Here is a 72,089-nt window from a genome sequence, read left to right as displayed (position 1 = left end):
TTAAGAATATTGGCACCTTCTTCGCTTCTGTAATGTCATTTGCAATACCAAAAAGCTCAAAACGCTCAGTATACACATGCCACTGCTCTATATTCTCATCAAAAGATTCCAGTGGCCTGGTCAGAGTAGCCATGATTTTTAGTTTCACTTTCACAGTCAGTGCAAACAAGCAGCTTTTTTGTTTGTTTGTTCTTTACCTTGACTTCTACTTCCTTCTGTTACTGGAGCAGCACCGGACTCCCACCCTCGTCGCCACTTGTTATATCCTTGGGGGCAGCCGGTTTAGGAAGAAATCACTTGAGGCCAGACAGCAGACAGCTAACAAAACTACCATTTTATTTACAGACACAGAGCTCACCCAACCGGCCGAAACCGGCTGGGCTATCCCCTAATAATCTAACTCAGTTGCCATAGGAACAAAAACCATGACAACCAAATACACAACAGGAGGCATGAGCTATTTATATTTTGTGAATAGGGCTTTGAAAAATGTAGTCTGTAATGACTGTTGTAAGAACAATGCAGTCATAGCAAACATTAGGAAGACTGGAAAACGTAAAGGCTGAGAGATCCTCATATGGTCCATTAAGATCTGGCCTTGTAAGTCAATGATATACCAATTTATATACAAAATATTGAAAATGTAACTGTTTGCTCACACTTGGTTAACACTCTTCAAAAATATTCCCATAAATAATCCTGTAGAGATCTTCAGCTAAGACCTGGCATTCCAGTTGCCCATATTGGAAGCTTACTTTGAAATAAATTTCAACACTAATCTATGCAGCTGTGATTATAAGCAGCAGTTTGTTAGGGTTGGTTTTATGTCCTTTCAGACATGTCCAAACAGTTTTACATTCATATAAAGCCTCTCAAACTCAACTGAAAAATTAGGTCTTTAACATTCTTAAGATTATTATCTATATTGATATTATCATGGCTGTAAGCCATTGAATGGGTATCATATTTAGCAACAGTACTGAAAGGACCATTAGTTTTCTGCTATATATAATGTGTATACTGTGACTATTTACCCAATGCTGTAGCAATGTGTCATTGGAAAATTAAATGACAAATTCTTCCATTTAGTACATAAAGATAATACTTTAAAGAGTTGCTATCTTTCTTTCTGAAACTGTCTGTCACTTGTGGACTTTAGACTTCTTGGGCTAGATTCATAAAGAAATTAGATGTGTGACACTGAGCATTGCCTAATTTTTAGGTGCCTAGAAAATTACCAGGATTCACAAAGCCTGAGTTCTGTGCCTAGGCGCCCTATGTATGGGCAAGGAGGTGCCTTAGAATGAGATAACAAAAACAGCATACTAATTGGCTCCTTGCCTAAAACAGACAATCCAGGGGAGAGGAGGCGTGCTAATCCCCAGTCTTATCTTTTACATAGGCACCTAAATCTGGGCTGCGGGGAGGATAAATAATTTTGAAAAGTCATTAGAGCAGTGGGACTGAATCTATCACTTCCCAGAGGCATATGCTAACCACTAAGCTATAGATTCATTCCCACACTTGAGTTCTGGGCATCCTTACCAGATTGGTTCCCACAAGCAACTTGGGCAGAGGAACAACTATCTTCCCTCAGTTCATATATCACTCTAGGTATGGGCTGCAGTGTGCAGGGGCAGAGGCAGAAACATTGATGTCTAGGGGACTTTTGCGCCTCTCTCCCCAAAAAAGTGCCAAGTGAGTTTAGGTGCCTAAACAGTTCAGCATAAGTTGAGCTGGTGGCTTTGTGGATCCCACTGGGGTCTGAGTCTGGGATTTTGGTGCCTAAGGAGGCAGGCCCTAAGTCCTTTTGTGAATCTAGCGCATCCTGTGTTTTCAGAGGAACTTAGTCACAGAAATAACGGTATCTATGGGACATAATTCCTTGGTTTTTGCCTTTGACTGAGAACCCACTTCTTGTTTACCATCTGTCAGCATAAGCTGGCCCTTTAACAGGAATGGAAGTTCAGCTGCACCTGTGCCACACTTCACTTATTCCCTTCACCTGGGGAGGCAAGGTAAGTCATGTAAATAAACTGGCCTGCTTGAGGGAAGGGTGGATAGGAGGAGCCTGTGGAGAGGCAGAGCTCACTCTGGGGAGTAGTAGGTCTGTGAGAGCACAGGAAGACTTCAGGAAAGAAGGGTGGTGAAACATGGAAGCAGAGTGTTTTTTATAAAAGCTGGTGCATAGCCAGTAGGTCTGGGAGTACAGGAAGAGGTGCTAGGTAATAGCAGGCAGGTTGAGGCTATAGAGGCAAATGGCCTGGTTCTTTAGGGTGCCCAGGGCTGGAAACCCATATACAGATTGGATGTGGGTTCTTCCTATACTGCTATGCTGTGTGAAGGTGACCAAGGGAACATGACAAAGGAATTGATTAGGACCCAGGAAGGTTAGAGCTGAAGTGGACTGAGAGGGAAAAAAATGGATCGTTGGAGAAAAAGGGTGCGTAGTATGTGACAGTTATTGTTTGTTTAAACTTCTTGTGACTTGACTGGAGAGCTAAGTCATCTTGGATGCTGCTAGTAGATTGGAAGGGGGGGAAATTCAGATGTGATGGAGGAAAACTGAGGCAGTGGATGGGTCTTAAATTTAACCAGGTAAGTCCCTGCTACATCATCCATTGAGGGTCAAAGACATGCTGATGTATACCGAGGGCAGACTTTAATGAACTCTCCCAGAAACAGATGAAGATCCACAAAGTCTTAATATTCTAGTAATCTTTTTATTTCTTTGGATTGCAGTATCGCATACATGCCTCCAACCAAGATCACAGCCTCATAGTTCTCAACACTGTACGTGAATATAATAGTTCCTGATGCAAAGTACTTACTATCAAAATGGCCAAAGGGCTGGAGGAAAGTATTCTCTGTATTGTAAATATAGACTTAAGTGACCTGCCTAAAGTCACAAAAGAAGTCTATGGCAACACTGGAAATTGAACCTGGAACTCCTAAGTCCCAGTGTGTATTGAGGCAATGTCCAGAGGCTGCGGTCAGGATCCCAGTATGCTAAGCTTTGTGAGTATATAGTCCCTGCCTCAAGTTTATACCTTAGGTCAAACTACCGGTAATTCAAAAAGGGGAAAATACACAAAAATTACAAGTCTAATATTTCCACTGAACCCTAGGAATTACGGAAGAGATCAGAAAACATGGAGTTCATATTTTTAGGATTCTGTACCTCTCAATTTCTCCAGGCCTCTCCCTTTGAAATATTGCATCTCAGGTTAGCTCCTAGTGTCATACTTCTCTTACTCTGGCGGTTGTTCGTACCCTCAACTATTCCATGTTCAGATGTTAAGATGCTTATTACCAGGTATGAAAGCATTTCTTGCAGTGCTTATTGTACAGCCTCCCTTCCCTGTCCCTAAACCTATTGTATCTTCCAACTTTATTCAGCATTGCATGGACCTGTTCAAACTTAGGTGAGTGAAACCATCAAAAAATGCATATAAAATTGTGCTCTCCCCACACCAGGCTCTCTTCTCTGAACTGTGTTAATATGTAAATCTTCATTATTTCTATAATGTGACTTTTTCCCCAAAGATGTTCATATTCCCTTTTCTCCACCACAGGATGACTCTGGCTTTTCTTGCTGAAGAATTATTCACTGATAGTTAAGGTTTCACTGTCATGGCTTAACGTTTTGACACAATTATCTGTACTGATCTTAGAAGTACTTAATTTGAATGATCAATAAAGTAATCAGAATCAAATATGATTTATCAGCAGACACAATCCTTCCTTCTTACATACAGTGATGTTCTGAAGGATCTCTGAGCTTATGGAAGTAGTGTACGTTGCAGAGAAATAAATGCCATCTTCTGGTGATTCTGTGCTATATCCTTGAGTTGTAGTCAAAAGGAACTTGGTCAAGTCCTTAACCTTTCTGTGTCACAGGTTGCACATTTGTGAAAAGAGTGTGACTTCTCCTCAAAGTTTAATTTTGTAGGCACTTTGAAAGTGAATGAAAAACACTATTTTTGAAAATACACCTCTACCCCTATATAACGTGACCCGATATAACATGAATTCAGATATAACGTGGTAAAGCAGTGTTCAGAGGGTGGGGGGATGGGGCTGCGCACTCCGGCGGATCAAAGAAAGTTCGATATAATGCGGTTTCATCTATAATCCGGTAAGATTTTTTGGCTCCCAAGGACAGCGTTATATCCCGGAAACGGTGTAGTAATGTATGTGATGCTGAAACTGTTTTCCTTATTTACATGAATAATGTACCTATCCAACACTTGGATGTGTGGACAAGTAACTCATTTAAATACTGAGAAACCATCTAGGACCAATGTTGATGTAATAGACCATCCTAATACACCAAATATAAACTTTTTATCCCCCTCCGACTACATACCCACACACAGATACTCCAACATGCTCCCAAGAGAGATCCTGGGGAAACAAGTAAGCTTTGAAAAGTCCTCTGAAGGCCAAAAATTTTTAGCTGTCACGCTGAGACAGGAACTGGTTCCAAAGTCAATGATCCTGTTGTTGGCCTGCTCATATTTAGATCCTAACCAATTAGAGCTTAAATTAACTCACACCTGGAATTGTATCCAGAAACTAATAAACTACAATCTGCACCAGCTTCCAATTAAAGCTCTCCCTGCAGGAAAAACTCCACTGAAGCCTTTCCTAGATGGGCATGTTTATTGGTTATACTAATAGTTACACCAGTATAACTCCCCATGTAGACATGCTTATTCTGGTATAAGAGTGACTTTTAGTTAGCAATATAAGCTAAATAACAGCAACAAAGCACTTATATACAAGATTAAATTTCTATGTGGGAAGTTCTATTGGTATAGCTATAAACTCTCACCTTAAGGTTTGGTTTTTTTTAAGAACGAATGAGAGAATAAAAAACTACTGTATAGAAAAAGTACACAATTTTCAAAAGTCCCATTTTCAAAGCTTACTGGGGCACTTAGGAGTCTAACTTTTGAAAATGGGATAAAGGCTACTAAATCACTTTATTGCTCTTGAAAATGTTACTCATGGCCTAAGTGGGGTGCCACATTCTATGCTAGCTACTTTCCAAGTATAATTTTTGTATAGTCCTAAGCAAAGACCACTGCAATAATTCAACTTAAATGTGACAAACACATAGATAAAAATGGCAACAGTCTTCTAGACACATGTAGATAGAATAAAACACACTGCCAATTCTATCAGGGTATGCAGAAGTAGTTGAATAAAGATTCAGGGTCACCATTTGGAGGTCTTATTGGATAACAAAAGACAGGTGCAAGCATTCAGGTGAGGAGGTTGATAAATTACCTGTTTCCTCCATTATCCCTCCCCGCCCCCAACCCACCAACATGTACATATGTTGTCTGAGTTCAGCCCTCAGGAGCTCTCTCATCAAAAAACAGGGCTACCCAGAGGATTCAAGGGGCTTGGGGCAAAGCAGGGGAGCTGCGGCCCTTGTACTCACCCGGTGGCAGTCCGAGTTTTCAGCAGCATTTCGGTGGCAGGGGGCCCTTCACCGCCACCGAAATGCCACCAAAGACCCAGAGCGACTGAAGGGCCCTCCGCCGGCGAAATGCTGCTGAAGACCCGGACTGCCACCAAGCCAGGGCTCACGGGGCCCCTGTGGGGCCCGGGGCCTGGGGCAAATTGCCCCCTTCTGCCCCCCGGGCAGCCCTGTCCAAAAAACACTCCTGGTCAATCAGAGGGAAAATTGATCAACTGCACAATCAATATATGGTGAAGCAGAGAAATATCACTGGGTGTCATTCACATACCCATACAGTCTCTTAATAGTCCCATATATGTTCTCAAAGATGGAGTTGGTTGATAATCCCATTTTGGCACCCCACCTGAGATTTCTTGGGATGGAGGAGCAATATCCCAATAACACCATTTTGAGTCTTATCGCAAAGAAAATAATGCAGTCACTTAAGAACAACTCCCCCTACCACAATACACTGACAAATCCTCATGGTTGGTGGTTGTTGGAAAGATTTTCATCTAGTAGCTAGAAGGATATTGCCAGCTAACAAGCATACCTCTTTCGAAATAGGAGCTGAGTGACTTTTTTAAAATGGTGCAATAATATCGGAGAGGAGGGTTACAGCAAGGAGGGGAGTGTGTGGTCTTGATGATGGTGGCAGCAGTGTTTGGTGAAGGCTGGCATCATTACTAGGGTATTCTTATGGTTGTCGTTCTGTGTTTGTAGTGGATGATGGTGGTTCTAGTGGTAATGTGTCTCTGGATGAGTATGTATGGTCAGATACCTTCATTTTTCATATCACTGTTTTTATGGTTTTGTATCGGGTATTCTTTGTGTGTTATGTCAGTCTTAAATGACACACAGCATAGGGTTTTTGTATTAATATTAATGAAAATGGGATTTATGATCCCATGAATGCTTCTGTTACTAGTAATGGAGTTAATCATGTGCTTCAGATACCTCAAAGGAACCCCATAACTTTTACCTGACTTCAGTAGCTATAAACAATGGAGTGGGTTAAAGATAAATTCTAAATATATCATTAATCATAACTTTGTCTGGATCAGAAGTTGCTTTTCTGAAAAATGTCATTTTATAGTTTAGTATGTCATCCTTGCTGATTTTTATTTTCATACACAATCTGTTCCTGTAATAAGTTTGCCTGATTGTTTGTCAGCTATTTTTCTATGTGATTTATTTTTGAATTAGTTCTACTTCAAAACCCCCATGTTTACATCAATCACTTTGTTCCTGACTACTCTCAAGAACCTTCTAATTGTGTGGAGGTGCTTTTTCACAAGTAATAGACCAAGCTTGACTGACCTGTATGAGAAACTATAGTCATATGCCCTAAATATGAATTGGTATACACCTCTACCTCAATATAAACGCAGCCTGATTTAACATGAATTCGGATATAACACGGTAAAGCAACGCTCTGGGGGGCAGGGCTGCGCACTCTGGGGGATCAAAGAAAGTTCGATATAACACGGTTTCACCTATAACGCAGTAAGATTTTTTGGCTCCTGAGTACAGTGTTATATCAGGGTAGAGGTGTAGTTTGAACAACCCACCTGTTCTCCCCATCTGCTTTGAACTATTTAATGGCAACCTGTTTCTCACTTTAACACTTTAACACACTGCATGTGTTAAGTAACTTAGGGCTCCAGTTCCATGGCAGTACTATAACTTTTTTCCTCAGATTCAATGTTTTTGTGCACTGACAACATTTTCATGCATATTTCATGGTTCTTCAAAATATGAAACTCTGATGAGTAACTTCTAACAGCATTTCCTTTATTTTCCCAGTGAAGTCAGCTTTACAGATCTGTAATAACACATTTCTTCTTGATCCTTCCTGCAGTAGGCTTACCTGTTGAAGTTCTCTCTACTCTTAGGATACATCTCATATCATTAGTGGACCAGCAACATCTCTTCCAAGAGCTTTTTCTACTCCCTTTACTGTTTTCTTTAGAATTTGTTGTAATTTAACTGGTCCTTTACCTCATTAGGTTCTATGATTACTAGTTGTTTACATTGGAATATATCCATCCAGATTTTTTAGCATCACATTTTGTTAAATCCCTCTCTCCCCCTGAGTGTGAAACCAGACTTCATTTGATAATAAAGTATACAGGTCTGTCTCATCTTATGCTGGGGTTACATTCCGCAGTCAGCACTTAAAGCGAAAATCACGTACGGTCAAAATTACATTGAGTGTTATGGCGGGCGGAATCGCCCACACTACAGAAACAGTATTTAAATTGTTATTTTTCTCTCTTTTTTTGTTTTTGCCAACCGCGTAAAGCTGAAATCATGCATGTTAAATTCGCCTAAGATGCGACAGACCTGTAGAATTTCTTCAGATCTCCATGATACAGTTAGTTGTCTTCCCACCCTCCCATTTGTTTTCTTCATTAGTAACCTTTGACTCTTAGCTAGCTATTGAATTATAAACGTACATAGACCATGGTAGGTATTTAAATTTAGAAAACACACTAATATGAACTCTGTACATTAAGGTAATTATTAATAAAACTTCATAGGCTGAAGCAGTGTTCATAAAGCACTCAGATACTTCCTCCCTTCTTAATAATTCTGATTTCCTTCCTGAATCCCCTCTGAGACAGTCAATATGAATAGACGAGTCTTGCAACATGTCTTGAGGGTCAACAAACTAGGAGTCTTTGGGATTGGTGTAGTGGAGCCAGGACTCAACTATAGTCTGATAAACTACTGAATAGGTCTTTAAAACTCCAGTTGTTTATATTGAGTAGGAAGCTCTCTCACATGAATAGCTGTATCTTATGCAGAATCTAAGCTTTCATTTGTGAACGTTTCTAGCTCTCATGGTTGCAGAGTTAATCTTGGAAACTACAACTGATACTAACTGAAGAAAAGCTGTCTTCCTATGTTTGCAACCAGTTCTGGTACCTCTCTGTTGCTTAGAACATTGACAACATGTAGCTCCGTGAAATCTGATCTGATATTTCTAATTTTTCACTGCTGCTATTCTGAATGTTGTGGACACTGTTAAATTGACTATCAGGTCAGTTTCTTTCCTACAGTTTGTGGGTGAATTTTTATATTTTTATATATAATATATTATACATACACCCCCCCCCACACACAAAAATAGGATTCCAGGATTGTAATTCTCTATATCACTCTGAAGCTTAGCATGTCTGTAGAGTCAGCATGAAGCAATGGAAATACCTATAAGTGTGGTTGAGACTCTGAACAGAAAAAGCTATCACCAGATTCAGTCATCACAGGAGTCTATGGTCTGTTACTGTTCAATCTGCAAGTCTTCAACCATTTTGACCTTACAGATTACATCCATGTGAAAGCAAAGCAGATATCCATGCCATGCCAACAGTTCTAGACTACTGTGATATCAGAAGCAGCAGAGAGTCCTGTGGCTTATAGACTTATAAACTAACAGACGTTTTGCAGCATGAGCTTTCGTGGGTGAATACCCACTTCTTCGGATGACTATTCACCCACGAAAGCTCATGCTGCAAAACGTCTGTTAGTCTATAAGGTGCCACAGGACTCTCTGCTGCTTCTACAGAACCAGACTAACACGGCTACCCCTCTGATACTGTGATATCAGAGGTAACTCAACTAATCCCTACCCTTACAAGCACTGAAATTGTTGTATTCAAATTAGCTATAGCCTATGAGACACACTGCACAAATGGAGGATTACTTAGCTCAGCTGTCATATTTTTTCAAAACCACACACACAACCTAACCAGCATACATAAATGCAAACACATACAGCCCCTCACTACATCACACATCTCATTTGCCACCTGCACAAATGAACACAAATCTCCCAACGCAACACAAACAGCACTCACAATAACCTAAAACATCACTTTGAAGTCTAGAATGTGTGTTGAGTCAATGTGAAGCAATAGAAACAGCTACAAGCATGGCTGAGAATTTTGTGTTGAGAGCTATCTGTAGCTTTCTTTATACACACGTGAAAGCCTGTGCAATTGCTTGTAGTGAGCAACAATCAACCATTAGGGCGGAAATGGATCCAACATTGGACATCTCAGAAATAAGAATACCAGACATGCCAAGTGATTCTGAAGAGGGAACAAAACAACATTTTATTCACCGAAATCTAAAAGTAGAAAGCAAACTGAGCACAAGGGGATGAAGGCCCTGCTTCACAAAGGGACATAGACATTGTGACATTCAGCATTTCAATGCCTAACTCTTTTTGGCAAATTACAGGAGCAAAACTAAGATCCACAAAGCTTGGTTTAGGAGTGTAGGCTCCCCATACAATGCACTGGGAGAGATAAGCACTTAAGAATGGTATCCACAAAAGCCAGGATGCTGTGTGAGGAGCTTCCTAAACTAGCCAATGGAAAATATTGATAAGAAGAGTGTCCTAAGCCCTGCCACTATCATGGAGTTCAGTGCCTAAACCTGGTCTGCAAGGAAGTGTCTGTCACTCTGATAAGTGATCTACAAGTGGGAAACCCTCTCTTGAAGTCAGGCAGCTTAGGCACTTAAGTTTCTTCAAGAACAAGTTAGGTGCCTGCCTAACTCCACATAAAATGACCAGAGGTGGTCAAGTACTTAGTCACTGACTCTGTAGCCTGGAGGTCAGGGCACCCATGTGGAAGATGGGAGATCCAGGGGCCAGTCTCCTTTCTCCAATGACTCTTTAAGTATTTATTCACATACCCAGAGGCAGAAACTTGGGCACCTAGGGGACTTTTACTGCAAAAACACGGACACTAGATGAGTTTAGGCCCCAAATGGGTTAAGCGATAACTTTGTACAAAGGTTTTGTGGATTGTAATAGAGCCTAAAACTGGGATTTAGGCACCTGTACCATTGTGGGTCTCAGGCAAAAGACCCTTTGAACGGGCTAGTAACAGAAATAATCTTCCATTGAATAGCTGACATTAAAAATTCGCTGAACTGTGGAATATGGCTTTGCGATGAAGTGATTCAGGTCTGTCAGCAGTTGAGGCCCAGCATGGAGGCTAGAATAAACTGCTTTGCCTGTGGGAAGGGGCAACCAAAACCAAGGGATTGGTGTTTTTTTCTCTGTATGTGTTTACATAGAGGTGCAATTTCCTGTATTGTAGAAAATATAAAGACCATCTGAACACAAACCTAATGCAAGTAAGTGGTTAGGACACTCACCTGGGGTATGAGACTGAGGTTCAAGTCCTGGACTTGAAAGTGGGTTTCCCACAAAGGAGGTGAGCACACTAACTACTGGGATTTGGGCTGTTCTGGGTGGGTCACTCTCTGACCAGAATTTCCATCCTGGACCTGACAAAGCTTCCTGATTTTTTTTTTTAGTTGTTTTTGGATGAATCAACATTTTAAAAAAATGAAAATCAGGCAGCCAACTCCAATAAATAGTGTCATTGTACTGAGTTTAGTGCTGTAGTCAGTCTGAATTTGCTTGCTCTACACTCATTTGGGGAAAACATGACTTTTGCTTACCCCTTGAAATGCTTACATTTAGTAGCTGTGCTGTAGTTCATCCTTCACCTGTAATTGTCCCAGAACTTACCCTCAGCCACAATACTTTCATGACTAGGTTGAGCTCCTCCCTTAACCTGCTGTTCCTGAAACCAAAATCATTCTCTTCCCTGTTACTATGGTTCTGCTGGCTCTCTAAACACAGATCTGGGCCCTGGGGAGAAAGTGTTAGAATTCACTTTCCAGTGTAAGCAGCACACCACACTGATATCGGAGTATGCAAACACACACCAGAAATACAGACACCCAAATACTCGTGTATCCTTCTAATCTGAAGCAGAATAAAACTAGGCAAAAAGCCAACGTCAAGATGATTTAAAAAGAAACTTAATAGATTACTTCATTACCATATGTACAGAACACCACATCCTGTTGACAAGAACTCCTGAAATATTACATACTCATGTCCCTGCCCTTATGTCTCCCATTATACACTGTTCTTTTTTATCACATTTTTCCCATGAAGCTTCAGATTAAACAATTCTAAAGTAATAACTCACTGTCTTTCTTTTGGTCTGGTCTCTCTTTCTTTCTTTCTCTCTCTGCCTGCCTTATTTTCCCTCACATTCATCTGTACTGTATTCTCACTTCCTCCCAACTAAATAGCTCCCTCTATTCTTTCTCTTCCTCTTATTTCTTCCTCTCTGGCTTCCACTTTCACATCACCCTTTCCCTCCTGTATCATCAAGTGGTTTAACCCCCATGCTTTTCTTCTCTCCTTCCTCTGGGTTTTTTTGTTCCCTTGTATTTATCTCTCTCCTGCTCCCCCAGGATTTCTCCACTGTGGTATCTCTTCCCCATAGAATTCCTGGGGTCCCCCTGTCCCTTTCAGCCCACTCCTTGTAGACATGAGGATCTCCTGTGTCCCCCTCACTTCACATCACCAGATGTTCCCTCCTCATCTTGGTGGAGGCATGGTGGGAGAAAGGGTCTGTCTTTTACCTGCTGCAGCTTACTACCTCCTGTTACCCATGGGAATTCCTTCTGCTTCACTGCAGTCTCACTTAGAGGTAGAAGGAAGGGATTTATCTGATCCCATTCCTGAAAATCCCCCCCCCCACACACACACACTACCTTGTTTCACACATGGTAGAAGATTTCCCATGGTGTCCTCTCCAGACTTGGGTCACTAATGTACTAGATAGACAGCAGTAAGCTCCCCAAACCTGTGTGTGAGGGCAGGATAGATTGCCCTGTTCCACACTTTTGGTAGAGATTAGAAAGCAGCTGGCAGCAGCAGCTGGCGGCAGCAGCAGCTGCACCCCTCTTTGCCCCCTGTAACAGGAGACAGCAAGAATAGGAGCACTTGATCTGAACAGGTAAAAATTAATAGGAAGTGATGCTCTCCAATACATCCTCCCCGCCCCCAGGTGATTGATCTGAAGAGACTCTGAAAGCCATAAAGAACAACTTCTGTCAGAAACAGATACCTGGCATGACTAAAGTTTATACAAAATTATTGCAAGTGTTTTCTACAGTCCTTAACTGCAATTTGTATCTGACACTTTCTCGGGGTGCCCAGGACTCTCTGTGTAAACCCTCATCATCAGTGAGAAAGAGACTTGATATTGCTAAACTGAGAGTCAGTTCCTTGACACTCCCAGCCTGTTTAGTGACCCAAGCAACCTCTTCAGGGCTCTGCCAGCCTTTACTTTACCTTGTAGGTTAACACTTGCTGTACCCCAGAACCCAAGTTCTGAAGCATCTCTCTATAGTGACCAGCCTCTGTCACTGGATGCTCACAGAAATTACTATACAAGCTGTCCCTTAAGAGACTGCACAGCTCAGAATCAGGTCATCTATAACAGTACAGCACTGAAATGTTACTATCAATGTTAAGACTTAAAGAGTTACTGAGTAAGGACAATGGAAACAAATGATTACATACAAACAATAGGTATAACACACTTTAACAGGCCAAAATCCTAAAGTAGTTTCTCACCTATAGCCATCTTCCAGAACAACCGATCTACATGGCTGGAATCCTCTATTCAAGGATTAAAAAAGCACCATTCATTTTGCTCCCTGAATGTGTCACTAGTCCCCCAATGTTTTCTCTGGTGTGCTGTCCCTATGTTTAACTTGGGTCCTCATGTTTGACTTGCAATGCAAATATAGCTTCCACTGTGTTTGACTTATGAACACTTAATTTACATCAGACAGGGGTAGGTGAATAGGCCTGCTTCATCTGGGAGAAAACCTCTCTGTCAACTCTACCATGTTACATAGTTTAAACCAGTGTTTCCCAAACTTGGGACGCCTCTTGTTTAGGGAAAGCTCCTGGCGGGCCAGACCGGTTTGTTTACCTGCCGTATCCGCAGGTCCAGCCAATCGCGGCTCCCACTGGCCGCGGTTCGCTGCTCCAGGCCAATGGGGGCTGCTGGAAGCGACGCGGGCCAAGGGACATACTGGCTGCCGCTTCCAGCAGCTCCCATTGGCCTGGAGCAGCAAACTGTGGCCAGTGGGAGAAGCGATTGGCTGAACCTGCGGACACGGCAGGTAAATAAACCAGCCCGGCCCGCCAGGGGCTTTCCCTAAACAAGCGGCATCCCAAGTTTGGGAAACACTGATTTAAAACATATATTTTAGTATGTACACACAACTCTGTGAAACGTATGTAATGATGATATTTAAAATGATACTAATGACCAGGAGGACACTAGTTTTCATTTGCTGTCTTACAAGACACTATTTATGAATAAATACTAAGCAAGTGGTGTGTTAGATGTTATGAGTTTTTCAGGCCTGTTAGGAGTTGCTGACACAGAGTAATGAACTCTTTTTTTGCCAATTGACACCAGTGGGACTCTGTCACAATATTTCAGTAAGGATGAAGGAACTCGAAAAACTTTCCTCTATTCTCCCCTCCTCCACCCCTCATCCCCCCGCAAAAAACTTTTCAAATTATATGAAATTTCACCATAAAAAATAATCTTTGGCTAAATTTCATTTCAAACCATTTGGTCAAAAATGTTTCAAATTAATGTGAAATGATTTTTTTTCTTCATTTTGATTTCAGTGAAACTAAAACTTTGTTTTCCTCCCTTCCCTTCTTATTCCCCCTTCAAACCCTATCCTTCTGAAAACAGAAAAAAAAATCCATTCAATTTGAAGTCGATTTTTGGGTTTGAATAATTTTGTTCAAAAATCACATAAATAAACAGAAAAGTTGAATTAACTAAAAATAATTCATTTAGCTCCTAATCTTTTTTAAGAAATTAATTTCCGTTTGTTTTTTTTACCTCCGATGTCTTTTTATCTGTCTCCATTTTACCATTGACTGGAACCCAGGTCTGGGGAATAGAGAGAAAAATTGCCTATATATATCCAAAAAAAGAAACATAATTCATATTCCCTTGTTTTTGGTAGGATACCACTAATTTGATGAGCATATTCAGAACATGTTATACAAAGGAGACTTCCATTTGCTTCCTATCTTCTTTTATCTACTGCCTCTAGCATAAATTTCCCTCTGCAACAGTCCAGCAATCATACAGAAGACACTAGACAGGTTAATTCAAGAGTTTCTTTCTACTGGCAGGGCAGAGGGAATAATCGTTCAGTAACAGCAAAGGCTGAGAAACACTATGCAAGATAATAAGTCAAAAGGTTAAGATGAACATCTTCAAGTTTACTTTATGTGGATTACGCTCATGTTTCAGATCAAAGTGACTACATCTGAATCCAGAGATGCTACCTCTGTTTGATCTCTTAAAGACCAAGCTATCTGAATGCTTTAAAAACAATGATGACGAAAGGTCAAAAGACTAGTGACCTAGAAGTAAAGTAGCTTTTGAAAACAAGTGCTAGAAATCAACATTTTTATACAAAACAAAATCCTCAGTGTTTTGTGGTTGGTTTTTAAAGTCTTGAAAATAGTTTTGAGTAGATGTCTTAAAAATGTGTCTCCATGCTGAAATACCATGTATACAACAAACTTGGAGAGGTTTGCACTTCATGTACCTCTAGCTGCCTTTGACTGTCACATTTGAGCCACAGATTTTTTGACTTTCAAAGTATTTCACCTGTGCTTTGTCAGGGTTCCCTCCCCACTCTGAACTCTGGGGTACAGATGTGGGGACCCACATGAAAGACCCTCTAATCTTATATTCCACCAGCTTAGGCTAAAAACTTCCGCAAGGCACAAATTCCTTTCCTTGTCCTTAGACGGTATTGTTGCCACCATCAAGTGATTTAAACAAACATTCAGGGAGGGACCACTTGGAACTCTATCCCCCCCCAAATATCTCTTTCTTAGAGGTGGAGGGGGGCTTAAGAATAATATATCAACCGATAGGTTAACAAAGTGAGTACAGACCAAATCCCTGTTTTTAGGATACTGAAAATCAATCAGGTTCTTAAAAGAAGAATTTTATTAAAAAGTAAAAGAATCAATTAGGATGGAATATAACTTTACAGGGTAAATAAAAAGATTTAAAACCCAGAGGATTCCTGTAACGGATCGGACTCACCCCCGCGGCGCCTCCTGCTGGTGACTCCGGGAATTAGCTCTGTCCAGCGCTGGAGCGCCCTCTGCAGGCTGGTGATCCACCTGTCTTCAGCCCCCCCCCACCTGTGTCCCTCCCTGGACCCGGTGCCCTTTTACATGGGGTGCTGCCCCCTGGCAGTAACCCCTTTCTCTCTGGGTCTCCCTTCCTTGGGGAACCCCCACCCTCTATCCCCACCTCACCTCAGTATTGGCTACTGCCAGTCATTGTCTAGCCCCACACTCTGGGGCAGACTGCAGTATCAGCCTACTCATCACAGGCAAAGGGGTTTGGACCTGTTGCCTTGGCCTACCCCTGGGCTGCCCTCTGCAACCCTCAGGACCAGTTGGCCCACTGCTAGGCCGCAGCCTGGGGCTTTCCAGGCTGGAGCTCCCCAGCTCCTCAGCCTTTCCCCAGCCCTGCTTCACCCTAGGTACCTTGCCTATAGCCCCTGCAGCCAGGCCCTTCTTCCTCTTCAGGCAGAGGAAGACTGTCTGGGCTTCTGGCTTCCCTGGCCGCCTTATAAGGCCCTGTTCAGTTTGGGGCATGGCCCCAGCTGCAGCCACTTCTTCAATCAGCTCAGCTTAGAGCAGCAGCTCTCAAGCCCTGCCAGGCTGCTTTTAAACCCCTCACAGCAGGGGCAGGGTCCACCCTGCTACAATTCCCCTCTGATTCTGCTTCCCAGTTACAAAACAGGAATAAAATTACCTCGTAGCATAGGGAAAATTCACAAGCTAAAGCAAAAGATAATCTAACACATTTCCTTGTGATTACTTACAATTTCTGTAATTTCAGGATCTTTTTAGGAGATGTTTTTTTCCTGCCCTGGTCCCTCTCTCTGTCCGAGAGGGCACACACAAAGAGAGCACAAGCAAAACCTCCTGCCCCCAGCCCCCGATTTGAAAGTATCTTCTTTCCGTATTGGTCCTTTGGGTCAGGTGCCAACCAGGTTATTTGAGCTTCTTAACCCCTTACAGGTAAAGGAGGGATTTTATGCTACCCTTACCTGTATGTTTATGACAGCCTCATACTGTCTTTTTAGTGCAGAGTTCTGGAGGGGGTCGAAGAAAAGGAGTTTACATGAATGGTTTGGTCACTGGATATTCTGTCAGAAAGCTGTCAGATTCTGAGGTGGCCATGCTGCATGCAACATGTTGCATTTGATTCCATCTTCTCCCGAGTTGTAGGAAAATTGGTGGGTATATGCTTCTGAGGGAAACATGACTGGATGACTTCACTCTCCCCTTCCACAAATTTTAGAGCTCTTTGCCTATTTTGCCAATTCCTTTGATTCCATTTATCAGAGCAGGGGAAAATGAGACTAATGATTTTATTTTATTTTATTTGTGGGTGGGGGGGGAGGTATTCAAGATACTTGTACAATTGAAATAAACAGGATTTCAGTTTCTTCCTGAATTGTATATCTAACATCTTTTATTACCACTAAATTCACATATGGTGGTGTATTTAGAAACAAACGTCTGAGAAAAGAAAGGTTTCCTGGGACTATACTAATAAAACAATAAAAAAACCAAAACCCTCTCCTCCTCATTTGGAGGACAAGTGGGTTCTAAAGCATTTTAGAAACTATATAAAAGATTCACTTAATCTATCACTGAAATATAGCTGCCTTTGGGTGGTGTGTGGCAGCTGTTCAAGATTCATACACACCACACTGCAATGAAAGTTTACACAATTTATGATCAATCATGGAATGCTGAGAGGTTTGTTTTTTTTCCTGAAGTCTCAACTTCTGGGATCGTGTAATTACCTGAGAATCTCAATTTTCATTTTAAAAAAAAGTAAATTTCTAGCCCTCATGAGTTTCAGGGGAAAGCTTTCAAATGTGACTTGAGCACATTTGGGGATGTAATATAAAACCAGTGTATCCAGCTGAAGCTACGGGGGGGATTTTGTATTGGCAGAATGTATGTATTTGACTTTGGGATTTGGCTGGGAGACTGACATTTACATCTCTACTCTTGTGAAAAGTGCCAAGTGACATTTAATGAGAATAAGTGTCCAGGCTCTTAATTTTACAACCCTGGCAGCAGTGCTCTGTTTAACACTATGCTGGGACAGGTTTAGGCCTGAGTCATAGGAAGCAGTGCTACTCAAATTACTAACACCATTTCTGGCAATACACTGTATTTAATTTGGGGACCTCTCATTTAAGTACTGACTGGGTCCAATTGCTTGTTAGCTTGTGAGAGCTGACAAGATTACATTTTGGGATCAGAGGGAAGCAGGATAGAGTTCTGACCTGAAGAAGAGGTCTGTGTGGCTTGAAAGAATGTCTCTCATCAACAAAAGTTGGTCCAGTAAAAGACATTACCTCACCTACATTGTCTCTCTAATATTCTGAGACTGACACGGCTACTATTACACTACATACGTGTAAACAATTGTCACTTAAAATAGATGTGAGCTCACAAATCTGTATCGGACAATGCACTTTAGTTTCTAAGCCTCCAAGCTTTCCAATTGTTTACAATTATTTATTTGGTTTAAAATGCATTTCTAGGTTTAGGGAGGAAAATTGTAGTCTTATGAGTTGTTGCTTCTGTGTGCGTGGATTTTTTTTCTTAAACTCTCAGTGAACAATCACCTTTTTGCTTCAACTTCAAAATAAACCAATAGCCTCACTGCACAGCTAGGTGAATAACAAGAAAGATATTTTCAGCTTAGTGCACACTTTATGAATAAAATGTGCAGCTACGTGAACAAAGACGAGTCGCTTTTACTGAACTATAAAAGTCCTTCTCTACCCTTGAATTCAGATAGAAGCTATACAAGTTACAAATAGTTCAGACTTATGTTCTTCCTGCTAGTTTATTTAAATAGAGTAGCTTTAAAGATAAGCCCGTAGTGGGATTGGGGGGAGGGAAGAACTGGATGGATGTGCATGGTTTTTTTTGCAAAAATGTCATGTTTTTATGTCTCTGCAGTGAGTGAGAACAAAGGATGTGATTATTTCCATAAAGGGAAATCAGCTACTCTAAAAAAGAGATATAAGAGGTTTCAGAATGAAACAACAAAGTAGTAAGTCAAGAATGGATGTTGTAAACAGATAGTGGTGTTTGATCCATCTGGGAAGTAAAGTGTGTGAGAGGGTGAAGAGAGTCTATTTTTTTTCCTTTTACAAGAGTTACAACAGCCCTATATTTGCAGCTCTAAAAAGGCATCGAGACATGAGTGTAACTAATGTGAGTTATCCATGGTAAAATATCTTGCAGGCAGATGCTAGAAGATAAATACATTAATCATCTGTCTGCTTACTGCTGATAATCAGTGGATATAGCTACAGCAATATGTTTAGTCTCTACAGGGTTAGGATGAAGATTTGATCAAGATAGGATTTGCTTCTGAACTCAGTTGTACCATTGAAATATATAACAGCATGTGTTACAGTAGCACTGCACTAGAATACTTCATATATTTAGCTAGGAAAGAAGACTTACGTGCTTTCAAAAGGAAAGAGGGCAGATTTCTTCTAAAATCAGAAGAAAAGTCTCTCAAAAGTTTTGAGACAGAAACCAGGCTGAGGAGAGGTAAAGCAACAGTATACGAGAGAGTGTTTAAGTCAGTTAAATATTCAAACAGGTTTCAGATTTGTAGGCAATTAGTCAAAAAAAAAAAACACCTATAGATGAAGGAGGGAGTGTGGTATAGTAGTTTAAGCAGAGGATTGATTTTCTGAGTAAACTCTGGAAAGGCCCTTAGTTCTGTTTCAGTCTTTCCGTCTGTACAGTAACACTGTACTAAAGAGAAGAACAACATATTTGCATTTTCATCTACTTCCTCTAATACTAAGATGTTTACTCAGCCTTGAGGTTCAGTGCCGGTGTTCCCCACCATTATTGCTGTATCACATCCAATACAGCAGCTAGACTCCAGTGAGTAGCTGAAAGCTTGTTACCTCTATCATGCAAAGCATCAGTAGGAGTCATTGGAAATCCAAACAATGAACAAGTGTTCTAATGAGATACCTATTGCCATCTCACAATATTAATCTTGCAGATCAGTTTGTCTGGATGTCAAGACCTTTATGGAAATACAGCTAGAAAACTGAGGAAAGAATCTTCTGTTCTCAACTAGGTCATCTGCATAACAAAAATACTTCATTCTGACATCGCAATTTTCTGTCAGCTTGCTGGCTCAGAAGGTCAAATATTCTCCATTATTGCCAGGGATTAGCAAAAAATTTCCAAATTTATGGGAATACATTGTCATTTCCAATTTGGCAGCCAGTTTGCCAGGATCATTCCATTTTTTTCTGAAGTGACTTTTATATTAGGATAACAATTTTTGTTTTTAGGTTCTTTTTAATAGCTGTATTAATACTTAACTCTGTGCTATTTATAATTAAAGATATTGATCTTAAATAGCACTTTTCACAGCTTCCCAGGTCAGGCTGGTGTCTGCACTGAATTTTTAGTCCCATGTTCATTATAATACCATCTATTGCCATGGAAATTATTATGGTGTAACAGACTTCTCTTTAGTGCATCATGCAACATCCAAACAGGAGGTCAGATGGAAAATGAGGGGGAACATTAGTGCTTTAAATATAACTGGTAGTATCTTAAAATATCTTTCAATGATAAAATCTCTACTGGAAACACACATTAAAAGGCAAAATAATTTATTTAGTTTCTTTTTATCACTGGAAAATCCCATTAAATATGATTATGGTCGGGACACAGATGTAATTAAAAATGACATTAGAGAAAATTAAATTATGTATTTATATATATTAGCTTGTAGATAATATGAAAAAACAAACAAACTATGTTCATGAAAGATGGAATTGAGATATTGTGTATAAAACTAGCCACAGCTATGGAGCAAGACATGAACCTACTCATTTTATAACATTATGAATGAAAACTGCATTAAAATTCTTTTAGCAGTGGCATCTCTCTAGTTCAACTTGCATACACTTTTAATACTGGTGCAGATAGGTGCTAGAAGAAATGTTGTTATGAAAGAGGGAACTGTATCCATATATAGTGGGCTGGTAGTAATGTAAAAATATGACCGGAGAAAGACTGGAGAGTCAATAAAACTAATTTTAGCCTGCAGTATTGCTAATGTTCTAACAAAAGTCACACAGAGTCTCCCAGTGAGAGTTGCTTTCTACAGTAGTAATTGCTTCCCAAGAGCACCAGTACAAGCAATATGATTGTTGTAGTCATTTGGGGTGAGGGAGAAAGTATGTGTTTGCATGCATCCCCTTCTTTCAGCATATTAAAATATACAGCCTTTTTCTCAATTTCTTTTTGATAAATACCCTGATATAACGCGACACCATATAACACTCATTTAGATATAACGTGGTAAAGCAGTGCTCTGGGGGGGTGGCGCTGCGCGCTCTTGCAGATCAAAGCAAGTTTGATATAATGTGGTTTCACCTATAATGCGGTAAGATTTTTTGGCTCCCGAGGACAGCATTGTATCAGGGTAGAGGTGTAAAAGTTTATACCTGTTGTTTGAATTATCATTGTCTTTTAGATATAGATTTGTATGTTGCCTCCATGTAATAAAGGTAATAATTGGAGATATACCAATCTCCTAGAACTGGAAGGGACCTTGAAAGGTCATTGAGTCCAGCCCCCTACCTTCACTAGCAGGACCAATTTTTGCCCCAGATCCCTAAGTGGCCCCCTCAAGAATTGAACTCACAACCCTGGGTTTAGCAGACCAATGCTCAAACCACTTAGCTATCCCTCCCCCCTGATTAAGTTGTTCATGTTGATTTATCTGGCAAATCGTATTGACTTTGCATTAATTGACAGCATTGCAAGCACAAACTAATATTTGAAAGCCAAGCTGTAGTTGTTTCTATCTTGCACATCTATGTGTGAACTATTAAAATTTTGGAATTCTGCACCAAATGCTTACGTATACATCTGTTTCTACAAAGTATATCCCCACTACTTGTGTAACTGTTGGTAGATAAAAATCTTGCACCAAATGCCTATATATTCTTTGGTGAATAATATTTCAAGTATCTGTATACAAAATCTGTATATTGGATATGCGTATTTTACACCTGTACCTGTATGTCCTTGTAAATACCCCTAGAAACACAAGGTTCAGATCTCCCTTGCACCACATCTAATCCAGGAAACAGACTCTGTGTTGCTGTAACATAGGAAAAGTGTTCCAGTGAGCCTAGAGAACATTCTAATGATCCAAGATGACTGAAGCAGATCACATTGTAGCCATGCCCTTTGCTTGCCTCAGAATGCTTTCCATGAAAGGGTGGGTGGCATGAATAGTATAGACCTATCTATGCTGGCTTTACATTATGTGGGATTGCCCTACAACAGAGCAATTTCCATCTTCCCTTTACATCTATTCCAACAGAATTTAGCTTGAGCTGAAGTTCTTGTGTAAACAGATTCTAAAATAAAAAGAATTTGACTGGCAAGTTTATTGCATGAACAAAATAGAAGGCAGCTCATTTTTCCATAGGTCTATGGACTCTGTAGTGCTGACAGCAGTAAAAAGTCATTTCTTGTTAGAAATTAAACAGCTGTTTTTCAGAACATGCACATCTGATATGTGTAGTAATGATGTGACAGTTTTACAGGCACTTTTGTGACCATAATCTCATTAACCAAGTCAGTTATCTCCTAGTATGAGTTGACATTAATAGGCAGTGAAAGTAAAACATTCAGGGGCAGGTAGAGTAAAATTAGAAAAATACCAAAACCTATTTTACTTCATTATCACATTGTCAGAACTGACTTTTAGCACTACTGTATAAACAGTGTTGATAGTGATGAGATTTTATCTTGCTGGTCTGCAGAAACTTGAGCTGTGTGATATTTGACAGACACTAGAAACACTAGGGTTATGACATCATAAACTTTAAGTATCTGTACACTCAGAGAAATTACATGGAAGGAATGACTTCTGAGCTGATAGAAAAGGCTTGTTGCTGTTTCCTGCTGTTTGGGAACATGGTTTAAAATAATAATGGACCAAGGTTGAGTGGTTCAGACTGGACAGGCACCAAAGTGCTGAACTTTATCCAAACTCTTTGAAACTCTTGAGTTTGCAAAACTTGACTGAATAAATCAACAGAGTAGACTTTTTTGGGGTCAGATCTAGGGTATTTCATATTTCTAGGAGGGCCTGAAATACATTAAGAAAAGGCTTTCTTTGTGATTTTTCAAAACTTATACGTCAATATCTGTAATTTCAGTCTGAGCCAGAATCCAGAAGTATTGAGGCACAGGAGAAAAAAGAGAAGTAGAAAGAAGTATTAACCAACTCTTTTTGTACCTCAAAGGGCTTGATCTGGAATGTGTTGGACTTCTGGGAGAATTACTGAATGGGACAGGAACTCCTTTCCACATCCCTAGTTATAACAGGTTATATATTTGTAAGTGTCTGTTTTATACAGTAGCAGACTGAGACCAACTTATCTTGACATCTAAGATAATAAAAAAATAGATTTGCAGCACACAGCTTTCTTTATACAAGGCCCCAAATGGTTATATTTAGATAAAAGATTATGAATAACAATAGCATATCTATTGCACACCAAACCTTTTCATTTTTTATTTGACACTGAAAAGAAACAATTGAAATTTAAAACATAAAAGATATTTTGCTTATATTGAATATATTACTAATTCTGCATTTTCTGTAAATAAGGTAATACCCAGGATGGTTCTGTTGCGATTAAGTAGAGACAAACTGCTGTCATGGGCTCAGATATGATCTCTGAGGAATGACTGTATTTTAGATGGAATAATTGAGTAGATTATCACTCATCCTGACTGAGGCCCCAATCATGCAAGCACATTTATATGTGCATAACTTTACCCTCATAAGTAATGCCTATACCAGTGTTTCTCAAACTGGAATCGGCGCGGGCCAAGGGACTTACTGGCTGCCGCTTCCAGCAGCCCCCAGTGGCCTGTAGCGGCGAACCGCAGTGAGTGAGAGCTGCGATTGGCTGGACCCGCGGACAGAGCAGGTAAACTAACCGGCCCGGCCCGCCAGGGTCTTTCCCTACACAAGCGGCGACCCCAGTTTCAGAAACACTGCCCTACACAATCAATGGATTAAATCTTGGCCTTCCTGAAGACAGTGGTAAACTTCCCATTGATTTGAATGAGACTAGGATTTCACCCAATGGGACTATTAACAAGAATGAAGTTAAGCACAAGCTCAATGAGTTTACAAGATTGGGACTTTAGTACAAAGCACAGTGCTTCAGACTGCAAGTAGTCTGCTCATAGTGTTTGAAAGTGGATGTTTGCATTCCTTTTCCTTGATCTCCTTTGAAAAATGTACATTATTTATATTCACTGAAATAAAATTGTTCCCAAATGCAAAATCTAAATTAAAAATATAATTCATCTGTTATTAGAGTGTGCTACAATAAAAAACACAATACTTTTTTGGTTTCATTTTAGCATATAAACTATTTTACAATTTGAGCTTTCAAGGGATTGCCATAGCAATATAGCAAACATTTTCTCAAAGGACAAACTCTTTTGAAGAAATGATTGGGTATATTATCACTCTTGCAGTTTTATACAACCTAAAACTGTAAACTTTCTTTTTTGGGAGGGGGAAATAATAAATCATGTACATGGTTGTATAAAATGTTTTATTCTTGTTGACCAGCTGTTTAGATTCCACAAGAACACAGCCATGGGGAAAAAGTGAGTAATGCTGACAGCAGATGTTCTTGCTTTCCTTCAGAGTTTCACAGCTTATGATTCTGAACAACAAAAGCTATAAAGACTCTTCTTTCTATTTTTATTATCATAGAGAACCTGTTATCTAGAATCAATAATGGAAAAGTAGGTGGTTATCTTAGTTTTAGTGACTTCAGAATGCTTTTAGCACTCTAATACATGTCAAACCCCAAATGTCCTATAAAAACTGAAGCTAATAAGTTATCTTTCCTATAGAAAATTACATTCCATCATCGATAAAGATGAGGTTATAAAGTTCCATTTCTATGGCTGAAAACTTACTCTTGTTTGTCATCAGATGGATGTAGAATAGTTTTTCTCACACCTAAACAAGAGAATTCTGTTATGCCAGGATTCCCAGTTAATTTAAGATCAATCATATACATTTATAAAACTTGAGTATTACTTGCTTTTAGGGTAAAAATTCCTAAACTCTTAAGCTTATACTCCATCTCACTACTTTAAAAAAAGTGGTCTGATGTGCACAGGGAACCTCTAGGCATAGGAAGATCTAGTTCACAGCAATCACTGTCCCAGATATAATACTATTATTAAGAGCAGTGGCGGCTCTAGGAATTTGGCCGCCCCAAGCACTCCGGTCCCGCGGCTCCGGGGGACCTCTTGCAGACGTGCGTGCGGATGGTCCGCTGCTCCCGCGGCTCCGGTGGAGCATCCGCAGGCATGCCTGCGGGAGGTCCACCAGAGCCGTGGGACCAGCGGACCCTCCGCAGTCATGCCTGCGGGAGGTCCACCGGGTCCGCTGGTCCCGCGGCTCCGGTGAACCTCCCGCAGGCATGACTGTGGAAGGTCCGCCGGAGCCGCCTGCCGCCCTGCCGGCAAAATGCCGCCCCAAGCGCGCGCTTGGCGCGCTGGGGTCTAGAGCCGGCCCTGATTAAGAGGTATGCTAATGGGCTTTGGATAAAATTGATTTTATTTATATTTGGGGGTTTTGTAGTAGCTGTTAAAATTGGTGGTTTTTTTAGCACTTAGCAAACAACAATAACTAGAGATTAGGAACATAGCAACATAGTGCAACTAAACCCACAAACATAGAAAAGGGGTTTATTTTCCAAAAGCCCTATGCCACAGGGCCAATTAAGACAAGGCAGTGGAGTCTGTAGATGTAACAATCCTCTATATACACAGGATATGCATTGTGTAGATGATATCCTCAACAGCCTGCACTCTTCTTTTCTTCAGAGATCACATCCAGGTCCATTGAAGCATAGCTCAGTGTTGTGGCTTGTTTGTTTTGCTTTTGTTTTTAAGTGTTCAAGGCTGCAAACCACTTCATCATCAGGGGCAAATTCTGACAAATATACATGCTAGCAATGAAATCATCATTTTTTGCAACATTGGGTAGGGCAGGGGTCGGCAACCTTTCAGAAGTGGTGTGCCGAATCTTGATTTATTCACTCTTAATTTAAGGTTTCGCATGCCAGTAATACATTTTAATATTTTTAGAAGGTCTCTTTCTATAAGTCTACAATATATAACTAAACTATTGTTGTATGTAAAGTAAATAAGGTTTTTTAAATGTTTAAGAAGCTTCATTTAAAATTAAATTAAAATGCAGAGCCCCCTGGACTGGTGGCCAGGACCCGGGCGGTGTGAGTGCCACTGAAAATCAGTTTGTGTGCCGCCTTTAGCACACGTGCCATAGGTTGCCTACCCCTGGGGTAGAGAATAGTAGGCTACACTCAGGCTCTGTGATGGCTCTTTCTGTAGGAGGGTTTGGGGTCAGGATTTCTACAAATGGTTGTGGCTAGGTAAGTCTGCAAAGAAGGACCCTGATTTAAGCATGTATGTAACTTTGTTCAGGTGAGTAATGTTACATATGTGCTTAAGCATTTGTAGGATTGGAGCGCTATGTGGCTCCCTTGGTCAACTTCTACCCCTGAGCACATAGTAAATCATAGCGGTGCTATTAGTATGGCAAGGCTGCTGTCACGGCTTCAAGGTGACTGAGCAACTGCTCCACACTTTGGATCTAGACTTGAGGTGATTATTATATATCTCCCCCAAAAATCATTTTAAAGAGAACAGTGTAATGAAGAACCTTTCCATTTGAAAGGATATCTAATTAAACCCATAGCCTAAGTATTTCTTTTTAAAAAAAAAGGTTTAATTTGTTTGTTCAACAACAGTTTGGATTGTCCTGCTTGAGTTGCGATTAAGGCTTTGTCATCAATTGAAAGAAATATATTCACGTTTTTCGGCATATGGACTTAAAACTGAGGCTACCAGAAATGGATTTTGAGTACCTGGCATGCATCAATTTTTATCCTTCCAGCTCTTCATTTGCAGTAATTACATTGTTAAAAGATACAGAATAAGGAACATTATAGTTTAACTAGTGTGTAAATTGCAGCTCTACCCTGGCCAACACCTACAAGTCCTTGTCCCTGCCAGCAGGTAGGGGATCTTGGGGGACAATTACTGCACTGGTGGGGTGCAAAATAAACTTTATTAAGCAAATGCAAAAACAGAGAAAATTCAATAGTGGGGGGTATGGGGTTTGTTAAGGTAGACAATTGGGGAGGGGTTTCTTTTGGTGAACAGTAAGGGGGTTTCAATAGTGGGGTACAATACAGTAGGATACAATACAGTGGGTAACCAATTAACACAGAAATATATGATGTAACAGGTAGTTAACAATTTCTATGTAAAGGGTGTATCACAGCAGCATATAACCAACTAACAGTTATGGAAAAATATGTTAAATAACAAACAATTTTAGGTAAAAATGTGTCACAGTGGTGTAAGTGTAGAATGTGAGGTGTATCAAAGAGGAAAAAGTAACCAATGGGGTTTTATACTAGAGATTTAAACTTAGTGAGACACAGAGAAAGCTCGGAGGAGGGGGGCTGACAGTGAGAAGACAGACTTAATTACAATCATACAGAACACAGCAAAATCTTATCTATGATTTAACTTAACCAAGACTACACAAATTAGTAAGTAACAAAACACAATGCAACAATTCTCTAAGCCTAACTTACAGAGTACAATGTTAAACCTAACTTAACCACAGCTATGCAAAATGAAATTACAATTTATCTACACTAAAGGCTAAACCTAACCTAATGGGTGCACCTTATACTAGGGGTAGTTCTCCAAGGGTGTGGCTGCAGCAGTGGGGCAGCTGCAAGCAGGCTTATTTCTAGCAGTAAAGGTGCTGCAGAGTTAAAAGCAGATTACAGATACAGACCAAGGAGTTAGCTTGGGTCTGCCTGCTGGGGAAAGAAAGCCAGCAGCTAAGACAGGGGGAGTCTGCAAGAGGGAGTTCTTACCAATCCCCAGGACAGCAGCAAAGGCAGAAGCAGGCACAGCAGTTTCAGCATCAGAGGACTCAATTCGCTTACAATACTCAGGAGATCTCCAGGCAAAATTCTTTGTTCGTGGGAGGGGAGTTTAAAAATGGGAGTACGCTCAAAAATAAAATGAGAGCAGAGAAAGGACCCCCCAGAACCCCTGGCTGATCAGACCAGGCAGCAATGCAGGAATCTTTCTAAGGTCTGAGCAGAAAATGTCTGGTTATAAAGGCAAACTTAGACAGTTTCCCGTCAGTAACTTTGATTGGTTCCCCTTGTTACAGGGAGGAGAGAAAGCAGGGAAAAAACTGCAGGTAGGCATAGAACATGTCTGGGCAAGTTTTAAGCCACAGGCATGACTCATATGCTCAGCTATGTGGCCATATAAGGTCTTGCACACCTGGGCAGAGCACCTCTACACCAAGCCCAGGTCTGAACAAAGGAGCCAAAAGCCCCCCCCCCCCTCCCCGAGCAGAGCAATGGCTCCAGTTAGTCTGCACAGGTGATTTCCATGAACAGCAGGGCCAGGCTGTGACTTTTGTTAGCCCATGGCCTGGGAGGGGCGGACACAGAACAACCAGAAAGGAGAGGGAGAAAAAAAATGCAGCAGGGGGACAGCTGTAACAGACAGTCCTCTTTCAGTTATTCTTGTGCAAAACTTGCACTGTCTTCAATGAGAGCAAACACCCCAGATAAAGGATTGCAGGATTTGGTGAAATTAGTAAAACCATGGTATATTGGTAAAATATAGGCTAAATCCAAACCCAATTTTGTATAACGTTTGTCCAAAGTCTGTTTTTTTTCTCTTTGCTACTGTAATTCCTTTAGTTTTCACACTTTCCTATAGGCTATTGAGTGTAGTGAAAAGTGTGTTTTGAGAATTTGCATGTTTTCTGCTTAAGGCATGCCTAAGCTGAAGGGACTTCTTTGCAATCATTCACATTCAACCTACACTACATAGATTCTACATACTAATTTTAAACTGTGGATATGTGAGAAGTGACTTGAGTGTACATAAAATTGGCACACCCTCAATATCAATGTATTTCCTAATTGTGTGTCACCAGCTTTCCTTGGATAACCTTGTAAATTTAAGAATGTGTGAATGCAGGGGAATAATTTGACCCTCTATGACATGACAGCTTTCTGTACATTTTTTTTTTTACTACTGTGAGCAATGCAGAGTCAATATAACTACGGTAGTGAGCACTGATTTCCCTTCTGACTCATGTATAATCAACACATTCAAAGTGCAGTCACTATCTGTGGTGATCATGCATGAACCAAAAAGATCCTAACTTGACTTTCAGGTATTGAGTTGATTTTTGCAGAGCTACTGATTAGAATTTAAAAAAAATCTTTTGATGTATTAACTAAGTAAATCTAATGAGGCTTGTGGGATAGGAGAATTATGGAATTTGGTAAAGTTGTTTTTTCAGGCATTTTTCTGACAACAGTACTTTAGCAGATAGTAGATACTGTATGTAAGTTAGTGAGTTACATTGGAGAATGGAGCTAGCTTGGTCTTTTGGATGGTTTACAGTACACTTAGCATTACAACTGAAGCCAAATGACCCTTCAGGAAATATTCTTCTCTTTGTTACCTCTGTGCTTCCCCACTGACTTTGTTGGGGTTGCACAGGTTTGTGGGGGGTTGTTTTTCTTTTTTAAAATATTTACACATAGCACCTAGATGTCCCATTATGGTGGGCACTGAACAAACACTTAACAAGAGACCACAAACATTTACAATCTAAACAGAGAAGATCAACAAAGGATAAGAGAGAAAACTGCAGGACAGTGGCTGAGCCAGAAATAGAAACCTAGGTCTTCTGCATCCCAGTACAATGGTCCACACTACCTCTGGGGTGTAACTAAGGCATTAACTGGGCCATAGGCATACAAGTTCGACTAAAATCTTGATGTGACAGCCTCAGGTGCAGTTAGATGGGAATAAAGTCACTCCATATAGTGATTGTGGAGGTTACCAAAGCCATAGATCTAAAGTAATCCTCATGAAGTGCCCATGGGAGAAGGGCAGGGATGAAAGTAAGATGAAAGACTTACTGGTACGGAGACCTGACTCTGGGCCCCCCGGAAGGGGTGCAGCCTCGGGGGGCAGCCTCCCCCAGCCACCCCTTCCGTGCCATCCGGGGCTCCAGCGGCGACTTAAAGGGCCCAGAGGTCTGACCACTGCCACAGTAGCAGAGGCTGGGAGCCCCAGGCCCTTTTAAATCACCAGGCCCTGGGGCAGCTGCCCCTTTCTCCCTCCCTCTGCCCCACCCCATCCGCAGCCTTGGTGGGGGGGAGGGGCAAAAGGGACAGTGATGATAAAGTGCTGCCGCAGCAGTGCTTTAATGTCATCTGTGTACAGGCCGGTGCCAACGGCCACTTCTTACCAGTACGCCATACCGGCCTGTATCAGCCCACTTTCACCTCTGGATGAGAGAATCAACAAGGTTCAGAGAAAGTAGTTATTAATTAGACTGCTTGGTATTGGTTGTTAGTATGTATTACTGTTACAGGAATCTCACATGCCAATGGATACTGGCTCCTGTCATGTGACAAGCATATCTGCCTTGGGAACCCTGAACCAGGTCATGTCACTAGCCAAGAAATAAAGTTGCAGTTTCTTGCCAGCACTCCAATATGTCAGACCTTCATTACAATTAACACAGCTATTTTCCTCTCCATAAGATCAAATGACTGGCTGCAACAACTAGAGGCATGTTTGGGTGGGAGTGCAGGTATAGGGAGAAAGAGATAGATGTGATGAAAGTCATCTAAAAAGAGTCTTAGGGCCTTCCTCAACCAAAAAAACCAAACCAAACAAACAAAAAAGCCACAACAAAACAGAAGATGGCAAGGAAAGGTACAACCAAATGAAGCAAAAAGGAAGCAGATTTCAGGACTAAATGCCCCACATTAGCATGAAGTCACTTGGAAAAAAGGGACAAGATAATGACCTTTGATCACCTCGAGTCTCCATCGATGAGCCTTTTTATCACCCATTCAGTACAGATCATGATCTTCCACAACAAAAGCCGCCAGTCTGGGGAATTGCTGGCTATTTGCAAGATTATTTTTGTGGTGGATCCCACCAGAGCAGGTAATGGGACAGGTTCTGGTCCTCCAGGAGAAATGCTTACGATCTCTCTTTCATGTGGCTTGGAGACTTCAGCTGAGTGCGTGGCCTGGGCTGGGGGGGCACTGCCTGGTACAGAGTTTGAGACTGTGGAGGGGGTCTCTGCTGCTGACATGGCTGCTTCTGGGGAGCGTGAACTGGAGATTGAGGAAACTCCTGATATTTCAATTCATCACCCACTCATTGAATTTGCATTGGTGTCTCGTCATCTGCAATTACAAATCCGCCAAGTAATTAGTTAATGACTCGGCATGAGTCATGTCACCAGTACAAACAAACAGAAGATAATCCATGCTGGTTACAGAAGGAGTCTGCAGGGCAGCCTGTGCCTGTCTTAGTTAGGGAAGCTGCTGAGATCTTTCCCAGGCCCTGTTCCTCTAATGGGGTCAAGGGTTTTCACTGTGCTGGGGGTTAGTGTTAGCAGAGGTAGCACACAGAAACTAGTGCCTTTTAGTTATCTGGATATTTTGGAAATAAACAGAAGAGCAATAAGAAAAAAATTAGTCAAAAAGGAATGTGGCATTGTTATTTATGGTGAAAAGCTACTACCTAGGGAAGGAGGCTTGGACACTGGCAAGCAGTCAAATGCTTGCATAGTTTAAGTGGCATGGTGTTGGGGACCCTGTTTATTTCAATGAAATAATCAAACCTGAATTTGCCATCTACTCCAGACTACCCATGGCCCATCTGTTGGCTGGTAGGGGTCATGGTGCTCATAGGGTATTTCAGTCAGTTCCATCCCCTCTTATCTCAGTGCGCCTGCTCTGCTGGACAGTTACAACAGCTTACCAGAAAGCAGGAAATATGCCAAGGAGACTGAACTCCTCTCTCATCTCTGGAGGTGATCCCTTGAACACAGGGTTGAGACACATCAGCAGAGGGCAGCATAAAATAAGTTTGCCCTGCTGCTGTCTGTAGTGTAATTGTTCTGCAGGTAAATAGAGGATTCCGTACACAAGGGCAATCAATCTTGTACTTTTTACCCATACTAAATGTACTTCATATAGATGAAGTAAAGTAATGGTATTTGGCCACATTATTACCATTTCTGAAAGGCCAGTGACCATGTATGATTTGATTTAGGGACTGAATGACCCACTGGCTCAGATATTGAATTGATCCTAAACTCCTGTTGAACCATTCCAAAGGACCTAGTTACCCTAACGGTAACTAACACAGAGTTAAATGCACCTTAACACTCAGTGAGGACAAGGACAAGTCGGTTTTAAAATTGTGTCAATGGATCACGGGTAAATCTTTGGTTCCAGTAAGGTTACCCATGGCCGCTGGCAAGATGTTAAACACAATAATCGCTGTCTACACTAACTGCTAGGGCACAAAGTTAATGAAACATGGTAACTAAAACAAACTGTTTCCCAGAAACTGGGAGTGGGTGACAGGCAATGGATCACTTGATGATTGCCTATTCTGTTCATTTCCCCTCAAGCACCTGGCATTGGCCACTGTCAGAAGACAGGATATTGGGCTAGATGGACCTTTGGTCTCACCCAGTATGGCCATTCTTATGTTCATGACTCCTCAAGGTCATGTTCTAACATGTCTTAGCTTTCTAGTGAAGACAAGCCTAACAGGTCTGGAGTTTGGGTTTGGTTCAGATGAGCAACCAAAAGTTCAGTTGAACTATGCAAACCTCTCAGGTCTGCACGTTCAGACTGGATATATTCAAAAAAAAGGCTATTGGGAGATTTATGGTCCTCCCTATTGCTGGTCAAGCCAGTCATACCATGAAAACATCTCATGAACATGTAGGACTTAGTTAAACCCTGTTCACCCTAATGATATGATTTACCTGTAATGATGATTTTATTGTTAATTATTTATAACTAATACTCTGTTGTATTCTTGAATTAGATTTCTCTCATTACATATCTTTTCTTTTTCTGTGACCACTAAAACTAAAACTCAGTCTAAATTTTCAAAAATTACTAGTGATTTTTGCATACCTCTATGTTCAGGTACTCAAGTTGAGACACTTTAAACGGGCCTGATTTTTAGAGGATGAATATGATGGGATAGCCTAATTTTGGCAATTAATTTATCAATTGAACTTGGTTATCAGCAGATAAGTATGCCCAGTGGTCTGTGATGGGATGTTAGATGGGTTGGGATCTGAGTTACTATAGAGAATTTTTTCCTGGATACTGGCTGGTGAGTCTTGCCCACATGCTCAGGGTTTAACTGATCGCCATATTTGGGGTCGGGAAGGAATTTTCCTCCAGGGCAGATTGGCAGAGGCCCTGGAGGTTTTTCGCCTTCCTCTGCAGCATGGGGCACACGACACTTGCTGGAGGATTCTCTGCAGCTTGAGGTCTTCAAACCACAATTTGAGGACTTCAATAACTCAGACATAGGTTAGGGGTTTGTTGTAGAAGTGGATGGGTGAGATTCTGTGGCCTGCATTGTGCAGGAGATCAGACTAGATGATCATAATGGTCCCTTCTGACCTTAAAGTCTATGAGTCTATAATAACAAAACCTCTCTTATGTTCTGTACTTTCTGAAAATCTGGTCTCTTTAAAGTGTCTCAGGCTGCATATCCAAAAAAAATGAAGACACCTCAAATCATTCTCTAGGCATGCCTACATTTCAAATGCAATTAGTGAAGTTGGTTGTCTTTACATATATATAAGTTAATGAGAAAGTGTGTTGGTGAGATTCTCAAGCTTACATGTAGATCAAGGATGTTCAAATAATCATGGATGCTTCTCTGAGACAAGCTTTTAGACGGTCTGTTCTCTCTTCACTGGTAAATAATAGTCCTTGAAAATAGCACTGTCTTGTTAAAAACAACCATCAATAACCAAGATTAAAACTGTCAATTTAAGCATAGAATTTCAGTGTGACAAAATTCAGTTCTTTCTCTCTCACTATTTCTGAGCAGTTTGTGGAAAGAACTAGGAGATTTTAAGTGGTCAGACAGCAACATGAAAATTTCAAGGGCTTAACCTATTCATATCTTTCTGCTCTCTTCCTGATACAGTAAATCAGCAGAGCCAAAAAGATGATAAAGAAAACTGAACCTCCTGCAATGCTCCCAATGAGAACAATGTCCAGCAGCCCTAGCTCAGAGAGAAGAAGGAGATGTCACAGGGAGAGAAGAAAACTCCAGTGCAAAGTCTGGAATTTAGTCCCAGTGATCTGGAGGATGTACACATGTGAAGCTTATGACCTGGATAATGATAATGATACGAAAACCTTGTAGTTATATAGCATCTTTTGTCCTAGCATCTCAAAGCATTTTCACAAACAAATTAAGACTCATAACACCCCTCTGAGATAATGTTAAGTATTATTATCCCTATTTTACGAGGGGTAATTGAGGCACAACAAGATTAAACCACTAGCTTATGGTCACAAAGAATTCTGCTTCCTGCCAAGTTTTCATGGAACACAGAGTTATGAAGTGTGTGTGGGAGGTGCTTTATTTGATGAGCGTTCTAGGGAAAGTCTGAGGCAGAATTCACAGGAGTACCAAGAAGTTTTACCTAAGCAACAGTAGAGTCATCTTGTTGCTAGTGATGGTCAAACCTCAAAAGTCTTGTTCTAGATTGGCACACAAAGATCTGAATGCCTTTCTGGCCCTTTTAGAGACTTTCAAAATGCTTTGAATGGGCAAAAGTAGGGCTCAGAGTCTGACAAAAAACAGACTTTTTCAGGGGTGCTTCCTACTGGGCCGGAAATACTGTGAGAAAAGCTTGTCTTGTGGTATTTCAGAGCTTGCTCTTCTAGCCTTGGCTGGAACTCTAAACAAGAACTACACAATAATTAACAACAGTGAAGAAACAGAAAAACTAACCAGACTTTATGTAACCTCAAAACAAATGTTTGGTTTGATCTGAGGGTAAAGATTGATTGGTTGTTCCTTATTTTATCCAAATAGGCTTGCTTATATCTCTACTTCCCCCATCCAGCACCACACCTCTTTGGGAGTGCACCTGGGCATCTGGAATGTCTATTTGATTGTATGCATCCAAGAGCAGGTCCTTTCAGAAGGGATGCTGAGGGGGGCTAAATTCAACACAAGTTTAAAATTGCTTGTTGGGAGTAAGCTGGTCAAAAATGAGTGTGAAGTACAGTAATGTGCACTGGGTGTGCAAATGAATGCCATGTACGTAATGAGGATCAAAACCTGACTCAGTCCTTCCTTGGGCAGAACTCCCATTGAAGTCGATTACGGTTGTATCTACATAAGGACTTCAGAACTTGTGCCCAGTGGATAAAAGAAAAGTGGGTAGCAGGAAAGGCAACCAAAAGGAGGGTGTAAGACATAGTCCTCTTCTACCCCTCAATGTGTCACTTAGACTTGCTTTGCACACTCACTGACTACCAAACCAGTGCACATTACAAACCTTTACACCTTAAAGCTTGTGTGAGTTAGAGATTTCTGCACCTATACTGATGCACAAATCCCTAAATGTAGAGTAGATCCTACACAGAGCTGGTCTGATTTTTTTTCTCCTCATTGAAAATTATGACTTTTCAAAAAATCATAAGCAGAAATATTTTGGCTGACAACTGAAATAGCTGAGTTCAGAAATGGCACCTGGGAGCCCTATGGAAATTGTAGATCAGGTGCTTTATGCTTCAATTCTCCTCTGTAGGCTGGGCTCCCAGGTTAAACTATATCCTCAGAGATGCACCACAGTCTCCCGCCACCCTCAGGTTAGGGAAGGGGATCAGGCTGGAGAAGCCCCCCTCGAACAGCTCTACAGTTGATCTATTGCCCGGGGAAGAGGATTCCTCCTTACTGGCCCCAGCCTCTTTGCCCATCTATTTAAGACAGATCCTTGGCACAGAATTTGCAGAAAGGGAGGTTCAAAGTCTGCACATATTTTTGCATGTTTACACACATTTATGTTTGCATACAATTCTCCCAAATGTGTGTGCATATGGGGCACCGGATCATATAACAAATGGATATTGGAAAGCCCCATTTAAACTTGCAAATCCAAAGTTTTGCTCACAAAATGAGGGTGATTGGGTATGCAAAAGTGTGCATGTGTGTGCAAAAAGGTGTACATACTTTGAGTTTTGTGTCTTGAAATCTGTCTTTAATTATCGCAGGGCTTCCCCTTCCCCTCTTGTAAAAGGGCTGGCATGCTGCAATGCTTAATTTCTTAGAGACTGTGAAGTGCTTTGTGATCTTCCAAAAAAACCCAAACCCCTATACCAGTGTTTCTCAAACTAGGGTCACCGCTTGTGTAGGGAAAGCCCCTAGCAGGCCGGGCCGTTTTTTTTACCTGCCCCGTCCGCAGGTCCGGCCGATCGCGGCTCCCACTGGCCATGGTTCGCCATTGCAGGCCAATGTCAGCCGCTGGAAGTGGCGGCCAGTACATCCCTTGGCCCGTGCCGCTTCCAGCAGCTCCCATTGGCCCGGAGCAGCGAAACGCAGCCAGTGGGAGCCGCGATCGGCCGGACCTGCGGACGGGGCAGGTAAACACACTGGCCTGGCCCGCTAGGGTCTTTCCCTACACAAGCGACGACCCCTGTTTGAGAAACACTGCCCTATACAATTATCATCATCATTAATATTATTTGGGTTGCAAAATGGCACCTGTAAGTAGCCCAATTAAAACAAGAGATTCACGTAATAATAATACTGAGCTCTTATATGTTACTTTTCATCCATAGATCTCAGTAGGGAAGTATCATTATCCCCATTTTACTACAGGGGAAAACTGAGTCACAGGACGGTGAAGTGACTTGCCCGAGGTCCCCTAGCAGGCCAGTGGCAGAGCTGCGAATAGATCACAAGTCTACAGAGTCTTAGTCCAGTGCTCTGTCAACTAGGCCAGTGGTTTCCAAGCTTATTTTCTGGCAACCCAGTTGAAGAAAATGTTTGATGCCAATAACCTAACGGAGCTGGGAATGAGGGGTGTGGGGTGTAGGAAGGGCTCAGGGCTGGGCCACGGGAGTGAGGGCTGCAGGGTGGGGCCAGGAATGAGGGTTTCAGGGTGTGGGATGGGGCTCTGGGCAGGGGGTTGGGGTGCAGGAGCAAGTCAGCACTTTGGGCTGGGGCCAGTGATGAGGGATTTGGGGTGCAGGAAGCGGCTCCTGGTTTGGGAGGGCTCAGGGATGGGGGTTGGGGTGCAGGAGCAGGTCAGGACTCTGGCCTGGCAATGCAGGCTCTGGAGTGGGGCTGGGAATGAGAGGTTTGGGTGCACAAAGTGGGTCCTGGTTTGAGGGGGCTCAGGGCTAGGGATTGGGGCATGAGTTTAACTTGAGCAGCTCCCGGTCAGCAGCACAGTGGGGGTGTTAAGGCAGGCTTCCTGGCTGTCCTGGCACCACGCTGTGCCCTGGAAGCAGCCAGCATCAGGTCCAGCTCCTAGGTGGAGCATGCAAGTGGCTCGGCATGGCTCTCACCCACACGCACTACCCCCGCCCCAGCTCCCATTGGCTAGGAATCCACCAATAGGAGTGCGGAGCCAGTGCTCAGGGTGTCAGTTTACACCCAGTGAGGATTGGCCCTGAGTGATGAAAGAATGAACTTCATGCAATAAGCTCCAAGTATTTAATATACACAAATGACTGCGACAGTAAGAAACAGCAACTCTACCTGCCTTAGGGTGACTCCATCTTTGGACCATCCACCCTATGCTTGTGTGTCAATTTAACAGAATTATCCCTGGCTACCTTTGAGAATTGTTTCTTGAGTCTTATACTGCACCTCACCCCCTTTGAAAGCTGACTGGTTTTATTTATTTGCAGGCTTTCAGTGGCTCTTCTTGCTGCAGCATCTGGCGTAAAGGGGGACATGACCCTGAAAAGTTTTGGGAACCAGTGATCTAGATTATAAACGCATTGGGGTATGGTCAACAGGCCAAACTCTCTGCATGGAAAACTTCACTGAAGCCCAAGGAATTAATTCCACAGCAAATTTGACTCCATATCTTCACCTGTATACCATACAGCATGTACTGCAGAGTCACTGGTCAATGCATATTAAATAGTGATGATTTAACCATTGGAATCTCTAATTTAGAACATATGATTCTTTTGGGGTAATAGCTGTAAATGCCCAGTTCTGTAGCTATGACTCTGGCAAAAATATAGGGGTAAAGCCTGCAGCACTGTTCCCATTGTAGTAACTATGTAAGTTTCTACCACCTGATTGTCAATTTTACTTATGTTACTGTCAAACTGTTTGGTGTCTGAAGCTGCCAGATGCCCAGATTAACACGTCAAAGGGAACATGTGAGTTAATTGCATAGATGGAGACTCCTAGACTATAAAGCCAGCAGGGACCATTGTGATGATCTAGTTTGACTTCCTGAATAACACAGGCCACAGGACCGTACCACAGGTGGGAAGCCATCAAAGTTGTTCAGATATTACTTTAAAAAGACAAAAAACACACAGGTAATGAAATTTAGTTTTTAATAATTTTTCTATTGACACTTTAGCTTATTAAAAGTGAAAGGATTTTGGAGACCTGATTCATTTTTAATTTGTTGACTTCTTGCATTTTACCAAGTTGGACAATTAAAGAAAAGACTGGTCAGTTTCAGGTGTGTTTCATTGATTGCACACTAGCCTAATGCTGCTGGTCTTGCCTCTCCAACACCACAGGACACTGACTTTTTCCCCCTAAAGTTTCATGAAAACATTTTTATGAAGAGCAAGTTTTGTAAAACCTCTCCTTTAAGAAAATCTACACCTGAGGCCTAACCTACTTGATTGCTCATTTAAGCCGATCACCTCCTAAAACACAGCTAATTTCCCAAAAGCTCACTGCAAAGGAAGCCCATGCTTTATATGCACATGTTAAATAACATAATAAGGACATCCATTTTTTTCTATCAAAAGAATCCATCTGCCAATGTGGCACCACTGACTGTGTAGATACAAGGGTGGAAAAGATCAAGACTTCCTTGCATCTAATTCCCTGTCACTTGGGGCTTGTCTACACTTGAACACTACAGCGGCACAGCTGCAGCACCGTGGGCACTACCTACACTGACAGGAAGGTAGCTTGGCATGGTAGCTAAGTCGATGGAAGAATTCTTCCGTCAACCTAGCGCTGTCTACGGTGGGGGTTAAATCCTCTGGGGCTGGGTAGCTGGGTCAACCTAACTTTTAAAAAAAATGAGATTGACCTAAATATGTTGCTCAGGCTCATAACAAAATTTGTGCCTTTAGCACCGCGGTTAAGTCGACGTCACCCCCAGTGTAGATGCATCTAGGTCGATGGAAGAATTCTTTTGTCAACCTCGCTACTGCCTCTCAGAGAGGTGGATTAAATATAGGGATGGAAAAAACCCTTCTGTCATGGTAGGAAACATCTACAGCATTGCACTACAGAGGCACAGCGGCAGCACTATAGCTATGCTACCGTAGCACCTGTAATGTAGGCACAGCCTTACACTGGTGCAAATCAAGAGCAATTCCATTGAAGTCGATGAAGTCACATAGGTGTACAGTATAAATCTGGATTAAGAGAGAGGAGAATCAGGCCCATTCTTGGGAAATATCGGGTGTTAACGGACGCCCTGACCAATTTTCAACATGGGTAATTTTATTCTATCCAACGAAAATGACCCCTGAATTTGTAATGGTCAGTGTAGTGCAATGGACACTGTTGGTGCTGTAGAAATAATAAAAGAATAACAGCTGAACAAAAGGGTTTTGTTTTTTGCTTCCTGCTGTGTAGCACTGCATAAAACCTACTGCATGTCAATTCCCTCGGTTATTTTATTGGGCTGCCACTAGTTTTAGAATCAGTACCCTGGAGACAGCTATACGTTTGTAACTCTTTGTGGGCTGTGATAAGGAGACCTTGTAACAATATAGACTTTGTACCTGAACATTTGATTTCCTGATCATCAGTTCTCTTGCTAACGTCATTTTTAACTTCACATTGGAACTCTGCAGTAAGGATTCTGGCCTTGGGTGGATATTCAATCTTCCATGTGCCATTTGTATATATTGGCCCATTTACAGAGAGCATTCTGTTATTTTGAAGCAAATGCAAAGCAGGTTTGTTCTTCTGTTTCACCTCACATGTCACCTTTATTAATTTTTGTGAACATATCCATTTGATTTCTGGTTTAGAGACAATTTCTGAAAGAGAATAGAAGAGGCAGTCTGTGACGATTTCTAATTTTAAGTTGTTAATTATTAGAACTGGCAAGATCCACAGAATGATACAAAGGAACCTGGCGGGATTTTAGAGGCATTGGCAGAACATAACAAAATGTGAAAGGATCTGGGGCAAATTAATCTGAAATACAGATATTCAGTGAGAGAGAAAGTGGGAAACTAGCAATGCCTGAAAAAATAAAGGGAAGAGCGAACAGTAAATTAGACACAAGGGTAGGGGGGGAAGTGATGTGGCAACAACAAAGAAAAGGCCAGCACAACCCTGGCCTGCATGCTTTTTTTTTATAATATAAAAAGTTTAACACCTTTATGACTCATTATCACTTTCCTCTCTGTTCCCTCCCTACAGATCCATAGAGTGTTTCTTCTTGAGATAACATTTCATTGTTTATTTACAGAAAGAGAATCCCAGTCCCTTTGTCCTATTCAGTTTTGAAACACAAGGGGCCAGATCACTCTAGCTCAGGTAGGTCTACACTGCGCACCTTACAATAGTGTGGCTGTGCTGCAGCAGTCATGTAATTGTAAGGAGCGCTGTATAGCTGCTCTTTAGCGCCGGGAGAGAGCTCTCTTGGCGACAAAATATAACCACCCCCAATGAGGGGTGGTAGCTTCATTGCCAGGAGAGCAGCTGATGTGGCGCTGTCTACAGTGGCACTTTTTGTTGTTAAAACGTTTGCCATTTGCGGGGGAGGAGGGGACATACCCCTGAACCACAAAAGTTTTAACAACAAAAGGGTCAGTGTAGACATAGTCTCAATAGACTGCGGCTCAGGATGTCTCCTGCGGTTCTTTGCAGCACGTGATATTAAAACACTGAGTGGTTTAATTATTAACCAATCAAGATGCTTTTATTCTGTTATTAACCAATTAAGTTACTGACTTGCACTACCTTATTTGCTGTGAGAATACACACACACACACAAAATATTTCCCATCATACTGTTTGAATGTTTCATTTACTATAGTGATATTCATAATGAATTCACACTACTGTGGCTCTTTTGGGTAATGTTGATCGCTAACTTGGCTCCTGAACCACGGGGGTCTGAATATCACTGCTCTAGTTCATGGAGAACCCACTCAGACATGGCTGAAGGGAGGAGCAAACTACCAGTTTTCCGCGGCAAAAATTTTGCCACATCATCCCATCTGGTAGAAGGAGTTACAGGATCCTGCAGACCTGGGAGATTGCAAACCCTCCCAACAACTCTGCTCTCAGGGGTCCATGGATACAGGAACTCTATTCCATCCATACAGAGCCTGGAGTCAACTTGTGGGATCCACTGACCACCTCCTTCTCTGTCTCAGGCACAGAGCTGGCACTAACTGGGGTGGCTGCTCATTAGCAACCAGGGAGAGGACCCAGAGCTATAGCTATCTTACCATGCTCAAAGATATAACACCTCCCACCTAGGTCTGTGTGTGGAAAACTCAGCTCAGAGCAGGGGGAAGAGCCAAGGAAAGCAAAACATCAACTGCTGCTCTATCTCCACCCACAGATATCTCATACACTATGCAGGCTCTCAGACACCAAGGTGGTTGCTTGGGACATAGGGAGATCGCAGTATTTCCTCTCTTCCATACAGGAGGCCATCAGTCCAATTAAGCAAACACACATTGAAGTTACTATGGGAGAGAAACTATGATATGCAGGGACGAGTTGGCATGAAAAGTATGGGGAGGGGGAAAATTACATGAAGGCTTTACATCATAGAGCAGAAAGACAATAGTCTCCCTCTATGCATGACTGCATCTGCAACTCTGCATTCAGTTTTGGGCACTAGAAAGACTGGAAAAGCTATGTCAGTTTAAAAAAAAATACATCCCTGCCTGCCATAGCTATGATGGTATAAGTGTATAGGCCAGGTCTTAGTCACATTGCGTAATGCACAGCTGGAACGTGTTCAGATATGACAGTATAACTAACTGCAGTATAAAAACAGACTAGACTAGAAATCGTCTTAGCACTACAGAGGAAATGAAGCTATGAATAAGCTGGTTTCTGTTTCTTATTATGCACAGGAAATTGCTAATGGAGCTCCCTTTGTAGAATCTCTATTACTGGCGATGGTATATAGCCAGAAATAGCCCATGTGTCTCTGAGTCCAGGTTGAAGTTGCAGGCACATCAGTTGGAGAGGAAGAAGCAGCAACTTTTTGAATTTGCTCAGTGTAAAAGTAATCAGTCATTGCAAAAAGCCTGAAAGCCCTCAATGCTAACTTACAGTCAGTAATTTTTCAGAGTACAGCACTTCAACTAGAACACTAACTACTGAGCAAACACTGTAATCCATCTGATGAATAAAATGTATGTGGATGTGCAAAGTATGGCCCTGATCCTGCTAACACTTAAGGAATTGCTGTGGGCTAGATAAACACTACTCATAGATTTTAGGGCCAGAAGGGACCACAGTGATCATCTAGTGTGACCTCCTGTATAACATAGGCCATAGAATTTTATCCAGTAATTACTGCATCAAGCCCATAAATTCAGTTTGAGCGAGCATGAATTTCAGGAAGATATCCTATCTTGAAACATTCTAGACACTATGGACAGATGGCTAGGGTCCTGATTCCTAGATTCACATGATGATGCGAGAAGCTAAGCTTTTACTTTTAAAAATATGAAAGTTAATATTTAAAATCAAATTTACGTAAGTTTAAGAGGGAAGGTACTATACATCTGGTTTGGGTTATGGGGGATTACAAGTATCGGTTACAAGGTTCACGAGGTACATACATATCACATAACCAGCACAGACTCAGACTAGGGTGTGGGAGTTTTTAAGGCATCAGTGGATAAGTGGACTCGAGTATGTCACCCATGGAACATATTAAGAGTCCAAGTCAGTATTGGTGTAGAGAATAAGTACATGGGTTCATCAGGGAAGGAAGTGGGTTATTTCCCTGGTCAGCAGTCTCAGTTACTCGACCTGGTACTAGCAGTGTCCCGTGATCTGTTCCGTGTAGACATCTCTGGACCACCTGATGGTGTTGGACACCATGAGCTGTCTCATGAGCTGGGCGTAGCGTCAACCGACTCTGCACTCTCTCAGTATCAGCTCATCTAGCTATCTGATCCTAACGGGCATCATATCACTGCACCTCACATCACGAATCTGGGTAGATAAAAATCAATGATTTAAAAAAGTTTTAAAAAATCATTTTTTTATTTACATTTAATTTTTTTTGATAAAATGCTTTGTGAAGAAAAAAAACCTATCTAGAGGTTAATTAAAACTATCTGAGCTATAATGCATCTCATCATGGAATAGGGATAATAAATTCTATAGTATGAGACACTATATTCATGTAATGTTTAAGAAAAGTTTTGTAAATGAGTTCCAATAGTTCATGGATTAGGGACCTAATCTTATGCGATTCCAGGGGCTTCTGTATAGATTATTTAGGTTAATCTTTCTATCTACCCCCTGGGACTTGGTATCTTCTAGACTGAGCACTATCAGAGATGCTTAGTTTTGAAGTTCTCCAGCTGTGGATGTGTCTCCCCAGAGATAACATGCTTGTTAACAGCAAAAATGTTTTAAATATATAGAGGTGAGAAATAACAGACCTCAGTCCTATTGTCTGGCTGCATGTTTGTGTACACGGAGTCAATCCCTTACCTCTCCCTAAAAAGTGCAAAGTTTCAAAAAGTTCAATGAATAGAAGATTGTTGGGGGAGGAATAGATCTGGACAATGTGAATGTGAGACGGGAGGGACAGGAAGCAGAAACAAAAGTGTAACTATTTGAGTAGCATATTCCAGAAGTCTTGAGGTCTTTCTGAGCGTAGCCTTCACCAGGACTGGTGCAACCATTTAGGTGACTTAGGCGGTAGCCTAGGGCGCTAGGATTTGGGGGGCAGCATTTTCTTCGGCAGCGACCACAGCGGCCAGAGCTTCGGCCGCCCCGGTCGCCGCTGGCATTTAGGCGGAGGGAGCTGTGGCAGGGGAGCGCGGGGAGGGCTGCCTGCAGCAACTAAGGGCGCGGGGGGGAGGCATGCAGGGGAACTCCCCAGCCCAGCTCACCCCTGCCCTGCCTCCTCCCCGAGCACACCGTTGCTGCCTCACTTCTCCCGCCTCCCAGGCTTGTGGCGCCTAAGCTGATTGGCACCACAAGCCTGGGAGGCGGAAGAAGTGAAGCAGCAATGGCGTGCTCGGGGAGGAGGAGAGGCAGGGGTGAGCTGCTTCACTTCTCCCGCCTCCCAGGCTTGCGGCACCAATCAGCTTAGGCGCCGCAAGCCTGGGAGGCGGGAGAAGTGAAGCAGTGACGGCGTGCTCAGGGTGGAGGCGGAGCGGGGTGAGCTGGGGTGGGGGTGGCTCAGGGCAGAGGGTGAGGGGTGGGGAGCTGCTGCAGGGGGGTGCCTCAGGGTGGAGGGGGGGAGCTGCTGCGGGGGGGGAGCTCAGGGCGGGGGCTCGGGGATAGAGGAGGGCGCAAGGTGGAAGTTTCCCCTAGGGCATCCTTGCACCGGCCCTGGCCTTCAACGATTTGAGTTCTACCATACCATTCTCTTACTAGAAGGAAAAACCAATAACAATAGTAGGCCATAAAAGAGACCCAGTTTGGGAATAAGAACCATTCAAGAAATATGTTTGCTGATGATGTTTTAAAGAAAGTCACACCAGTAAATTTGTGCAAGTCACTTAAGCACTTGGATTCAGAGACTGTTAAAGTGAAAATCTCACTTTTAACAGAAGTAGCTTCTTCTGCTGGTGTAGAAAGAATATTTTCTTCTTTTAGACTAATTCATTCCAAATTGAGAAATCGTTTGGGACCTGAAAAGGCAGGAAAGCTTGTTTTTCTTTTCCAGATTATGAACAAAAAGGAAAATGAAGGTGAAGACAACTGAGTCAGCTGCAGGATCCAATATTTGAAGTTTCTCATGTTGACTTGGCTGACATAGTTGCTTTAAATATTTCATTTAACTATTTTATTTAAAATAATGGTAACAAAAACTTGATTTAAAAAAATTGAATATTTAAATTAAAAAATTCATATACTTGTTTTGTTAAATTATATGTTTGCTGTTGAAAGAAGAAAAAACAGAATACATGTTATTTTAATTAAATAAAACAATTTAAATGTCTGTCTGGTGATGTTCTCGTCCTAGTACAGCATGGCAAGAAAATCCTCCAAATATTAATGATTAACTTGTTGAATTGGAGATATTTATGAAGTCATTGGAAGGTGAACTATCTGCTTCAATTACCTTTAATAAATGAAATAACCAATCATTCATTTTCTGATTAATCTGAAAAGTTTTCAAAATAAATCACTTTAAAAATGTATAGTGTGTACCTTCTAAAAATGAAACCTACATCTACCTCTGAGTTGTGAAGAATGTGTATTAAGGTTATAACCACCAACAAGAATGCACTTCTATGTAGAAATCCATGATTAAATCAAGTCTTCTTGTCTAGTGATTTAAATCAAATCCACCCTGACACTAACGGATTTTGTCCTCTCAACACTCCTAAGAACTACATTCACATGTCACAGTTGGGAAACTGAGGCACAGGGTAGATTAAGTCATTTGCCCAAGGTCACACAGGAAGTCAGTGGCTGAGCTAGAAATCCTATCCCAATCTTATTAATCCCAGTCCAATGCCTTACGCAGTAAACTTTGAAAAACGTGACCCAAGTATAACGGATATACTGATGCCTACCCGAGTCAGCATGCAGTCTGTAACAATAGCTCAGAGAGTGTTGATTTGAGACCACTTGGTCACCACTTCAGAGCTTTGCTGTGGCAGCAGGAGTCCGCACACAATATAATTAATGCTTTAACTGTTCTTCCTTCTTTGCTGTGCCTCGTCTCATGGCCCCCAAAGTCCCAATAAACTTCACCACTAGGCCATTTGTTTGATGGTGGTAAGGGGTGGCAACGAAGTGGTTCACCCCATAAGCTTCCCAAAGTCGTTTCATGGTTTCCGCCAGGAAGTTAGTTCCCGAATCTGTAAGGTTGTCAGAGGGCCAGTCTCTTAGATGGTAATAACTGTCCTTTTGTGAGAAAAGGGAGGCTAGTTGAGATGAGATGGAGCTGTTGCAACACTTTTCCTTCTAAAAAACTTTCTTGGCTGAAGGTAAAGGGAACCAGACAAAGATGTCTGAGTTGACACTGGTCACCTCCATTTAAACAGCAATTATCCCGGTAAAGAAAATATTTTAAAACATTAAAGGATTTCTGCATTTTTTCCCTTCATCTTATAAGTCAAGTTAGTAGAAAAAAAATCAGGAATGAATGTCATAGTAATTTTTTTTTTAAATTCTGCTCATGTTTCTTTTCTTTAGAATTTTTTTTTAAAAGGTCATCAAAATCTTGACATTCATAAAATTCCAATCAGCTGTAATAATTGGTCAATAAACAAGAAAAAAATTCCAAACATATTCCCCCCTGTTTTTTAATTCAAAATACAAAAAAATTCAAACCAGTCCTGCTTATAAGGGATGGAACAGGTGAACAGTAAACAGGAAATCTAGTTAATTACAAATAAAATGGGGGCCAGTTGCTGAATCATTTACTAAATTGTCAGGCTTCAGATGCAGCAGTTCAACATTAATGCAGGTTGTAAACATGCAAGCAAGCTAGTAGGCTCAAAAGCAAGGCATGAAAACAAAGTACTGTAGAAGGAAAATCTTCATGTTACAGAAATTTGTGCAAGATCTCAGGCTTTTTCAGCAGCCTCCTGTTTTAGGAGACTGCTTAAGTATTCCAAATGTACAGAGCAGTTCTGCTCCACATCACACTGGTTAAACAACCTAGAGATATCAGACCCTTGAGTGGCTGCTTAAGAAAGGTTTCCCTGTCTGTTGTGAAATCAGGGCTTGAACTGGGCAGCAGCACATGTACCAGCACTCTCCTGAGCTGTCCTTTTGGGTTCCAAAATGTGTGTCTTATGGAGAAGAACACAAACTTAAGGAGCCTAGCGGAGTCCAGGGGTATATTTGAACCCCAGTCAGGGGAGCCGAGCCCAGCACAGCATGCAAACAGTTCAAACATCTCTGCAATCCATTGTGAGGAGCATCTCATTTTGATGTCTCAAATGGGTTATTTTGTGGGAGGAGCTTGGAACAGTCCTACCACCATTTCCCCCACCCCCAGTTTAGACCCTTGCCTCCCATCCCTCCCAGGGTTGGATATTTTGTGTAGCAAAACAAAGGCTCAGTGTGACCTGAGCTAACTTCTTCCATTGTTCTTAGATTCCATTCTGTTTTCCTGGCAGAGTTTGTGGCTGATGTGAGAGAGAAGAAATCAGACAGCAGAGGGAAAGAAGGGAACAGAGAGACTCACCTGGCAAGAGAGGAAAAGGAGGAACCCACCCAAGAACAGAGAAAGGGAATAGATGCAAAAGAGCTAACCCTTCAGTGAAAAGGAGACCACGTGGCAAAGTTAGAGACCACAAGGAAACAGGATGGAGACCCATTCAGCAGAAGAGAATGGGAACAAGAGGGCTCACCCAGCTATGGTGGGAGGGATGTGGAAGGTGACTCACCCTGAATGCTCAGAATTAAGTTCTTCTCCACTTGCAGACTTACCATGTCATTGTATACAGTCACTTTGTAATTTCCACTGTCCTCTTCCACCAGGCAGTCTATTTTCAGGGTTCCATTGGGGAACATCTCATACTTTCTCCTATCCTTGTAATATTTCACATAAGAATCTTTGCCTTTCGTGAGGTGTAATGAATTTTTGAGCCATGTTATTTCCTGTTGCTTTTCCACTTTGAAGTCAGGAATGTTCAAGAAAACAGAACCATTCTGAATACCATATACTTTAGGGGCTTCGTTTGCAGAACCTTCAAATAGGGGAAGAACAATACAGCCCTATTAGTGTCTGTCCAAAGCATCTATGGATGAGCGTTAACAGTAGACACTGCAGCATTAAATAACTTGGTCACAAAGTTAATGGAAATGTGGGAGTTTATTTCCCAAACCATTCCTCATTAATAAGGAAAGCAGCTAAATAAATGCCCACATATCAGGCCCTCAAAGCAACTCCCAAACATTAGTTAGTTAAGCGTCCCAAACACCCCATTTTAATTCTGAACACAGATAAGTTATGGGCCAAATTTTCAGAAGTGCCCTTAGGAGTGCCTTGGTTTCGGAGGAAAAGCAGCAAAGAGTCCTGTGGCACCTTATAGACTAACAGAAGTTTTGGAGCATGAGCTATCGTGGGTGAATACCCACTTCGTCGGATGCATGTGCCGCAGGACTCTTTGCTGCTTTTACAGATCCAGACTAACACGGCTACCCCTCTGATACTTGGTTTCGGAGGTGGTCCTTTATGACGCTTTGGGCCTGGTTTTCAAAGGCGCTGAGCACCTGCAGCTCCCGGTAAATAAGGCTTGTGAGCACAAATTTCCTCTGCAAATCAGGCTGTTTTATGTGCCTCAAGATGGGCACCCACAACTGAGGCAGCCAAAATTACTCAAACCACTTCTGATGACTCAAACCTGTGGCCAAAGTTTTCAAGTGACCAGTGATTTTGAGTGCCTCAATTTAAACTTGAGACAGGTTAAAGCCCAGCTGCTCTGCGATTTCTGAAAAAAATCAGCTTCCTTTAATGTGTCTCGAGTTTAACACTGAAAATCCTTAGTCCCTCTTCAAAATCTTGGTCTAAGCAACTTCCCTGAGGTCACACAGTGAGTGACAGAGGTGGGAGTAAGACCCAGAGGTCCTGTCTCCCACACTGCTGTGACCTCAGCATACACTCCCTCCCTCCAAGAGCTCTATTTCATGGGTATGATCATCTGATAAACACAGGGCCAAAGGCAGGTTTTTCCCTCTTTTCAGGTCACCTTTGACTTCAGTTCCCTTTGTGCAAAACAGATAATACCCAGTTCACAAGGGTGCTACTGCAAGTGGTTGTCCAGCACTTGAAGATGTTAGGTATCACATAAGGGCTAAATATTGGTATTAATAAGAAAGGTAAAGGCTGTTTAGCCTTATTCATGTTGTTACTTATAAAGAAGCATTCATCTTCCCATAGTATGTTCTGTCACAAGATCTCATACCCATTTATCTCAAACTGAATCTAAATCTAAAAATCACAGCCTCTGCATACTAAATAGTAATAGCAGATTGGGTTTTTAGAGCACAGGTTTTGCCTGAAGGTGACTTCAAATGAGAAACTGACTCCACACAAACATTTGTGTAGATTCATAGTCCGTACTGCATAAGCAAGTTGATAAATAATATTGAAACTATCAGGTTAAATACATGCTTGTAAGTTTCAAATAAAATAAATTCATTAACAGCAAAACTTTAATTCATAACTAGGGATTATTCAATCTTCCATTTGCTAAATTAATTCCCCCTAATCTACAGGATAAAACTATACTGGTAGGCATGGTGAGCTACGCCAAACTATTTTTTTACACAGTGTAAGTTCTTTTCTCCACAGAGAGAAACTAGGTTTATAAGTCTTTTATTATAATATATCATCCTTTAGTATAAACGTTTTCATTATATCTAGGATATGATAAAATATATCATAGAGAGGAAAACTGAAAACTAATTGCTGCTTTGTGGAATAGTAATATTGGAGTCAATCCAAAAATTAGAATATCATGCTTGTGCAACAAAATAATTATTAGAGAAATCTGAAAGGGACAACCCATTGGAGCCTGTGAGAGGATGAAGAGTTTCATGTAGGGTGACCAGATGTCCCAGATTTTATAGGGACAGTCCTGATATTTGGGGGTTTGTCGTATATAGGCACCTATTCCCCCTCAGCCCCGTCCTGATTTTTCACATTTGCTGGCTGGTCACCTTAGTTTAATGCAATGCGTCCGTCAGCCCAAAGGGAAGCTATTCTTGAGCTATCACGGTTCTTAAAAAGCATTCGGCATTTCTAATGGAACATTCTGAAATCACTCACTCTTGGAAGTGTAACTAGTTTAATAATATTCATTCTTCCAATAGGTGTTAACAGGAGCACCAAAGTCCTTTGTAAAACCTGCAGCATTTTTGACAAAGAAAAAGAATGTAATTCTGATACTTGCTACGCCTCAGAATTACTCCCAGATATTTACAGTTATTACTACTCATTATTGTTTGTATTGCATATTCTATCATTTATATTTTGCATGTGTAGATGAGGGAAAGTTGATCAAAATCCTGAGGAAGGAAAGCTCAATAGTATTCCAATTGATTAGGAATCCTCATATGTCTTTAAAAGTTTGCTTGGTCTCCCAAATCAGTGGAGCAGAAGTCTGAGCGTAATGAGCACAAACAAAACAAAACAAAAACAAACAAACATTTAGTCCTCTATCAGAGGGGTAGCCGTGTTAGTCTGGATCTGTAAAAGCAGCAAAGACTCCTGTGGCACCTTATAGACTAACAGATGTATTGGAGCATGAGCTTTCGTGGGTGAATACCCACTTCGTCGGATGCTCCAATACGTCTGTTAGTCTATAAGGTGCCACAGGACTCTTTGCTGCATTTAGTCCTTTGTATAGACAATGAAACTATATTTTTGATCGTGCCAATTGAAATACTCTGCAAAGGATTGTGATCAGAATTTAGCTACAGACTGCTCAGTTGCAGTCACAAAGAGGATGGGATGATTCATGTGCAGTGAACTAAAAAGAGCTGCACTTATAGTACTTTACCCATCTGAGAAAAGAAGTATTCACTTTTAAAGTTTCAAGCATTTTAAGCAAATAGAGCCATTCAAGGAAATCAAGAGTCTATTTTAAGTCCATAGCAAGAATATATTCCTTATTTATCTAGTCCTTGTACAGTACATAGAAAACATTAAACAGTCATCATAAATGATCTACTGTTGAATTTATTCCTGTCATTCACGAATGGTTCTTGTGTACTGAATCCACTACTTGTTCTAATCTATAAGCCACAAGCAACTAAGTTTTTAGATCAAAGTTTTAAAAAATAATTGCTATGACTATAAATAATACCAGTAGGAATGTACCTAATATAACTTACGATCTAAACCAACCCCACCCTACCATATGATCATTTGTATCCATCACCCTTTCTGTTAATATTCCTGTGTAAAAAATACTTGCATTATCAGTTATTTCACTTTAATAAAATGTTTGTTACTAGAAAAGAGAAATGGGTCTACATGATGCACAGTGAAGTCACTCTTGAATAAAGTTAAGGAAAAAATGCAACAGCAGCTTCATTGAGGGCAGTAGGAAAAACTCCATGCTGGCATTTACCTATATTAATACATGTCGGATAAAGGATTGTTAACTTGAAGCTAAAATCATTTACAAAGTATTATTATAAATATTATAATAGCGAGCTCAGGCCGTGGGTTCCCCCAGAATGAAAGCTAAATAAAATAATAATAGCCAAGAGATCTTACAGCACTTTGCAAAAGAAGGTAGATATCATTATCTCCATGTTACCAATGGGAAAAGTGAGGCCATGTGCTTAACAATGATGGCTCAATCCTACAAGGAGCTAAGCACTCTGCCCCCAACAGCAAGCATTTGAGTACATGTTTCAATCTAATCACGTGAATAGTTCTTTTGAAGTCAGTGAGACTACTTCCATGCTTAAAGTGAAGCATGTATTTAAGTGCTTTGCCTGGACTGGGGACAAAGTGCTGAAAACTTTGCAGGATCAAGCCTTAAGAGTATTAGGGTGAAATCCTGGCTCTATTAAAGTCAATGACCAAGGATCAGGGCCAGGAATCTACCCTAAAGATCCCATTACCAGTTCTCCAAATATCTGATCTGCACAGCTTCATAAGGGCTAGCTACAGTTAAGAGGGCTGTGTAACACTTTAAATGATTTATCTGCACTGGACTTGCTGTGGCAATAGCGATAATTCTCCTAGAGACAAGGGGCCAAATTCATCTCTGATTTTAGTAGAGTTAAACCAGGGAAGAATGTGGCCCATGATATTTAAGTAAGATCCAAGCATTTTATCAGGTCATCCATCCTGCCCCAAGCTTCCCTATTTAGATTTAAGTAGAAGATATGTGGCAGAGGTAGGATCAGTCATATTTAATTATGCTTACACATTTCTATATTAAAAGCACTATTAAAGGAATAATTTAAAATATATTGGTAATAACTTGCTCCTCAGCTATTACTGAGTCAGGGGACAGGCTTAAAGTGTGCAGTGTGGACACCACCCCAAGTTCTCATAACTAGGTGAAACCCTGGGACAGTGCACTTATAGGTCCCACCTTGAAAATTATAGCCCTATTGGAACTGGGTCACCGAGTCAATTAACACTGTGGCATAGATAGGCCTAATCAGCACCCTGTTAAGCTATTCATCACCCTTATCTGGATACAAGGAATGGATGTTAACAATCTACCACACTTTCAGTGCCATTTTAAGCAAAGCCAGCCTGAAAGAGCAAACAGCCGGTGCAAACTCACCTTTTACACAGGAGAATAAAACCACCAGGCACTTGGCTAGAAAGATCCCCCTAAAGTTCGTTTTCAAAATCATAGTTGCGAAATGCCCCTGCGGGAAGGAAACCCCTGGCCGGGGAGATGAAGTTCTGCGGTGATCAGCAGCCTTTTGCTGCGGCAGCTGTGGGCGGGACGGGGAAGGGCTGGATCAACCCTTCCACGCTGCGCGGGGCGCCGGCAGCGGGAGCCCCGGACTCTTTTAAATCGCCGGGCACCGGGGCAGCTGCCCCATTTGCCCCCGCCATGGAGGAACAGGGGCTGGGTTTGTATGGGTCAGGGCCGCCCAGATGGGGGCAATTTGCCCCGGGCTCCGCAGGCGCCCCCACGAGAATGGCTGAGGCTCCGTCCCTGCCCCTCTCCCGGAGCCTCAGCCCATCCAGGAGCGTCCCTGGATAGCGCTGCAGCGCGGCTCCGGCGGGGCCTGAGCTCCACCCCGCTCAGAGCCGCGTGGTAAGGGGGGCTGCGACCTCCAGCCCGAGCGGGGAGCGGCTCGGGGAGGGGCCCCGCTGGAGACACGCTGCCACTGTCGAGGGAACCTCCTGGATGCGCTGAGGCTCCGGGAGAGGGGGGAGCCGGGGGTAAGGGGTCGGGGCCGGGGGGGTTGCTAAGGGGCAGGGCGTCCTGGGGACAGTCAGGCCGCAGGGAGGGGGCAGAGGTTGGGGGGGCGGTCAGGGGACAGGGAATGGGGGGTTGTATTGTGGGCATTCCAGGGGTCTGTCAGGACTCAGCGGGGGAGGAGGGGGGATAGGGGTGGGGGCAGTCAGGGGACAGGGAGCAGGGGTGGCGTCCTGGGGTGGTGGTTGGGGGCGGTCTCTGGGGGACGGTGAGGGGACAAGGAGCCGGATGGGTCTGGGATTCTGAAGGGGGGGGCAGTTGGGGGGCAGTGTTACGAATTATGCCAATAGGCCACGCACTGTTCGTTCCTAGGCTGAGGCACATAAACCCAAAATACGCAGAGTGTCCAAATACCAAAGTTTTATTACGCTGGAGCGTGGCGCACCCCTGCTAGTCAGGGGCGGACCCTGGCTACAGGTTACAGAGGGTTTATATACCTTTTAGTAATGCATGCGAGCCTTGTGCATCATAAGCTTTAAGCCAATAAACAAGCCATTTTCTTATCTTTAGCTTATCACAGCTAAACCTTGTCCTCGTGCTGGCCAGCGCGTAGTCCAGCTGTTATCTTGCATACTGGAATTTCCCTTAATTGTGCTGTTGCCAACTGTTTTCCTGTCCTTACCCCTGTTTATGGTTTTACCTTGTTTTAACGCTGTCCTAGGGACCCTGGTTCATGATGTGCTCGCTTTTAGTTAATGGTGGACCTGGGCCTCACAGAATAGGGGAACTTACAAAATGCTAACTGCCCTTAACAGGCAGGAAGTGGGTGGGGGTCATATAGGGGGCAGGACCAGGCTGTTTGGGAGGCACAGCCTTCCCTATCCTAAAGCTCATGCAGCAGTTTGAGGCTTGCAGAAGAACCAAGCTGTTAGCTTTTCCATTAGGGCTACCATCCCTTTCACTTCTCAAATGCCAAGTTATAGTCTCTATTTAATTTCAGTGCCATAGGGAGATTCATGTCAGGGGAGGGTAGCTTCATTTAAAATTAGCCACTGGGGGAGGGATCACATAAGAAGAGCAATATCCTTCCCAACCCTAGGAAGGGAGACCTCCCTCCCCTACATTTCCCTGAGGCTCCAGAGAGGTTAATTCAGTGGTTCTCAAACTTTCGTCCTGGTGACCTCTTTCACATAGCAAACCTCTGAGTGTGCCCCCCCTCTTATAAATTGAAAACACTTTTTTATATATTTAACACTATTATAAATGCTGGAGGCAAAGCAGGGTTTGAGGTGGAGGCGGACAGCTCGCGACCCCCAGTAATAACCTTGTGACCCCCTGAGGGGTCCTGACCCCCAGTTTGAGAACCCCTGGATTAATTTAATTTTAGCACCCTGTGTCCATTCACATGCATGTGCTATTTTGAGCATTTCAGTTTTCACAACATAGGCTCATCCCAGATTCTAGAACAAGCTCAAATGCTCAGTTTGTGGAGTATGTACATAAGCTACACTAAAGACAAACCCACAGTAACAGTCTCCAGTTTGTGAGGGACCCCATGGAGCCAGTCTCTAGGAAACAGATAAATGTATGGTGGTTAAGTCCATTAATGGCTATTAGCCAGGATGGGTAAGGAATGGTGTCCCTAGCCTCTGTTTGTCAGAGGGTGGAGATGGATGGCAGGAGAGAGATCACTTGATCATTACCTGTTAGGTTCACTCCCTCTGGGGCACTTGGCATTGGGCATTGTTGGTAGACAGGATACTGGGCTGGATGGACCTTTGGTTTGACCCGGTATGGCTGTCCTTATATTCTAACCTAAATGAACCCAAAGTTATGGAGACAGATATGAGTCAAGGAAGCCAGCAGAATATGAGAAACCTGGAAAAATCTCTGACTGGATGGGCTCAGGCATTTGGTCACAAACTGAGGTGGCTCAAAAGTTTTGGATTTTTTTTAAGCAGAATTTTTTTTTATTGTTTCTTTAAACAATCAAACACAGCAAGCAGCAAATATTTGGCCGCACACTTCTGAAACCCCAAACCATATTCAAGTTTTGGCAGACTAATTTCAGCTTTTCAATTAAAAAAAAACACAACAAATTTTGAAGGAAAGCAGACATTGTCCGTGATTTTTTTCTGCTTTTTAAAAACTGCTAGTTTTCGATCCAGAAAAAGTTTTGACAGAAAATATTTGTCCAACCCTTTTAATGAGCTTTAGTGCCTTTTAGTACTAGCTGATGCTGAGAACCAGTGATACCTTGTAAAGAAGTTTTCTCAAAACTGGGTTTGTGCCGAGATGCAGAAGGTTTATTTTTCCCAGGGCTGCCCATGGGGGGGGGGGGGAGCAAGTGGGGCAATTTGCACCGGGCCCTGCAGGGGCCCCCACGAGAATATAGTATTGTGTAGTATTGCAATTTTTTTTATGGAAGGGGCCCCCGAAATTGCTTTGCCCCAGGCCCCTTGAATCCTCTGGGCGGCACTGCTATGGGTAGCGGATAATGCTCCAGCAGTAAGCGACACTGAGGAGCGTGTGTTAGACTTTTCCTTTATCCCTGATCCTTCATTGTCTAAGGCAGAGCTTTATCCACCTGGGCTGCTGTTCCCTTCAGCTGACTGCCCTTATGAAGTTGTGATGAGGAAGGCTTGCATGCTGCTCGACCCAGGTTGTTTTCTACTAATTGCCACTCAGAGAAGCCCATCCCCCTATGGGGCCATCAGGGATGCGTTGCCTTTACTGGTATCATCCGCCTGCACCAGGGTGGGGAGTAAAGTTAGCAACTGTGCACCAGGGGAAGAGATTTAAGTCTGATGGTACATAACTATCATGAAATCAGGTTTAGGGGGAGGTCACTTTCTAGACTCTCTAGAGAATTCTAAGACCATTTAGCCTGGCTGGGTCATGAGGATTCAGCTGAGCTTTTGCTGGGAATGCATCAGAGCCCGGATCTGGGCCTAGATCAGGTGAGATAAAATGTAGATGCCTTCTACTGTATTGAGGTAGTGGACTTATTCCTCTCTAAATAACCTTGATCAATATTTAGTCAAGAAACTTCCTGACCCTCTAATAGTTGCATCATATATCAAGCTCAGCAGAATTGTATATTAAACAAAAAGAATGTGTGACATGGAAAAGGAAAATCTGATATTGATTCACATGTGGTGCAGGCACCCAAACAAATCTCATGGAGACCTCATCTGCTTCTATACTTCACTGGAAATCACTTTGAATGGTGGAGAGAAAGAAAACTTTAACAACTTCTTTGAAACATTCTCATCATGAGTGTTGGTAGGTTTTGTTGTTTCTTTTTCCTTCCCCTACATCCTAGTTCATCCCAAACTGTGCTTTTATGTGTCACATTCTTTCAGTGCTTAAGTAACGCAGAAACCGGCTTCCAATTGAATGTTAATGGGCTTCAGGCTCCTGAGTCACTTAGGTGCTTTTTATAAATGACTAACATTTTCAAAAGTAACAGAATGACATTAATACTCTCTTCCACCTGTAAAGTAAACTTGACTGGGTTTGCATATGCATTTGTTTGTTTTTTTATGTAATATTTATTCTGAATACCATTCTGATCACTGACTTGTTTCTGTTTATTTTCCTGAGGGTAAGGACTTAATCTCTCAGTAAATATGTGAAGAATAGAAACCAAATATGTGAAGAAGAAACCAACAACAATTAGTTTTAATTTCTATGAGCATAAAACAAAACAAAGTGCCTGTTATATCCATAGTTATGCTAGCTTTTCAAAACTGATTTTCTATTGAGGGGAGGGAACGGGAGAAAACAAAGACTTTGAATATGATGAAGGTTAACGAGTTCAGTGTTAGATCTTAGGAAAAGCATGTGCAGTATTGGACACCTAGAATCCACAGTGTCTTTTCTGCATTGACATATTGGCAAATTAGGATAGATTTTGACTACAGAAATGTTAACTTTTCAGTAATAAACATTCTGAATTGCTTGCAAACAATTCAATATGCTGCTTGTTTTATTTTGCATTGTAGAATGCTGCATTTTTAATTTCTTTAAGCAGATTCTTTTAACATAAGAACCATCTCACACGTTCTGGGATTGAGTGGTACAGCTGGGTGAATATTGCAAGGAAAGTGTGTGGCTACATTGTTTAATTATTTAAACAAATTTGCTTTCTATCTGTTTACTCCTTTTTGTGGGTGTGCTTGCTTTTTGAGAATATACTTGTTAAGGAGTCTATGGGCAGCAATGTTGGAGGGAAGGAGCAAATGTTAAGCAAACATTGACTTTTCAGAAAGTGAATTTTGATTCCACAAAAGTATTCTGACTGGAAAACACCGTCAGTCAATCAGTGAACAAAAACGTAACATAGTGTTGGTATCAACTCGAAATGGATCAACATTTCTGAATATCAAATACTTGCTACAATCTGTCCATAATAATCCGCAGACCAAGAATTATTTCCAGAAATTATTCAGCAAATGTGGCTAAAAAATACATTGATATTTGTATTATGTCTGCTTTCAAAGGTTCCAGAGAGACAAGGTGGGTGAGTTAATATCACAAAGATTCCAGTCAGAGGAGAACCTTGTTGTATGGCACCTAGCTCAAATGCTTGCAAAAACAATCTTTGCCCCAAAAATATAAATTGTAGAAAAATAGGCCTGTCTATGGCAATTCTTGGGCAAAAAGAAAGGGCAAAATTGGACTGTTCTTGGCTAAAATTATTCAGTCACATCAACTAATTAGTAAAAGGCTGATGTCTAGCCACTAGATCCTGAAAACACTTACTCATGTGGATGGCTGTACTCACATGAGTAGTCCAATTAAATCAGTTGTAGGCGAACATTGTATATTGATACCATCCAGGCAAATATAACGGCTCTTAATTATTTGCTCACCATAGCTTTGGCAGACAAGGCTGCCCTATGCGTAAATATAAATTATTAATGGTAGTGGTTACTTACATCAGATCATAATTCTTCACTGTGTCAAATTCTTCCACTGCATGTGTTGATGCGGTAACTTCACAATACCTTGCATACACAGTAACTGGAACTTTTCTACAACCCTAAGCTGTACCAAACTCATGGCACCACTACAGTGTAAAGTGTAGCAAGGGACCTTATTTTCCTCTAATTTGCTCATGTTACATTGGATAATTATCTACTTCAGTCACTCTCTCTGAGGTAGGAAGGGGTCACTGTGTAGCCTCAATGTTACTTTTAGAAACTGAGTATGAAAACTTTTTGAATCATGCTTTAAGCCTTATATTTATGAGACTACTTCGCTGAAGGCCACAATGGGCTCTGTGAGCAGGCTGTCCAGGGCATGATCTCTTCCCCTATTGTAATTGACAAATTGAGTAAACCTTCAAGGGTTTCTACCTCCAAGAGCCTAGCCATTCTAGAAGACAATCAGGGACAGAATTCCCTGGGTTTAGTTCATTTCTTAATATTTCCTGATTAGAATATTAAAAATTCACCTCAGGTCACCCAGTTCTCTCAGATCTCTGCACTGTTTCCCAGGTTAGGGTGAGCCTTGTGCTTTTCTGTATTTATAATCAGCTCTGACTCCCCTCTTCCATTATTACTTAAATCTTAATTTTCCTTGTTATGCAGATAATATGCAAATATATTCTGGCTAGTTAAAATCTACCCCTATTATTACTGATTAGATAGCTCAAAGGTTTGAGCATTGGCTTGCTAAACTCTGGGTTGTGAGTTCAATCCTTGAGGGGGCCACTTAGGGATCTGGGGCAAAATCAGTACTTGGTTCTGCTAGTGAAGGAAGCGGGCTGGACTCAATGACCTTTCAGGGTCTCTTCCAGCTCTGTGAGATAGGTATATCTCCATATGTTGTTTTATTTTTTATTAACATAATTATAAAAAAAGTTACATCAATAAAATGACTGCCTAATTTACAGTTCTGTTTTCTCCCAACCCACAATATACATTCCCATATTTCAGTTTTTGCCTTTCTCCTCTAGTCTTTTTTGGTCCAAGTGTATCCTTGGAGCATATTGTTCTACATAATTCACTAAATTTAAATGTTATAATTTTGGAAATATCTTCCAGATTAGACAAAGTACATTATACTATACAAAGGATGTATAGGGCATTATAACACTTGTTCTCTAGGAGTGAGTATTGCAATCCTCATCATTTCCACAATATTTCAGAAGGGTTAAAATATGTTGTATAATTGGCTCCCAAATAAAATCTGTCACATATGTTTATCATCAACCTTTTTAAATCATCAGGATAGGTTGCAGAGGGGAGTATCTGATAGATCTCAGCAGGATCTGCAATGGGGCTTTGGTTTGTTTTCTTTCATCCACAGCCTTGCTTTGGTCTGGCACAAAGTCATCCAACCTCAGTTAGAATTCAGGGAGGGAATGTGTCTCAGGAGGCAAAATATCTTTGAAGATCACAGGCTCATGGAGAAAGCACATTTACTGCTGATCTCCCTTAGGCAGGTGGTCTGTCTCTGAGAGCGTATGTGTAAGGAGCAGTGTTAGGCCATGCCTCTACCCCTGCCTGTTAGAGCACCCTTTCAGGAGAAATGCATCCGTTCATCCTCTGCACTTAACATACTGGTATCTTTGGTGACCCACTCAGGAGTCAGCCACAATTTGTGCACTAGCCACATCGTATAAAACTCACATTAGGTCAATGTTTTGAATGAAGTCCAGGCTGGTCAAGATTAGTGATAGGCAAACATCAATAAGTTTGAGGTCTAATTTGCCAATTCCTAGTATGGCGAATCCGGGAAGTTTCCTAGGGTTTGTAAAACAACCATCTAATTAACTGGGAGAAAGGGAAGGGGATCTTAGGTATTATGATGATGACGGATGCCTGTACAAAATCCTGTGATAGATATAGATTCAGACCCATTACCCTCTGAGAACATCAAGGGATGGGGTGGGAGGGGCAGGGCTGGCCTTACCATGAGGCGAACTGAGGCGGCCGCCTCAGGTGCCAGACTGTGTGTGTGGGCGGGGGGCGCCAGTAGGACCCAGAGTATAGAAAATTGTGTCTGCTGCTGGTGCATATATATTGTCTCTGCTCTAGATGCACAGAGATGGTGGAGTGCTGTGCTGGAGGAAGGAGGGCACAAGAGACATAACAGGCAGGCAGGAGAAAAGATGAGAGGGAATAACAGAAAGCAGCAGGAGCTGCAGGGAGAGAGAGGAGGAGGAGCCTCTTATGTATCTCTCTAGTATCCCCAGGAGCCTGGACTGATTAACACCAGCTTCTCAGGGAGCTTCCGGTTTCCTGCTGCTTCCCTGCACCCACTTGAGGAGAACAGGCAGTCAACTGAAGTAGTAGGAGCCAGTTAGGCCCTTAAAACTCTGATATCTTCCCTCACTCAGGCCCTGCTACCAGCCTGCTTATTTGTCCCCTTCAATTGAGTGTTGAGAGCCACTATAGCTGGCACAGAACATCAGTCATGAGTGAAAGAAGAAAACGCCCCTCTGGGGCAGCACTCAGAAAAAGAAAGAAAGCAAAGGAAGCTTTTTTATCCAAGCAGGAAGGAGCTCTCCTGAGATACATGTTCACAGTCAGCCTTCTGGCCTCAGTGAGGATGGGAGTGGTGAGGAGATGCCTGATCTTCCAGTTAGAGTGCAGGTGACCTGGCATCTATTGCAGCATCTGTATCTCCATCTCAGATGGATGTAATCATGCCTGAAGAAAAGTGTAGATCAGAGAAGAGTGTGGTGGAGGTGCAAGAAACAGCTGCTGCTGAGTTTAGTTCCTTAAGTCTAGATGATCCAGGACTGTGGACCCACTTGAGCAGTAGACCGAGGGACTTCCTTGTACTGCATAGGCCATAGCAAGTGAAAAACTTTATGTTCCCCAAAGACAATGAAAATAGAAGTTTCCATCCAACACATTACTGGCGTGAAAAGGATGCAGCTCAAATAAGATTCACTCTTTTGATAGTCAACATAGAAAAAGAGTGTGGAAACAGGTAACAGTGTAGAGAGAATTTGTTGAAAACAATACCCCATAAAGAAATGTTGTTTGTCCATATGGGTCAGTATTCATTTCAATTTATTCTGACCTAGTTCTGCTCTCTAAAAATCCAGCTTTTAAAAAAGATGTATTACTCTTTGACAGAAGAGGGCAGTGTTTCTTCACTGTTGCTTGTGGGGAAATCTGAATATTACTTTAAAGATCATTCTCAAGAGAGTGTTGTGAACCAACGAATTTAAATGTAATAAATGCCCTCTGACTATCATGCTACTTAGTAAAAATAACAAGTAGTGGAAAAGTAGGCATTATTGTTACTTAATTATTGTCAGCATTAAATTGTATTGACCCCAAAGAATAGCATATAACCTTAAATATATCAATTGATTTTTATTATGCTCAAATGATTAATTCTATGAAACAGCATCTTAGATTGAAAATGATAAGAATATGATGAACCTAATACTAGTCATTCACATTCTTTACTAAGTAAATTTCTATAAATAAAAATAGCTTACTTCAAATTTAACAGAAAAAAAACCCACATAGCACTGATGATCTGATATTATAGAAATAACTCTTTGTACTGCCATGTTATGTCTAAGCAGGGTGGCTGAAGACTCTGGAAATAGAAACTGGTTTGGCTAAAATAGGAATCAACCCACATCTTTGTACTAAACCACTTGTGAGATGTAAACTGTAGCCCTAACTCAGGAAAATACTTAAGCACATGTTTAATTTTAAGAATGTTAAGCCTCTATTCTTAAAGTGCCCTTCCTGAATGGGGATGCTTTTCAGAATCGGGGCTATGATAGGGGTATATACATCATACTGGCATTAAAAGGGTTAACTGTGGGTGGGCTCAAGTAAGGCACCCAGTTGCAGATGGAGGGCAGGCCAGTCCAAATGAAGATGAAGCCCAACTGGGGGAGGAAATGGGTGGTGACCCTAAAGAAAGGAAGTCTAAATGAGGGCTTTACTACAGATGGGGATACATGTAGATTTAGCCTACATGGCAGCGTATAATGGGATAACGGAATAAAATACGGGACAAAGCAGCTAAGAAATGGAAGAATTTGATATAGAAATATACCAGAGTAAACAGGAATTCAAACGCCTAGTGCAGAAAAATTTAAAAGAGTAATGACAAAAAAAAATTGGATCAATGAAAAAAAGATGATTTGTTTAATTGTGCCCTAGAGTTGAGGATAATGACATACTTGGATAGGAAAAATGAAGTGATTTTTGTTTAGAGTACTAATTGGCCTTTGTGGCTTAAAATATATTTGTTCTGAATAAATAAACATAAAGGTAGACTATGTTCATGTTGTAAGGTAGAAGGTTGATGGCTACTATAAACTATCCAATCAAGTCTGCTTCACCATGGAGGAGAAAAAGAAAGAGGGCTGTGGGGAGTGAGGGTGAGAACTCTGTGGTTTCTCTTTGGTTGCTAGAGAATGGAAGAAAGGCCTATGTACGGCAAGCCCTGGGAGGGACTGTGGGAAAGGACATGAAGGAAGGCCAAGGTAGGAGGAATTCCAGAGATGCCACAAGGATTCAAGGGGAGCAGACTTTAGCTGTTTGCCACAGGGTCCATAGATTGGAATCCACAGGAGAGGAATGGCGTGGGTCCCCCTATTTTTCCTCTGAAAAAGGTGATGTGGAAAGAGACATGAGAGAGGATTATTGAGTTTGGAGCCAGGATTCCAGTGAGAAAGCCAAGAGCAGGAGGACAACCCTGCAGAACCTAGGAAGAGGTGAAAAGTCTGTGAAGGAGTGAGACTGGGTAGGGGCAAAGAGTTATGATTATTTGAGTCAAGTTTATTGAACCCCTTGTTTACTCCAGAACAGGGGTGGAGCTATACATGACCTGATTGGAGGGCCAAATTATGAGAAGAGGCTGAAAACTGTGGGGCCAGAGAAGCTGTAGGCAGGGGGTAGATATGCTCAGCAGTGGGTCTAGTCTTTTACAAGGGCTTACATGACTGATTTGTCTCTTTAGCACTTCCCCATGTCTCAGTTTTGACTGAAATTATACAAGAGACTGTGGCTTTTTGTTTTTTTTTCAACTTCCTATTGTATTTCTTCCTTTTTTTCTTTTTAATTTAATTTAACATTTGAGTACTAGCTCTCCACTAAACATGTTGTGTTAGCAAAGGGTAGTAGAAATTGATTACTTCTCTTGGGGAGCAATGGGGATTTCCTAAACCTTTGTAAGAGGCTGAGGTTTCCATTTTCAGTCCTAAGCTTAAGGGTTCAAATAAGAGACAAATGGTTTCCCCAGTACAGAAAAGGGGCGGGGGGCGTCTCTGTAAAACAGTATTACAACCCAAGCTGTTGAGTTCAGAAGTGGAATGGTGTGCATCTTATCCCTGCCCCCACCCAACACAAGACTACCCTCTCTCTATCCTCAGTTTGCTCAATCCCTGTGCCTTTAGGTGGTCCCTAGACCCATGTAGGATCCAGTCAAGTATTCTAGGAGGGAAATGACAGTGCTAGAAAAGCAGCTTATTTTCCCTTCCCAACAGTCACTTCCACATAGTAAAGGCAAGATCCACATGCAGAGGGTCCCATCTACATGGAGATCTGGATAACTAACTTTGGACCATAGGTCCGGTAACATACACACTAAGATTTTCAAAGCCACCTAAGGAAGTTGGATCCAATTGTAATATGGTCTCCAACCACCTTAGTTGGCTTTAGAAATCTCAGCCCTGTTGTGTTTGTTACATAAATTGCTTGTGTCCATACCCTTTGCATTATGGAAGCCACTTCTATTTTATGCCACTCTAAACAACTGAACACACAATTGTAGCCATGCTCCCAAACATGGTCATATTTAATTTCACTAAGGCCTGGCACTATGCTCCAAGTGTAGTTGAAGCATTTATAATTGCATACAAAGTGCTTTCTTGGCGAAGTCTTTTTAGGAAACAATAAGGTACAGTAATTTTTAATTAAGCAATTTAATGAGGGTGAGGGGCCGGAAGAAAATATATGGGGTGGGATAGAGGGAGTTATAATGAATCCATGGTCCAAAGTGTCCTGAGAAAATAGCTTTTTTCTCTCTTTTTCATCTTGTTCTAATTTTTAAACTTTTTTCCAATTATTTTAATTGAACTCAGTGCTCTGGATAAGTGCCAGATTAAAAAGCTCTGAATACAGTAGACCATTTTCTGAGGAAAGAGTGTAGCTCAGTGGGTGGTAGTACAAGATTTTTCTATATTCTTCACCAGACATAGAGGAATCTCTTATTCCTCACTTCCAGTCTAGAAACAGAAGAAGCACTGTTCAGTCTTTGGCTGCCAACAATATTCCCTTTTATAATGTTACCTCTCAAGATAGTCTATACTGCACACTCCTTTCTGTGGTAAGTAGAGTACTTACACTACACACACCACGGCATGGGTGGACACATAGCCCAGTTGTGGACATGTGGAGTCACTACTCAGGCAAATAAAGACACACCTGAACCTCATGGGTATGTACTCAGGAATGTACCCTACACGGCTTTCTGCTCACCCAAGCTGTGCCTCCCTGTCTGCACTGCTGTTTTTAGCAGTGTAATGTCACTCTGACTCTCCACTACAGGAGTTCCTCCCCTCAATCCCTGGCAGCAGGAAAAGACTACTGAACTGGGGGGCTGACAGTCTTTCACAGCCACTGAGAAATGCTCCTGAAATGGGGAGCAGACAGAGTCTTTACCCACTGCCTTCCTACTGCCAGAGCCTTTCACTGACACATAGCTACATGCCACAGCATAGATGGAGCTTGCTTTTTCACTGCAGTGTTTTGCTATGTGTAGCCTGCATGCTGTGTAGATATAACCTCCGTTTGAAACAAAACTGATGCTAGTGTATCTGTTCACATGAGCCATCAACAAGTCCTCACATTTTCAGGTAATGAATTTTAGGAGATGATAAGCTGTATGCACTCTGATCAGGTGACCTTGAGGTGAGAATCAACATGCCTCACTGTAAATTCCTTGAACCAGCATTTCCCAAAGTGTGGGGTGTTTCCCTCTGTTAGGGCATGAAGGACTAGCTGGGATATGGGCAAAGCATGGACAGACCTCTCAACTGTTCTCTTGCGTGTGATTTTTTTTTTTTTAAATGTTAGTCTCTAACTGTTCTGAAGGTTCTCTTCACAACCATAATGTTGCCAGAGTATAGCCAATGAGGCAACATTTGCCTGAGTTTGCAGCATTCTGAAACAATAGCTCTGAAAGTATAGACTACTTCATTTATTTCAATCTGTCACCTCAGATATCAGAGGTGATACTATAAATGTCAACATTGCTGATTATTTCAAAGCTCATCCAAGACTATAAGAAAGGAGAGGAAGTTTCATATTATCAAGATCTATGAGGAAAACATGTTAAAATATAATTTAATTTGATTTTATTAAAATTCTAAAATATGCCTCGGCCTGTAACAGCACATGGCTGGAATTACACTGGGGGCATACTTAACTTTAATTTTCCTGCAGGGGGAATCAGCTTTTAGAAATTTGGGAAAGGCTGCCCAAAACTATTCATCCATTCCCCTGTTCTTCTAGCTCTTAAGATTTTTCTCATGTTTACTCACTTTACCTATTTTGGCAACTTTTTATGGATTTGGGTTTTACCATTTCCTTGCTATTGTTACGTCATACAAGTAAAAGAAGAACACTGATTTCCCCTGCCCCTCCCCCCCACTAAAGTACATGCACAATGATGAGACAAAATCACCATTTTCACATTAAAGCATACAGTAGTATTGGTATTTTCTTATATTGATCCATGCCCACATGTAGACATTGTATAAAAAAATCAGTTCATTTAAGGAAAGAAACTTAATGGAGTAAAGAGAAGACATGCATGGCAATAAATTAGGTTTTGCTTAAATTGTAATAATGCAGGAACGCAACAAAGAATTAATACGTTCTTCTCCAGAAATTTCTCATTCAAAACCCACAGTGAGCAGTGGAGAGGCTTGAACTAGACCCACTTGGTATGTTGTCTGTGAAGGGTCCTTAGATTTGGAACTAATCTGCTGCCACAGCACAAATGGATACAAATCAGTGTCCTATTAAATCAATGGTAAAACTTCCATTGACTTCAGTGGGGCCAAGGTTTCACCAATGATCAGCAATAGCCTGTTTGGCTTTGCAGCCTTATACTGTGTTAATCTATTTGTATTTTAACTTTTCTGGTTTAAGAAAAATGGTGCAAAAAGCATGAAAGAGTCTGAAAACTGAAGAAAAGAGGAAACTTGTAACATTCACACAATTTTTGCTAAATTATGTTTTGCACACCTGTGCTGCCACATTATAGATTTGTCCTTGTTTAATGGAAGATATAATATGAGCAATAATATGATAATAGTATAATTATCTAGGTTGGAAATAGTAGAGTAGTGTCGATTCAAAATATCTTGTAGTAGAATGGCTAACTCAGAAGATATGGATCCTTTTTTGACAAACTATCACTGAATTTGCTCGCTTATTTAATCTTTTGAAGAGAGCAGTAACTGAAAGAATGGAATATATGGTATCATTAACCATAAGTGGTGTGAGAGAGGACAAATTGCTAATATATGATACTTATGAAAAATAAGTTGCTATGAGTTTTGTAGTCTTCATGCATTGTAGCCTGGTTTCTGCATGTCAGGCTCACCTGCAGAATCCTGAAAAGATTCATCTGTGAACAACAGAGTGAAGAGAAATAATAAAATTTCACTTAAAAATGCAGTACACTAGCTATAAGAGAATCAAGAGAAACCCTTGAGTTCACTTCTTCTAATAGTAATAATATCTAGTTCTTTGTGCTTTTCATCAGTAGATCTTAAAGCACTTTACAAAGGAGGTTAGTATCGTTACCATCAATTTACAGATACAGAAACTGAGGCACAGAGAGGTGTACCTTCCATGTAAGCATTGTGGAAATTTTCAGTGAAGTAACCCGCAAGCACTCTTAATATAGGTAAGTACTATATCCACTCAGAAAGAATAACTTAATCAGAAATCATAAGGGCTGAATTGGTGCCCAGACTACCATAATTCTTCTTTCATAAAGATATTAGCCTATCACTTTCACTACTTTGTGAATGGAATATTAAAAATGTGCACCACAGTACATGGACTTATACCATACATTGTTGTCTATGATGCTGAATGTGATTCTTCATCACAATGCTGAAGGTAAGTCTATAATTGTTGACCTAGAAGATTTGTACATAGAGACAGGCTAGCTCTGTATCAGTTAATACTTGTATAATTAGCTGGTGCATGTAATGGCATGGCCCAATCCTGCCAGATGATGAGGATGGGTGTTTCATAACAGCCAGATAATGACTGCCTTCAGTATGCTGTTACATAATTAGGAGTTATGTAAAGTAGCTTTTTTTTTTTTCTGGTGGGCAATACTTGACACTGAAGAAAGTTAGTCAGCACAAACACAGGGCCTGATTTATAGACAGACTTCAGTGGGAATTGTGGGTTCCCACTACCTATGAAAATCAGACCATATGCGATTTAAGTTTTTGTATTCACTGATAAAATGAGTCTGTTATGGATAAACTATAATCTATTGGTTTTCAAGACCAGAGTTTGGGTACCATTTCCATACTTCCACATGTTTGGATTTCTTGTAAGCTTGACTATAATTTTGAATTTTCTGGGTACATAATGGCCATCTTTTGATAACCAAAACATTCTTTTATTCATTTTTCTCCTGCCATCGTTGCATCATCTAAAATTAAACTTTTGTATGTCATGTTTACACTTGAAAGATGTAGTCTTTGGATTGTTCAATTTTGGTTAATTCAGAAAAGTTCTGCCATGATAATAAATTGAGTCACACAACAGCAGAAGTAAGATCAACCTTCTGCTTCTTTCTTTTAATGTTCTGACATTTCAATTAAGTTTGTTATATATGTGTCCAGTTAAATTTAGTGGTATACCCCACCACCACCAAATAAATAAATAAAGGAAATAATTGGTACAATGATGGGGAGAACCTACAGATAATTTAATCTGGCCATGATATTCATTTTCAAAATGTTAATACAATACCTTCATGAAATTTAAAAAAAAAGCTTTCTAATGTTTTGTGTTGTGAAACTAATTTTAACAGGGGAGTAATTTAAAAATGATTTTACAGTTTTATGGAGGTCTGAATGTTTTGTCCTGTGGACAGCCACATTTTCTACTGATAGATATTTAACTGTGGACGTGATATTGACCCGAAACACATGTAAACCTTCCATTTTACTAGAGGTGGGGAAATCTGCAGAAATTCGACTTGGACGTATGTTAGTACATTTTAATAAACCTAAACTCCTTGCTATTTGCAGTTATGGCATAAGGGACACCACTCAATCTGCTAGAGCCCAAATCGGGGATGCAATATGTGACAAATGTCCAAAGTGGGAGATATTGAGAGTCTTTATGTAGAAACTTTTAAAATAGGAATGGGATCCCTTCCTTTAGTGTAAACAACACTTTCTGTAACCTGTTTCATAATTCTTTTTTCTGATGTAAATATTCAATAATAAAAGTAAGGGGACATTCAGTTTGTTGGAACATATGGGTAGCTTTGGGATTAAAGTGAGTGATAGCCCTTGAAGTGTATTTGAGAGGTATGGTGGGGGCTATAATGGTTCTAGTGCAAGAATTCACTAAATTGAACTCACAAATTTTAGAATGACTTGTGTTGTGTTGTGCACAGAACTGAGTTTGTCTTGGCTTTATCATTGACCACCTTTTTGCCTTGTATAAATCACTTACATTGTTTGCTTTCTTATTTATCTTCCACCTGTTAAATGTGAATAAATTACTAAGAGTTCATTAGCTAAAGCTTGCAAACTGGTTTGAAGATGACAAGCACCATATACTGTGTGACAATTATTCCGGTATGGTTCAGCAGACCTGAATGCATCTGGCTTGAATTTTCAGCCAACCAGTTTGGGCTGCTTTACATTTTACCATTACCCTTTGATCAGTCCTAAATCAAATAAAAATGTTTCCGTAGTTGCCCATGTTGCATGTCACATTGCTAGCAGCATAAAGCATCCATGTTTTTAATTACTTCTGTTTATATCTAGCTGTATTTATTAGCAATGTTTCAGGGTAGCTGGCAATTAAAATGGAAAAATAAATAATACATGATGCATTTTTGTTCAAGCTACTCTTGGTATTCTAACACTAACAAGCTGTGTGTGAGAGAAGGCTATGCCATTCCATTTTGTTTGTGTTGATTGAATGCTCTTTCTGTAATTGGAATGTGAAAAAGCACACATATGGTGAATTGTTGGAAAAGGATGTAGGAAATAGAATTTTAGGGTTTTGTTATACTGCCTTGGAGTAGGGATGAATGATTTGATCTCCTCTATAAAATTCTTATTAAAATATTATAATAATCTATGCTAATACCCTGAATGTGTGTAGTAACACTCTCAACAGCTGTAATGTTTCAGGCACTAGAGTATTGTACTTTTATAAGGGAGGAAGTGTCCTGAAGCCTGACCCTTCTTTTGAACCTGGATATTTTATCTATGCATGTACTTCTTTTTTGAAAGCTGAGAATGGCTTAATTTAATTTCCCTGTTCTCCTTCTTTTTGGTAGTGAGTATCAAAGCTTTTCCACTGTGCCCTGCTGCCACTGAATGTAAATTGTTACTTGAAATGATATGGTTGGTGGGAGATTACATAGCCAAAGTATGCCATCATACCATTTTTCATAGCCAATCTTGGTGTCACTAACAGATCTTTTATATGTAAAGTCACTGTATGGGCCATGCAAGAAGAAAGACAAGATGCAATGGGCATTGTTTAATTAGGGTGCAACTTTATTCACTTAACATATCTGGGAATACTTGTTAATAAATCCTATCATGCAGATCATCTAAGTCTCCTTTTCCCTTGATTCTTTAAGGGATGCCTTCCCCTATATCCACTTCCAATCCTGTTTATGATGGATCAGTACCCCTTCTAGAACAAGTACCTGCACTGGACACCTGCCACAACTGATACCAACTGATTTGTGACATGTTGCCCTAATCTCCTTACCTACCCCACTGGGTCCCTGACTGGCTGTGAGGAAGGCAGAAACACTCACCCCACTTTTCCTCATCTCAGCTAACCCTGCAATGAGGGGGAAAAAATTCTTCCAGCTCTAAAAGGAAAAAAAAAAGTAATTAGCAAAAGCCCACAGCAGATCATAAAAACCTGGACCTACTCTGATCACATAGAAGGGAGAAGGGGTGCATCTGACCAGTGATTAACAAACGATTTCCTTCTGGAATGCATGAGGTATAAATCCCCTTCCTGGTGGGCCAGCTGGTCTGGCCACTTCCAGTCCCTGCCACCCAACACCTCTTGGCTCTGCTCAGGTATGTCCACCTTTTCTTTCCCTCACAAACCAAATGCAGTTAGTGATCCTTAAAGGAGCCTTGTCACCTTTTCTTCCTGCTGGCAAGATAAAGATTTATTGTATTCAGTTGCAGTAAGCACATTCTGAAGTGATCGCTTGTATTCCTGCAGAACCTGTCAGGAAAGGAAAGTCATCTTTGTGTCCCATTTCTTTGTCTTCAGCAAGATGTCACAGATATTATAATATCCTGGACAAATCTGGTTGAACCAAGTAAAGGTGTTAGCCTTATTAAATAGAGTTTATCATAATGAAAATGCAATTGTCTGTGTTTATTGACGGATTGTATGTATTTCCATGGGAAGGATAAATAGGAAAACAGCAGGGTGTGCTTAGGTAAATTCCCTGAGTTTGTAACATATCCAGAGAAACACCACCACCTGGAGAGGTTTGCATATGCTCATTCCTGATGGATTGTCCAGGGAACAACTGACAGAGTCTTTAGATAAATATCGTAGTTTTAAACTGGGTGATGGCCTCCTTTCTGATCCAGCCAGCAGACTGGATTTCTGATCCAAGGTGGTCCCAAATATTAAGAAAAGGCTGGAAGAATGTTGTCCTACTGAAGTGTCATAAGACTGAGTGCTTGTTCTGAGCTGAAGCTGTAAGGAACTTATGACCACAGGGAACATCCCTATGTAGGGCTTGAAGGACTTATCACCAGTCAGAAGTCTTGTTGAAATGAGGGGGTGATCTCTAGTAAACTTATAAGCATGTTTGTATGTTTTTTCTGTTTTTTAATGTTTCTACCTTAAGAATAAATTTGCTTGCTTAGAAACAGCTGTGTGGTAACTGAGAATAGTGGCAACCACACTGTGTACTGTTTCTCAGGAGAGAAGCAAAGCGGGAGATAGCCTGTGTTTTTGCCCAGAAAATCACAGTATAGCCAGGGAAAACTCTGCAGCCTGGAAATACTCTGGGCAAAAGGGGGAGAGACAAGTGAGGCAATAGCTGGGGAGTTGGAAGCCTAGAGTCGGTGCCCTTGCTTCTCTACAGAGGAGGAGAACAGGTGCAGTTGCCCTGACTGTTACACATGGTTCCTGTTGGTTCACATGTTCTCTGAAATATCACAATTTGGTGTAGGGAACATAAGCCATATTTGGATTTAGGCCTGAGTAACTTTGGTTGGGTGCATGTTTAATGAAAGTTAGCATTGCTAAAAGATGTCTAAAACTTCTTTTTCTTTTCTTTTTTTGCTTGTAAGCAAAAAGCTATTAGGGTATGTCACTCATTTGCCCTTAACTCTGCTTCCACCTCTTAGAGTTATTTTCCCACTGTCATAACTTAACTTGTCATGAGGCTATGTGAATGGGTGGATTTGCAAATGCTGAATAATGTGTCTGAGAGTGAGAGATGAACATTTCCCCTGCTCTATGGAAATGGGGTAAGTGGGGTGCAGGAGCAGGGGGAAGGGGGACATCCTGACATTAGCCCCACACACACAGCAAGCAGGAGTCTTTGGGAACAGCTCCAAGGAAGAGGGCAGGAGCAGCACATGGTGGTGGGGGAGGGACAGCTCAATGCCCGCAATTGCTAGCCTGCTGGGCAGCTGCAGCACAGGGAACTTAGGGGAACAGGGAGCTGATGGGAGGCTGCCCGTCCACCCTGGTTCCAAGCCCCCACCAGCTAGCTGCAATGGGCTGCTCTTCCTGCAAGCAGTGGACAAAGCAGGCGGCTGCCAAAGATGTTCGAAGTGAGCATTGCACAACTTTAAACGAGCATGTTCCCTAATTGATCAGCAACGTAACAACGTTAACCAGGACAACTTTAAGTGAGGCGTTACTGTAGACACTAAACCATTCAGTCTGTTTAAACTGTGAGATTCCTGGTTAAACCAGTGTCATTTTAAAGCTACTTTAAATGTGGAATTTTATAAATCATTCAATATCTGTGTGACATAACCAGAGAGATGGAAGCATTGTTTTAGTGAGGAGGAGAATTAAACTAGATAAACAAAATTTTGATGTAATTTCTGTGAACA

At 41.5% G+C, this 72,089-nt stretch overlaps 1 protein-coding gene and 1 long non-coding RNA gene across 4 annotated transcripts; one reads left to right on the top strand and one right to left on the bottom strand.

Moving 5' to 3' along the window:
- The first annotated feature begins 22,786 nt into the window (after window positions 1-22,786).
- Window positions 22,787-33,779, top strand: LOC123352629. The gene is made up of 3 exons (XR_006574245.1): window positions 22,787-22,879; window positions 24,136-24,173; window positions 33,669-33,779. It is a non-coding gene; the product is annotated as an uncharacterized LOC123352629 (long non-coding RNA).
- LOC123352618 (T-cell surface antigen CD2-like) lies at window positions 30,764-52,427 on the bottom strand. 3 transcript variants are annotated; one of them, XR_006574243.1, is made up of 4 exons: window positions 52,157-52,427; window positions 47,328-47,587; window positions 39,488-39,748; window positions 30,764-30,877 (listed from the first exon to the last, which is right to left on the bottom strand). XR_006574243.1 is itself a non-coding variant. In XM_044993021.1 (3 exons), exons 1-3 carry the CDS (start codon window positions 52,227-52,229, stop codon window positions 39,701-39,703), a joined length of 381 nt encoding a protein of 126 aa, XP_044848956.1. In that variant the 5' UTR covers window positions 52,230-52,427; the 3' UTR covers window positions 38,120-39,700. The 3 variants fall into 3 exon arrangements, 2 of the variants coding, with proteins under 2 accessions (XP_044848956.1, XP_044848970.1); XM_044993021.1 differs by lacking the exon at window positions 30,764-30,877 and having other exon boundaries at window positions 38,120-39,748; XM_044993035.1 differs by lacking the exons at window positions 30,764-30,877; window positions 39,488-39,748 and adding an exon at window positions 42,729-42,908.
- Window positions 52,428-72,089: the final 19,662 nt, after the last annotated feature.

The sequence above is a fragment of the Mauremys mutica genome, chromosome 1 (genome assembly GCF_020497125.1).
Source record: "Mauremys mutica isolate MM-2020 ecotype Southern chromosome 1, ASM2049712v1, whole genome shotgun sequence".
Classification (NCBI taxonomy): domain Eukaryota; kingdom Metazoa; phylum Chordata; order Testudines; family Geoemydidae; genus Mauremys; species Mauremys mutica.
The sequence above is the reverse complement of the archived record's forward strand: the minus strand, read 5'-3'. Positions and strand labels throughout refer to the sequence as shown.

Bases quoted from the DNA above. Each gene is read 5' to 3' on its own strand.
- LOC123352618 (XM_044993021.1), bottom strand. From the start codon at position 52,229: ATGATTTTGAAAACGAACTTTAGGGGGATCTTTCTAGCCAAGTGCCTG. The intron at 47,588-52,156 runs GTGAGTTTGCAC...CCCTATTTGAAG, and splicing joins TTTATTCTCCTGTGTAAAAG to GTTCTGCAAACGAAGCCCCT. The intron at 39,749-47,327 runs GTAAGTCTGCAA...ATTCTCTTTCAG, and splicing joins TGACTGTATACAATGACATG to AAATTGTCTCTAAACCAGAA.